The sequence below is a fragment of the Haliotis rubra genome, unplaced genomic scaffold (genome assembly GCF_003918875.1).
Source record: "Haliotis rubra isolate DU_JTF1 unplaced genomic scaffold, ASM391887v1 Scf789, whole genome shotgun sequence".
NCBI classification, from domain to species: Eukaryota; Metazoa; Mollusca; class Gastropoda; order Lepetellida; family Haliotidae; genus Haliotis; species Haliotis rubra.
This window is the reverse complement of record NW_025767511.1, coordinates 108,602-178,894: the sequence shown is the minus strand read 5'-3', so window position 1 is coordinate 178,894 and position 70,293 is coordinate 108,602. Positions and strand designations below refer to the sequence as shown.

The 70,293-nt window shown below is 42.0% G+C and overlaps 1 protein-coding gene and 1 long non-coding RNA gene across 2 annotated transcripts; both read right to left on the bottom strand.

The window, feature by feature from the left end:
- Nucleotides 1-31,659: 31,659 nt before the first annotated feature.
- On the bottom strand, nt 31,660-61,432 carry LOC124261094. The gene is made up of 6 exons (XM_046695415.1): nt 61,369-61,432; nt 50,817-50,907; nt 48,329-48,397; nt 47,702-47,889; nt 47,246-47,288; nt 31,660-31,868 (listed from the first exon to the last, which is right to left on the bottom strand). Exons 2-6 carry the CDS (start codon nt 50,899-50,901, stop codon nt 31,660-31,662), a joined length of 594 nt encoding a protein of 197 aa, XP_046551371.1. The 5' UTR covers nt 50,902-50,907; nt 61,369-61,432.
- Nucleotides 61,433-67,573: 6,141 nt separating this feature from the next.
- LOC124261102 lies at nt 67,574-68,567 on the bottom strand. Its single transcript, XR_006894257.1, has 2 exons — nt 68,522-68,567; nt 67,574-67,929 (listed from the first exon to the last, which is right to left on the bottom strand). It is a non-coding gene; the product is annotated as an uncharacterized LOC124261102 (long non-coding RNA).
- Nucleotides 68,568-70,293: the final 1,726 nt, after the last annotated feature.

The window sequence follows — 70,293 nt, the reverse complement described above, 5'->3', positions numbered from 1 at the left end:
GTGTCGTGTTTTTATGCATAGTCGTCAAAATAACGAGAAATTAAAATTTATCATCCCAAACTGTGTTCCACAGGGGATATTGCTTCCTATGTGAGATCATACGATGACAGTAGATTTTGTACAATGCCCTGGCAATGCTATGACGTCATGAACTTGATGCCGTCACACTGCTATGACATCGCTGCACTGCAAGTCTAATGGCTGTACCGTGTTCAGAGATGCACATTTTTCAATAATTGAAAACTAACGAAGAGTGATTTTTTTTGTGATAAATAGAATCTCACCCACGTCTCTACTGATATCAATTATATCAACACTCGTTGATAAAAGTAAAACTATCCTCGGCAAGCCTATTAAGTCTATCAACTCGTGGTGATATATTTGATATCGAAAGACGCTCGGGTGAGGTTCTCTATATTCATCATCACATCGCGGCCATTGTCATCATGAATTGAGCTGTCAGAGCAAATGATAATTCTAGTGGCCCGTTTTACCTTTAGCACGCATGGCAGAATATAACAAAAAAACGTACGGGCAACGATGAATTAGTACGTATGAAACGGAATTGTTGTAGGAAAGCATCGACGTTTATATGACACTTGCTTAACTAGATTCAGAGTGAGTGAGTGAATTTAGTTTTACGCTAGTTTAACAATATTCCAGCAATATCACAGCGAGGGGACTCCAGAAATGGACTTTGCATACTTTACTCATGTAGGGAATCGAAACTGAGTCTTCGGCGTGACGAGCAAATGCTTTAACCACTTGGCTACCCCAACGCCCCTAATAGATTCAGAGTTGTACAGTCTTCATCATCCTCGTCTTTATCATCATCATCATCATGATCATCATCAAACTTGTTTCTTGTGGACATTCTTTTTAATAAATAACAGATATCAACAAGCAATCAGAATGCCTGATATGTGTGGGCGTTCAGATCTCTACTTGTTACGTCCATATCATGACTGAGATGTTCCAGTAGTATTTGAGACTCATGAAGATCCAGGTTGGAATGAACCTTCAGTAACACCATATGCGACCAACTCGTGTTACTCCTGGACAAGCCGAACATCTCTTCTTGCAGGTTACGGAAGGGGTGAGTGGTGACAGCCCAATCACTGTTTACCGGGATATTTCAAACTATAAACTTATTCCTCTGCAAAAGAGCTGTATAATATACTATCATACTACCAAAATATAAGGGAACTGAGGGTGTGACGATTGTAAATGTACAATCTATTTGGGGCGTGCAGATCAAAACATCCACTGTCTCTACCATGTTACGCGACACATGAGAACCTTGGTCATATATGTACTGTTGATTAGTGAGGGGGTGAGTTTAGTTTTACGCCGCATTTAGCAATATTTTAGCAATACCACAGCGGGGAATACCAGAAATGGGCTTCACACATTGTACCTATTTGGGGAATCGAACACGGGTCTTCAGCATGACGAGCCAACGCTTTAACCATTACGCTACCCCATCGCAACCTCAACTAAACAGACTGGACTCCAATACATTTTACTGATTACTGTCAAAACTTTAGAGAGCCAAAGAGCAGAGTGGACAAAGATTCAGGACGGGATTAGTTAACTAGAGGAACCAATCTCCTTGTCCAACGGCATGTGCTGCAAGACGACATTCTGAATGTCCACGTGAGACCTTATGCCGATGCAGTCGGACCTGACTTCATTCTCAAGGACGTTTCACACGACCAAATTGTGCTATATAGAGTCGTTGGTGCCTCCTCCGAAGATCCGGGTTAGAATTGGTCTTCAGCAACCCATGCATGTCGTATAAGGGGCGATGAACGGGTTGGGGCTGGTCACGCTCGCTGACTTGGTTTATACATGTCATCGTATTCCATTTGCGTAAATCAATGCTTATGATGTTGATCACTTGATTCAATTACACATGTATTTACAGACCGCCGTCATTTAGCTGGAACACTGTAGAGTGTTGCGTTAAATAACAAACAAAACAAATTTTAGAGCAGGAGACCATAGGCGGATCCTGAAAGTTTATTAAATGACCATTGAAACTCGGGTGAAAATGAAGTGTGCACCCTCCCTTTTCTCAATAGTGTGCACCCCCCCTTTCTCAAAAAGCTGTATCCGCCCCTGGAGACCATTGTTCGCATGGTGTGACCAGACCGGAACCTGGCCTTACTGGGGAGATACTTCTTGGACAATCATTCAGACATTTATTGGGAGCATGAGACAATGGTGCCAAGCTGTGATCACAAGACGCGGATCACACTGCCTCAACAGAGAGATGACCTTTTTGTGACATGTTTTGACGTTTCAGTTGAACCCCATAGCGTTGTGTGATCTGAGTTATTATTGATTAAATGTTGTTTATTGTCACGTTGTGTACACAAGGCTTTCCCACTAAACATGCCTTCCACAAAACACGCATTATTGTCTTGGGCCATTTCAACAGATACACACACTGTGACGAATGATTTAAAATAGGTAACTCTCAGCAAACTTTGAGAAAGATTATAATATCAGTGTCGTGTCATTCAACCAACACTCAACTCAATACAAAGGAATGAATAGACTATAGATCCAGAGTTTGAATTAATTGGAGATTAAGAAACCGTTCATAATCCATGGCTGGGTGAGGTGATAATGATTTTAAGTGGGGGTCACCCATTTTGCTCTGGAGATGGGGGTGGTGTGTGCATCCGTTTTGTACACATATACTAGAGGGGGATTGAGGGGGGGGGGAGGATTATCAGCAGTATTATACATAAGAATATTAAATGCTTAAAATTATAGGAAGGTTGTGTTTGATTTTGTACGGAGCGATGGAGGTCACGTACCGGTACTCTGTACATACATTTCAGGGGTGGGGTGGGCGTGTCCTTCACATTGTACATGCTTCTCCGTAGATTCATCATCACCCCCTAGCCATATATTATGAACGGTCCCTAACAATAGGATGTGGATTCAGATAATACAGGTCAATGCAACCGGGGTCTTTTCCTCTTGTGGTGTATATATAACTATAACAGAATGGAGAGTAACACTAGGATTGGGATTCAGATAATACAGGTCAATGTAGCCGGGGTCATCTCCTCTTGTGGTGTATATATAACCATAACAGAATGGAGAGTAACACTAGGATGGGGATTCAGACAATACAGGTCAATGTAGCCGGGGTCATCTCCTCTTGTGTATATATAACCATAACAGAATGGAGAGTAACAATAGGATGGGGATTCAGACAATACAGGTTAGTGTAGCCGGGGTCATCTCCTCCTGTGGTGTATATATAACCATAACGGAATGGAGAGCAACACTAGGATGGGGATTCAGACAATGCAGATCAATGTAGCCAGGGGTAATTTCCTCTTGTGGTGTATATATAACCATAACAGAATGGATAGTAACACTAGGATGGGGATTCAGATAATACAGGTCAATGTATCCGGGGTCATCACCTCTTGTGGTGTATATATAACCATAACAGAATGGAGAGTAACAATAGGATTGGGATTCAAACAATACAGGTCAATGTAGCCGGGGTCATTTCCTCTTGTGGTGTATATATAGCCATAACAGAATTGAGAGTAACACTGGGATTAGGATTCAGACAATACAGGTCAAAGTAGCCGGGGTAATCTCCTCTTGTGGTGTATATATAACCATAACAGAATGGAGAGTAACACTAGGATGGGGATTAAGATATTACAGGTCAATGTAGCCGGGGTCATCTCCTCTTGTGGTGTATATATAACCATAACAGAATGGAGAGCAACACTAAGATGGGGATTCAGACAATACAGGTCAATGTAGCCGGGGTCATTTCCTCTTGTGGTGTATATATAACCATAAAAGAATGGAGAGTAACAATAGGATTGGGATTCAGACAATACAGGTCAATGTAGCCGGGATCATTTCCTCTTGTGGTGTATATATAACCATAACGGAATGGAGAGCAACTCTAGGATGGGGATTCAGACAATGCAGATCAATGTAGCCGGTGTCATCTCCTCTTGTGGTGTATATATAACCCTAACAGAATGGAGAGTAACACTAGGATGGGGATTCAGACAATGCAGATCAATGTAGCCAGGGTTAATTTCCTCTTGTGGTGTATATATAACCATAACAGAATGGAGAGCAACAATAGGATTGGGATTCAGACAATACAGGTTAATGTAGCCGGGGTCTTCTCCTCTTGTGGTGTGTATATAACCATAACAGAATCGAGAGCAAAAATAGAATGGGGATTCAGACAATACAGGTTAATGTAGCCGGGGTCATCTCTTGTGGTGTATATATAACCATAACAGAATGGAGAGTAACACTAGGATGGGGATTCAGACAATACAGGTCAATGTAGCCGGGGTCATCTCTTGTGGTGTATATATAACCATAACAGAATGGACAGCAACACTAGGATGGGGATTCAGATATTACAGGTCAATGAATCCGGGGTCATCTCCTCTTGTGGTGTATATATAACCATAACAGAATGGAGAGTAACACTAGGATGGGGATTCAGACAATACAGGTCAATGTAGCCAGGGGTCATTTCCTCTTGTGGTGTATATATAGCCATAACAGAATGGAGAGTAACAATAGGATTGGGATTCAGACAATACAGGTTAATGTAGCCGGTGTCATCTCCTCTTGTGGTGTATATATAACCATAACAGAATGGAGAGTAACAATAGGATGGGGGATTCAGATATTACAGGTCAATGTAGCCGGGGTCATCTCCTCTTGTGGTGTATATATAACCATAACAGAATGGAGAGCAAAAATAGGATGGGGATTCAGACAATACAGATTAATGTAGCCGGGGTCATTTCCTCTTGTGGTGTATATTTAACCATAACAGAATGGAGAGTAACACTAGGATGGGGATTCAAACAATGCAGGTCAATGCAGCCGGGGTCATCTCCTCTTGTGGTGTATATATAACCATAACAGAATAGTAACACTAGGATGGGGATTCAGATAATACAGGTCAATGTAGCTGGGGTCATCTCCTCTTGTGTATATATAACCATAACAGAATGGATAGTAACACTAGGATGGGGATTCAGATAATACAGGTCAATGTATCCGGGGTCATCACCTCTTGTGGTGTATATATAACCATAACAGAATGGAGAGTAACACTAGGATTGGGATTCAAACAATACAGGTCAATGTAGCCGGGGTCATTTCCTCTTGTGGTGTATATATAGCCATAACAGAATGGAGAGTAACACTGGGATTAGGATTCAGACAATACAGGTCAAAGTAGCCAGGGGTAATCTCCTCTTGTGGTGTATATATAACCATAACAGAATGGAGAGTAACACTAGGATGGGGATTCAGACAATACAGGTCAATGTAGCCGGGTCATTTCCTCTTGTGGTGTATATATAACCATAAAAGAATGGAGAGTAACAATAGGATTGGGATTCAGACAATACAGGTCAATGTAGCCGGGATCATTTCCTCTTGTGGTGTATATATAGCCATAACAGAATGGAGAGTAACAATAGGATAGGGATTCAGACAATACAGGTTAATGTAGCCAGTGTCATCTCCTCTTGTGGTGTATATATATAACCATAACGGAATGGAGAGCAACTCTAGGATGGGGATTCAGACAATGCAGATCAATGTAGCCAGGGGTAATTTCCTCTTGTGGTGTATATATAACCATAACAGAATGGATAGTAACACTAGGATGGGGATTCAAACAATACAGGTCAATGTAGCCGGTGTCATCTCCTCTTGTGGTGTATATATAACCCTAACAGAATGGAGAGTAACACTAGGATGGGGATTCAGACAATGCAGATCAATGTAGCCAGGGTTAATTTCCTCTTGTGGTGTATATATAACCATAACAGAATGGAGAGCAACAATAGGATTGGGATTCAGACAATACAGGTTAATGTAGCCAGGGGTCATCTCCTCTTGTGGTGTATATATAACCATAACAGAATGGAGAGCAAAAAATAGGATGGGGATTCAGACAATACAGGTTAATGTAGCCGGGGTCATTTCCTCTTGTGGTGTATATATAACCCTAACAGAATGGAGAGTAACACTAGGATGGGGATTCAGACAATGCAGATCAATGTAGCCAGGGTTAATTTCCTCTTGTGGTGTATATATAACCATAACAGAATGGAAGCAACAATAGGATTGGGATTCAGACAATACAGGTTAATGTAGCCGGGGTCTTCTCCTCTTGTGGTGTGTATATAACCATAACAGAATGGAGAGCAAAAATAGGATGGGGATTCAGACAATACAGGTTAATGTAGCCGGGGTCATCTCTTGTGGTGTATATATAACCATAACAGAATGGAGAGTAACACTAGGATGGGGATTCAGACAATACAGGTCAATGTAGCCGGGGTCATCTCTTGTGGTGTATATATAACCATAACAGAATGGACAGCAACACTAGGATGGGGATTCAGATATTACAGGTCAATGAATCCGGGGTCATCTCCTCTTGTGGTGTATATATAACCATAACAGAATGGAGAGTAACACTAGGATGGGGATTCAGACAATACAGGTCAATGTAGCCAGGGGTCATTTCCTCTTGTGGTGTATATATAGCCATAACAGAATGGAGAGTAACAATAGGATTGGGATTCAGACAATACAGGTCAATGTAGCCAGGGGTCATTTCCTCTTGTGGTGTATATATAACCATAACAGAATGGAGAGTAACAATAGGATGGGGGATTCAGATATTACAGGTCAATGTAGCCGGGGTCATCTCCTCTTGTGGTGTATATATAACCATAACAGAATGGAGAGCAAAAAAATAGGATGGGGATTCAGACAATACAGATTAATGTAGCCGGGGTCATTTCCTCTTGTGGTGTATATTTAACCATAACAGAATGGAGAGTAACACTAGGATGGGGATTCAAACAATGCAGGTCAATGCAGCCGGGGTCATCTCCTCTTGTGGTGTATATATAACCATAACAGAATAGTAACACTAGGATGGGGATTCAGACAATACAGGTCAATGTAGCTGGGGTCATCTCCTCCTGTGTGTATATATAACCATAACAGAATGGATAGTAACACTAGGATGGGGATTCAGATAATACAGGTCAATGTATCCGGGGTCATCACCTCTTGTGGTGTATATATAACCATAACAGAATGGAGAGTAACACTAGGATTGGGATTCAAACAATACAGGTCAATGTAGCCGGGGTCATTTCCTCTTGTGGTGTATATATAGCCATAACAGAATGGAGAGTAACACTGGGATTAGGATTCAGACAATACAGGTCAAAGTAGCCGGGGTAATCTCCTCTTGTGGTGTATATATAACCATAACAGAATGGAGAGTAACACTAGGATGGGGATTCAGACAATACAGGTCAATGTAGCCGGGGTCATTTCCTCTTGTGGTGTATATATAACCATAAAAGAATGGAGAGTAACAATAGGATTGGGATTCAGACAATACAGGTCAATGTAGCCGGGATCATTTCCTCTTGTGGTGTATATATAGCCATAACAGAATGGAGAGTAACAATAGGATAGGGATTCAGACAATACAGGTTAATGTAGCCAGTGTCATCTCCTCTTGTGGTGTATATAAACCATAACGGAATGGAGAGCAACAATAGGATGGGGATTCAGACAATGCAGATCAATGTAGCCAGGGGTAATTTCCTCTTGTGGTGTATATATAACCATAACAGAATGGATAGTAACACTAGGATGGGGATTCAAACAATACAGGTCAATGTAGCCGGGGTCATCTCCTCTTGTGGTGTATATATAACCCTAACAGAATGGAGAGTAACACTAGGATGGGGATTCAGACAATGCAGATCAATGTAGCCAGGGTTAATTTCCTCTTGTGGTGTATATATAACCATAACAGAATGGAGAGCAACAATAGGATTGGGATTCAGACAATACAGGTCAATGTAGCCAGGGTCATCTCCTCTTGTGGTGTATATATAACCATAACAGAATGGAGAGCAAAAATAGGATGGGGATTCAGACAATACAGGTTAATGTAGCCGGGGTCATTTCCTCTTGTGGTGTATATATAACCATAACAGAATGGAGAGTAACACTAGGATGGGGATTCAGACAATGCAGATCAATGTAGCCAGGGTTAATTTCCTCTTGTGGTGTATATATAACCATAACAGAATGGAGAGCAACAATAGGATGGGGGATTCAGACAATACAGGTCAATGTAGCCGGGGTCTTCTCCTCTTGTGGTGTATATAACCATAACAGAATGGAGAGCAAAAATAGGATGGGGATTCAGACAATACAGGTCAATGTAGCCGGGGTCATCTCTTCTGGTGTATATATAACCATAACAGAATGGAGAGTAACACTAGGATGGGGATTCAGACAATACAGGTCAATGTAGCCGGGGTCATCTCTTGTTGTGTGTATATATAACCATAACAGAATGGACAGCAACACTAGGATGGGGATTCAGATAATACAGGTCAATGTAATCAGGGTCATCTCCTCTTGTGGTGTATATATAACCATAACAGAATGGAGAGTAACACTAGGATGGGGATTCAGACAATACAGGTCAATGTAGCCGGGGTCATTTCCTCTTGTGGTGTATATATAGCCATAACAGAATGGAGAGTAACAATAGGATGGGGATTCAGACAATACAGGTCAATGTAGCCAGGGTCATTTCCTCTTGTGGTGTATATATAACCATAACAGAATGGAGAGTAACAATAGGATGGGGATTCAGATATTACAGGTCAATGTAGCCGGGGTCATCTCCTCTTGTGGTGTATATATAACCATAACAGAATGGAGAGCAAAAATAGGATGGGGATTCAGACAATACAGATTAATGTAGCCGGGGTCATTTCCTCTTGTGGTGTATATTTAACCATAACAGAATGGAGAGTAACACTAGGATGGGGATTCAAACAATGCAGGTCAATGCAGCCGGGGTCATCTCCTCTTGTGGTGTATATATAACCATAACAGAATAGTAACACTAGGATGGGGATTCAGACAATACAGGTCAATGTAGCTGGGGTCATCTCCTCTTGTGTATATATAACCATAACAGAATGGATAGTAACACTAGGATGGGGATTCAGATAATACAGGTCAATGTATCCGGGGTCATCACCTCTTGTGGTGTATATATAACCATAACAGAATGGAGAGTAACACTAGGATTGGGATTCAAACAATACAGGTCAATGTAGCCGGGGTCATTTCCTCTTGTGGTGTATATATAGCCATAACAGAATGGAGAGTAACACTGGGATTAGGATTCAGACAATACAGGTCAAAGTAGCCGGGGTAATCTCCTCTTGTGGTGTATATATAACCATAACAGAATGGAGAGTAACACTAGGATGGGGATTCAGACAATACAGGTCAATGTAGCCGGGGTCATTTCCTCTTGTGGTGTATATATAACCATAAAAGAATGGAGAGTAACAATAGGATTGGGATTCAGACAATACAGGTCAATGTAGCCGGGATCATTTCCTCTTGTGGTGTATATATAGCCATAACAGAATGGAGAGTAACAATAGGATAGGGATTCAGACAATACAGGTTAATGTAGCCAGTGTCATCTCCTCTTGTGGTGTATATATAACCATAACGGAATGGAGAGCAACTCTAGGATGGGGATTCAGACAATGCAGATCAATGTAGCCAGGGGTAATTTCCTCTTGTGGTGTATATATAACCATAACAGAATGGATAGTAACACTAGGATGGGGATTCAAACAATACAGGTCAATGTAGCCGGTGTCATCTCCTCTTGTGGTGTATATATAACCCTAACAGAATGGAGAGTAACACTAGGATGGGGATTCAGACAATGCAGATCAATGTAGCCAGGGTTAATTTCCTCTTGTGGTGTATATATAACCATAACAGAATGGAGAGCAACAATAGGATTGGGATTCAGACAATACAGGTTAATGTAGCCGGGGTCATCTCCTCTTGTGGTGTATATATAACCATAACAGAATGGAGAGCAAAAATAGGATGGGGATTCAGACAATACAGGTTAATGTAGCCGGGGTCATTTCCTCTTGTGGTGTATATATAACCCTAACAGAATGGAGAGTAACACTAGGATGGGGATTCAGACAATGCAGATCAATGTAGCCAGGGTTAATTTCCTCTTGTGGTGTATATATAACCATAACAGAATGGAGAGCAACAATAGGATTGGGATTCAGACAATACAGGTTAATGTAGCCGGGGTCTTCTCCTCTTGTGGTGTGTATATAACCATAACAGAATGGAGAGCAAAAATAGGATGGGGATTCAGACAATACAGGTTAATGTAGCCGGGGTCATCTCTTGTGGTGTATATATAACCATAACAGAATGGAGAGTAACACTAGGATGGGGATTCAGACAATACAGGTCAATGTAGCCGGGGTCATCTCTTGTGGTGTATATATAACCATAACAGAATGGACAGCAACACTAGGATGGGGATTCAGATATTACAGGTCAATGAATCCGGGTCATCTCCTCTTGTGGTGTATATATAACCATAACAGAATGGAGAGTAACACTAGGATGGGGATTCAGACAATACAGGTCAATGTAGCCGGGGTCATTTCCTCTTGTGGTGTATATATAACCATAACAGAATGGAGAGTAACAATAGGATTCGGATTCAGACAATACAGGTCACTGTAGCCGGGATCATTTCCTCTTGTGGTGTATATATAGCCATAACAGAATGGAGAGTAACAATAGGATTGGGATTCAGACAATACAGGTTAATGTAGCCAGTGTCATCTCCTCTTGTGGTGTATATATAACCATAACAGAATGGAGAGTAACAATAGGATGGGGATTCAGATATTACAGGTCAATGTAGCCAGGGTCATCTCCTCTTGTGGTGTATATATAACCATAACAGAATGGAGAGCAAAAATAGGATGGGGATTCAGACAATACAGATTAATGTAGCCGGGGTCATTTCCTCTTGTGGTGTATATATAACCATAACAGAATGGAGAGTAACACTAGGATGGGGATTCAAACAATGCAGGTCAATGCAGCCGGGGTCATCTCCTCTTGTGGTGTATATATAACCATAACAGAATAGTAACACTAGGATGGGGATTCAGACAATACAGGTCAATGTAGCTGGGGTCATCTCCTCTCCTCTTGTGTATATATAACCATAACAGAATGGATAGTAACACTAGGATGGGGATTCAGATAATACAGGTCAATGTATCCGGGGTCATCACCTCTTGTGGTGTATATATAACCATAACAGAATGGAGAGAGTAACAATAGGATTGGGATTCAAACAATACAGGTCAATGTAGCCAGGGTCATCTCCTCTTGTGGTGTATATATAGCCATAACAGAATTGAGAGTAACACTGGGATTAGGGATTCAGACAATACAGGTCAAAGTAGCCGGGGTCATCTCCTCTTGTGGTGTATATATAACCATAACAGAATGGAGAGCAACACTAGGATGGGGATTAAGATATTACAGGTCAATGTAGCCGGGTCATCTCCTCTTGTGGTGTATATATAACCATAACAGAATGGAGAGTAACACTAGGATGGGGATTCAGACAATACAGGTCAATGTAGCCGGGTCATTTCCTCTCGTGGTGTATATATAACCATAAAAGAATGGAGAGTAACAATAGGATTGGGATTCAGACAATACAGGTCAATGTAGCCGGGATCATTTCCTCTTGTGGTGTATATATAGCCATAACAGAATGGAGAGTAACAATAGGATAGGGATTCAGACAATACAGGTTAATGTAGCCAGTGTCATCTCCTCTTGTGGTGTATATATAACCATAACGGAGCGGGAGGGCAACTCTAGGATGGGGATTCAGACAATACAGATCAATGTAGCCAGGGGTAATTTCCTCTTGTGGTGTATATATAACCATAACAGAATGGATAGTAACACTAGGATGGGAATTCAAACAATACAGGTCAATGTAGCCGGTGTCATCTCCTCTTGTGGTGTATATATAACCCTAACAGAATGGAGAGTAACACTAGGATGGGGATTCAGACAATGCAGATCAGTGTAGCCAGGGTTAATTTCCTCTTGTGGTGTATATATAACCATAACAGAATGGAGAGCAACAATAGGATTGGGATTCAGACAATACAGGTTAATGTAGCCGGGGTCATCTCCTCTTGTGGTGTATATATAACCATAACAGAATGGAGAGCAAAAATAGGATGGGGATTCAGACAATACAGGTTAATGTAGCCGGGGTCATTTCCTCTTGTGGTGTATATATAACCCTAACAGAATGGAGAGTAACACTAGGATGGGGATTCAGACAATGCAGATCAATGTAGCCAGGGTTAATTTCCTCTTGTGGTGTATATATAACCATAACAGAATGGAGAGCAACATTAGGATTGGGATTCAGACAATACAGGTTAATGTAGCCGGGGTCTTCTCCTCTTGTGGTGTGTATATAACCATAACAGAATCGAGAGCAAAAATAGGATGGGGATTCAGACAATACAGGTTAATGTAGCCAGGGTCATCTCTTGTGGTGTATATATAACCATAACAGAATGGAGAGTAACACTAGGATAGGGATTCAGACAATACAGGTCAATGTAGCCGGGGTCATCTCTTGTGGTGTATATATAACCATAACAGAATGGACAGCAACACTAGGATGGGGATTCAGATATTACAGGTCAATGAATCCGGGGTCATCTCCTCTTGTGGTGTATATATAACCATAACAGAATGGAGAGTAACACTAGGATGGGGATTCAGACAATACAGGTCAATGTAGCCGGGGTCATCTCTTGTGGTGTATATATAACCATAACAGAATGGACAGCAACACTAGGATGGGGATTCAGATATTACAGGTCAATGAATCCGGGGTCATCTCCTCTTGTGGTGTATATATAACCATAACAGAATGGAGAGTAACACTAGGATGGGGATTCAGACAATACAGGTCAATGTAGCCGGGGTCATTTCCTCTTGTGGTGTATATATAACCATAACAGAATGGAGAGTAACAATAGGATTCGGATTCAGACAATACAGGTCACTGTAGCCGGGATCATTTCCTCTTGTGGTGTATATATAGCCATAACAGAATGGAGAGTAACAATAGGATTGGGATTCAGACAATACAGGTTAATGTAGCCGGTGTCATCTCCTCTTGTGGTGTATATATAACCATAACAGAATGGAGAGTAACAATAGGATGGGGGATTCAGATATTACAGGTCAATGTAGCCGGGGTCATCTCCTCTTGTGGTGTATATATAACCATAACAGAATGGAGAGCAAAAATAGGATGGGGATTCAGACAATACAGATTAATGTAGCCGGGGTCATTTCCTCTTGTGGTGTATATTTAACCATAACAGAATGGAGAGTAACACTAGGATGGGGATTCAAACAATGCAGGTCAATGCAGCCGGGGTCATCTCCTCTTGTGGTGTATATATAACCATAACAGAATAGTAACACTAGGATGGGGATTCAGACAATACAGGTCAATGTAGCTGGGGTCATCTCCTCTTGTGTATATATAACCATAACAGAATGGATAGTAACACTAGGATGGGGATTCAGATAATACAGGTCAATGTATCCGGGGTCATCACCTCTTGTGGTGTATATATAACCATAACAGAATGGAGAGTAACAATAGGATTGGGATTCAAACAATACAGGTCAATGTAGCCGGGGTCATCTCCTCTTGTGGTGTATATATAGCCATAACAGAATTGAGAGTAACACTGGGATTAGGATTCAGACAATACAGGTCAAAGTAGCCGGGGTCATCTCCTCTTGTGGTGTATATATAACCATAACAGAATGGAGAGCAACACTAGGATGGGGATTAAGATATTACAGGTCAATGTAGCCGGGGTCATCTCCTCTTGTGGTGTATATATAACCATAACAGAATGGAGAGTAACACTAGGATGGGGATTCAGACAATACAGGTCAATGTAGCCGGGGTCATTTCCTCTCGTGGTGTATATATAACCATAAAAGAATGGAGAGTAACAATAGGATTGGGATTCAGACAATACAGGTCAATGTAGCCGGGATCATTTCCTCTTGTGGTGTATATATAGCCATAACAGAATGGAGAGTAACAATAGGATAGGGATTCAGACAATACAGGTTAATGTAGCCAGTGTCATCTCCTCTTGTGGTGTATATATAACCATAACGGAACGGAGGGCAACTCTAGGATGGGGATTCAGACAATGCAGATCAATGTAGCCAGGGGTAATTTCCTCTTGTGGTGTATATATAACCATAACAGAATGGATAGTAACACTAGGATGGGAATTCAAACAATACAGGTCAATGTAGCCGGTGTCATCTCCTCTTGTGGTGTATATATAACCCTAACAGAATGGAGAGTAACACTAGGATGGGGATTCAGACAATGCAGATCAGTGTAGCCAGGGTTAATTTCCTCTTGTGGTGTATATATAACCATAACAGAATGGAGAGCAACAATAGGATTGGGATTCAGACAATACAGGTTAATGTAGCCGGGGTCATCTCCTCTTGTGGTGTATATATAACCATAACAGAATGGAGAGCAAAAATAGGATGGGGATTCAGACAATACAGGTTAATGTAGCCGGGGTCATTTCCTCTTGTGGTGTATATATAACCCTAACAGAATGGAGAGTAACACTAGGATGGGGATTCAGACAATGCAGATCAATGTAGCCAGGGTTAATTTCCTCTTGTGGTGTATATATAACCATAACAGAATGGAGAGCAACATTAGGATTGCGATTCAGACAATACAGGTTAATGTAGCCGGGGTCTTCTCCTCTTGTGGTGTGTATATAACCATAACAGAATCGAGAGCAAAAATAGGATGGGGATTCAGACAATACAGGTTAATGTAGCCGGGTCATCTCTTGTGGTGTATATATAACCATAACAGAATGGAGAGTAACACTAGGATAGGGATTCAGACAATACAGGTCAATGTAGCCGGGGTCATCTCTTGTGGTGTATATATAACCATAACAGAATGGACAGCAACACTAGGATGGGGATTCAGATATTACAGGTCAATGAATCCGGGGTCATCTCCTCTTGTGGTGTATATATAACCATAACAGAATGGAGAGTAACACTAGGATGGGGATTCAGACAATACAGGTCAATGTAGCCGGGGTCATTTCCTCTTGTGGTGTATATATAACCATAACAGAATGGAGAGTAACAATAGGATTCGGATTCAGACAATACAGGTCACTGTAGCCGGGATCATTTCCTCTTGTGGTGTATGTATAGCCATAACAGAATGGAGAGTAACAATAGGATTGGGATTCAGACAATACAGGTTAATGTAGCCGGTGTCATCTCCTCTTGTGGTGTATATATAACCATAACAGAATGGAGAGTAACAATAGGATGGGGGATTCAGATATTACAGGTCAATGTAGCCGGGGTCATCTCCTCTTGTGGTGTATATATAACCATAACAGAATGGAGAGCAAAAATAGGATGGGGATTCAGACAATACAGATTAATGTAGCCGGGGTCATTTCCTCTTGTGGTGTATATTTAACCATAACAGAATGGAGAGTAACACTAGGATGGGGATTCAAACAATGCAGGTCAATGCAGCCGGGGTCATCTCCTCTTGTGGTGTATATATAACCATAACAGAATAGTAACACTAGGATGGGGATTCAGACAATACAGGTCAATGTAGCTGGGGTCATCTCCTCTTGTGTATATATAGCCATAACAGAATGGATAGTAACACTAGGATGGGGATTCAGATAATACAGGTCAATGTAGCCGGGGTGATCACCTCTTGTGGTGTATATATAGCCATAACAGAATTGAGAGTAACACTGGGATTAGGATTCAGACAATACAGGTCAAAGTAGCCGGGGTCATCTCCTCTTGTGGTGTATATATAACCATAACAGAATGGAGAGCAACACTAGGATGGGGATTAAGATATTACAGGTCAATGTAGCCGGGGTCATCTCCTCTTGTGGTGTATATATAACCATAAAAGAATGGAGAGTAACACTAGGATGGGGATTCAGACAATACAGGTCAATGTAGCCGGGGTCATTTCCTCTTGTGGTGTATATATAACCATAAAAGAATGGAGAGTAACAATAGGATTGGGATTCAGACAATACAGGTCAATGTAGCCGGGATCATTTCCTCTTGTGGTGTATATATAGCCATAACAGAATGGAGAGTAACAATAGGATAGGGATTCAGACAATACAGGTTAATGTAACCGGTGTCATCGCCTCTTGTGGTGTATATATAACCATAACGGAATGGAGAGCAACTCTAGGATGGGGATTCAGACAATGCAGATCAATGTAGCCAGGGGTAATTTCCTCTTGTGGTGTATATATAACCATAACAGAATGGATAGTAACACTAGGATGGGGATTCAAACAATACAGGTCAATGTAGCCGGGGTCATCTCCTCTTGTGGTGTATATATAACCCTAACAGAATGGAGAGTAACACTAGGATGGGGATTCAGACAATGCAGATCAATGTAGCCAGGGTTAATTTCCTCTTGTGGTGTATATATAACCATAACAGAATGGAGAGCAACAATAGGATTGGGATTCAGACAATACAGGTTAATGTAGCCGGGGTCATCTCCTCTTGTGGTGTATATATAACCATAACAGAATGGAGAGCAAAAATAGGATGGGGATTCAGACAATACAGGTTAATGTAGCCGGGGTCATTTCCTCTTGTGGTGTATATATAACCATAACAGAATGGAGAGTAACACTAGGATGGGGATTCAGACAATACAGGTCAATGTACCCGGGGTCATCTCCTCTTGTGGTGTATATATAACCATAACAGAATGGAGAGCAACACTAAGATTGGGATTCAGACAATACAGGTCAATGTAGCCGGGATCATCTCCTCTTGTGGTGTATATATAACCATAACAGAATGGAGAGTAACAATAGGATGGGGATTCAGATATTACAGGTCAATGTAACCGGTGTCATCTCCTCTTGTGGTGTATATATAACCATAACGGAATGGAGAGCAACTCTAGGATGGGGATTCAGACAATGCAGATCAATGTAGCCAGGGGTAATTTCCTCTTGTGGTGTATATATAACCATAACAGAATGGATAGTAACACTAGGATGGGGATTCAAACAATACAGGTCAATGTAGCCGGGGTCATCTCCTCTTGTGGTGTATATATAACCCTAACAGAATGGAGAGTAACACTAGGATGGGGATTCAGACAATGCAGATCAATGTAGCCAGGGTTAATTTCCTCTTGTGGTGTATATATAACCATAACAGAATGGAGAGCAACAATAGGATTGGGATTCAGACAATACAGGTTAATGTAGCCGGGGTCATCTCCTCTTGTGGTGTATATATAACCATAACAGAATGGAGAGCAAAAATAGGATGGGGATTCAGACAATACAGGTTAATGTAGCCGGGGTCATTTCCTCTTGTGGTGTATATATAACCATAACAGAATGGAGAGTAACACTAGGATGGGGATTCAGACAATACAGGTCAATGTACCCGGGGTCATCTCCTCTTGTGGTGTATATATAACCATAACAGAATGGAGAGCAACACTAAGATTGGGATTCAGACAATACAGGTCAATGTAGCCGGGGTCATCTCCTCTTGTGGTGTATATATAACCATAACAGAATGGAGAGAAACACTAGGATGGGGATTCAGATATTACAGGTCAATGTACCCGGGGTCATCTCCTCTTGTGGTGTATATATAACCATAACAGAATGGAGAGTAACACTAGGATGGGGATTCAGACAATACAGGTCAATGTAGCCGGGGTCATCTCCTCTTGTGGTGTATATATAAACATAACAGAATGGATAGTAACACTAGGATGGGGATTCAGACAATACAGGTCAATGTAGCCGGGGTCATCTCCTCTTGTGGTGTATATATAACCATAACAGAATGGAGAGTAACACTAGGGTGGGGATTCAGATAATACAGGTCAATGTATCCGGGGTCATCTCCTCTTGTGGTGTATATAGAGCCATAACAGAATTGAGAGTAACAATAGCATTGGGATTCAGACAATACAGGTTAATGTAGCCGGGGTCATTTCCTCTTGTGGTGTATATATAAACATAACAGAATGGAGGGTAGCAATAGGATTGGGATTCAGACAATACAGGTCAATGTAGCCGGGGTCATCTCCTCTTGTGGTGTATATATAACCATAACAGAATGGATAGTAACACTAGGATGGGGATTCAGATAATACAGGTCAATGTAGCCGGGGTCATTTCCTCTTGTGGTGTATATATAACCATAACAGAATGGAGAGTAATACTTGGATGGGGATTCAGAAAAATACAGGTCAATGTAGCCGGGGTCATCTCCTCGTGTGGTGTATATATAACCCTAACAGAATGGAGAGTAACACTAGGATGGGGATTCAGACAATGCAGATCAATGTAGCCAGGGGTAACTTCCTCTTGTGGTGTATATATAACCATAACAGAATGGAGAGTAAAAATAGGATGGGGATTCAGACAATACAGTTCAATATAGCCGGGGTCTTCTCCTCTTGTGGTGTATATATAACCATAACAGAATCGAGAGCAAAAATAGGATGGGGATTCAGACAATACAGGTTAATGTAGCCGGGGTCATCTCTTGTGGTGTATATATAACCATAACAGAATGGAGAGTAACACTAGGATAGGGATTCAGACAATACAGGTCAATGTAGCCGGGGTCATCTCTTGTGGTGTATATATAACCATAACAGAATGGACAGCAACACTAGGATGGGGATTCAGATAATACAGGTCAATGTAGCCCGTGTCATCTCCTCTTGTGGTGTATATATAACCATAACAGAATGGAGAGCAAAAATAGGATGGGGATTCAGACAATACAGGTTAATGTAGCCGGGGTCATCTCTTGTGGTGTATATATAACCATAACAGAATGGAGAGTAACACTAGGATGGGGATTCAGACAATACAGGTCAATGTAGCCGGGGTCATCTCTTGTGGTGTATATATAACCATAACGGGGAGGTACCGCTAGGCTGACAATCGGGTTAATTTGGTCATTTTAGCCCCTTCTAGCAAGTCGGCCTGGCGCAACATTTCGCCCATGTCAGATGAATTTAAAAAGGATTAGCGAAGCAATGGAATTAGGGGATTAAATCTTGGGAACATGTCAAAAAATAGTCTGGGAAACGTTATTTACGCCTGGCAAGATGATTCGCTTATTTCCAGTCTATATTTTCATTACTTCACAACACAAACATTCCTTTTTGTAAGTTTATTCTCTCAATTATTCATACAATTTACCATTCACAAGCACTTTTCATACATTTCATAAACATTGTGGGCCATTTATATATATTAAACACATTTATTTAAGCACTTTTCATATAGGATCACAAGCACTTTTCATATATTTATTAAATACATTCAGACATTCCCCTTAATCCATCAGATGTCATACATCTATTTCATTCAAATGGACTGCCAGGAATGTCTTTTCTTATTGCTTGTGAACATAAATCCTTGATGAACTAATATTCTTCCTCCATGGTGGAACCGAATGAACTTCAGATGTACATGTACCTGTGTGTGAGCCATGATTGCGATTGGTTTGGTAAATATATCATTCCTTTATTTATACTCTCTGTGGAAAGTGTTCACAAATAACCAATCCTGTTGCAAAGTAAGTTCAGTGAGTTCAAATTTACAGTCACGGGCAATATTTCAGCCACATCGTGACTAAAACAAGTGTCAAATTGACCATAAATATATGTAAATTATAATAACCTGTCAACGAAGGACAGTAAAAACCAACCAGAATATCCCAGTATCAAGAATTAAAACTAGCATCTCTCTCTAAACTTGGATTTCAAATTAGGACAAGACAGCATAAAAATGGGCTATAGACCACCAACAACTGAAGGTAGATCACCGTACTAGGGACCATGGGGACTTACAGTACCTTTGTACCTGCATGGACCCTAGTTGGGCAAAGTATGTTCAGTAACTGGTGACCTCGTTAATTAAATCATGAGCTAGAACTCACTCTTGCAAAGTATATTCAGAAGTGGTGAACTCGTCATGAGCTGACATGAGCCACCCCCGTACTGCCAAAACAATGATAATTGGTGTTAATTACATCAAGGAACACCTGCAAGTCTCCCTGGCGCACCTATCTCCATGTCCATTTGGTTCAAATGTCGTCCTGGCGGGACGCACCCAACCATACCAGAATGGAGAGCAGCACTAGGATGGGGATTCACTGTAGCCGGTGTATGGTGTCCACTGACAGCTTTTGCTGTTTGGCATGTATCAGCCCTTGTGGCTCGATTTGGTACCCAGATTGAGGGGTCAGTTTCAGCCTGTTGTAAGTTTTGTTACCCAGACGGAGGGGTCAGTTCTATCAGTTTCAGCTTCTGTTGTGGGTATGGTACCCAGATTCAGGGTTTAGTACCATCATTTTCAGCCATTGTGGTTGGACTTAATACCCTGAATGAGAGGTCAGTGCTGCAGGGTTCAGCCCATGGTTCAGGGTATGGTACCCAAATTCAGCCCCTGTTGTCATGTATAGTGCCCAGATGGAAGGGGACAGTGCTACCACGTTCAATCCTTTTTGCTAGGTATGGTGCCCATATTCATGCAAAGTGCCAAGATGGAAGGAGTCAATGATAGCAAATTCAGCTCATGATGGGGGCACCTGTTACATGGCACTGAAGCACCATCATCAGTTTCATGAACTGAAACTATTACCCACCACCACCTGAGTACTGTACACCACAACATGGACTCCATCCAAGGAAGACAGACAGTGAGTGAGTATGGTCTTAAGCCGCTTTTTGCAATATTCCAGCAATATCATGGCGTAGGACACAAGAAATGGGATTCACACACAGCACCCATGTGGGGAATCAAACCCAGGTCTTCAGCGATTGGTATAACCACTAGGCTACCCCACCACCCCAGTAAAAGACAGATTTCAATGTAAAATATCAAAAAATATTTATTTTCGTAAAACAGAATGTACAAAATACTGACTTTTCAGTACACATATTTATATTTGGATATGTTATGAGGTTCAAGGAGGTCATGGGGGACAAAAGAGTTACCAAAGATGATAAATTAAAAAATTACATGTATACTACCCTTCAAACCTTTAGACTCACTAGCGTAAATGTAGCCACTTACTTCAGTCAAATGTTGTAAACTAGATTTTGCTAAATATTCCATACTGTTTACATTTGAACTGATGTATAATAAAACAAATTTATAACATTGAAAAGATTATTGTCATGAGTTCCATAAATTATGAAATTCAATTGGCGAATTCTTAACAAAACTTTACACCAAAACACAGCTTTTCACAAGCATGATATTTCCACATGCTTTTCAGAATTTTGATGCATGATCCACATGCAATTCATCTGCATAAGCTTTGCCTGCAGTTGGTTCCCCCAAGTTTGTGGAGAAATTCATCTTCGATGTAACCATATTATGTACATACATTACATATAGTGAGTGTTCTAAGTGAGACTAAACTTTTGATGGGTAGTATAAGTTGAAGTTTAACTTTAATTCCTCCAAGTACTGTGGATTTACATGCGATTTGCACATATGCTGTGATACTAAGGAGGGAGAATCATCATTCATTAATTGTAGGACTTTGTGTTAGGAGTAATGTGCAAGTTAAAATATACATGTCTCAAAAAAAGCACATCATATTTAACAATATCGTAAAATGTTACATCAAAACTCTTGTTCATGATATATACAATCTGCATAAAATTAAAAAGCAGAAACAAAACAATGTTCACAATAACGATTGTTGTAAGTAATGAGTGAGTAAGGTTTTATTCTGCTTTTAGCAATATTTCAGCAAACACATGGCAGGGAAGAGAAATGGCTGTACTTAACACTAAGTAATGATATTGCAGAAAAACATGAGACGTGTTGGGAACTCTCTTACTGCACGAGATCATTATGATACATGCAGAAATGGTTGATTAAAGGGTAAAAACACCATGTAATGGAATTTGATCAGCTGATCCATGTATGTGTTAAAGCTGCATCAACTTCTAAGCGTAGCACATTTTTATGGCACAAGTGTATAAATACTGATTTGACTCCGCAATATTCCAGCTATATGGCGCTGATCTGTAAATGTCGAATCTGGACCAGACAAACCAGTGATCAACAGCATGAGCAACTATCTACACAATTAGGATACCATGACGTGTCAACCAAGTCAGCAAGCCTGACCACCCGCTCCTGTTAGTCGCCTCTTACGACAAGTATGGGTTGCTGAAGACAAATTCTAACCCGGATTTTCAAGGGTTGTATAAATACAGAAACTGACATTGAATAGGATGTCATAACATCTTAATACACAGAGCTACAGATAACTTTTTGGGTCATTGAGTTATGTACCCGCTTGTCTTCATCTCAATTGGGTATCCTAATTTTCCTTTGAGTAACCAAACAAATTGTACTCACCTCACTCAAAATCAATTGGGAATTTTGCCTTTTTCCATTAAATGTTAAAATATAATAAAGTTTAAATGTTAATGTTTGTTATTTATATTTGATCTGTAATATGAGAAACGATATGAAAGACTGCTAGTTGAGTGTTCATGTGCCGAAATAGAACCTCTAAATATACCTCAGTTGCTTTATCTATCCACTGGTACGCAAGCTAAGATTTGACAGTTTTCTGTGTACGCATGTACAATCAAATTAATTGAGTATTTACAAAAATACAACCGTACTTGTACGCAACAGACGTAATAGGAATTGAGTTTTCACATAAATATTTGTGCGTAATTTACGCAGATACGCAGCTTATCTGTACCTCTGATACACAAACAATATCTTGCGATATGTTCCTGAGAAAAACCAAACATTTTTTATAAAAATGATAAATTCTCATAATTACCAAGTTTTGTTGCAAAATATTGAATGGTTTTTGACTTATGCTCCAGAAACAAATATGATGAGGCGTTGACTATATCCCCCTGCATTATATGCTGGGGGGATAACAAACAAGTGTTCGGGGTTATACTTTCCCAGTAAAGTACAAATTCGAGTATTTTGGGGGATGGAGTCCCTTTCATAAGTAGCATCTGAGACTGTGCGTTCAACTCCCACACAAAACTCAAGACCCCGCTGGAATTCAGCGCTATATATATAGATTAAAAATTAACAAGAAGACCAAAGTCATCAATATCACCCCGCAATGGAAAAATGCTCTTCATAAACATGTCTACGAGTTCTGATTATGTCAAATGTTTTGGTGTGTATATAGAAAAGTGTAAGGAGAGTATTGAAAGATTTAAAAGGTCTGCTCCGGAAAAGAGCACTACCACCAATTTCAGTCTAAGTCAAACTTGTTGCCATGGAAATGCCAAAAATATTTCATTCAGAAATCAAAAACTACCAAAGGCACCAGTACACCACCAGATGTATGTATGTGCCAAGTTTGGTGAAGAAATAGTGAACAGTTTTAGAGTTCTGCTATGGAAAAGAGCACAACCACCAATTTCAATCTAAGTCAAACTTGTTGCTATGGAAATGCCATTAATATTTAATTCAGAATACCAAAACTACCAAAAGGCACCAGTACACCACCAGATCTATCCATGTGCCAAGTTTGGTGAAGAAATACTGACGGTTTTAAAGTTCTGCTCCGGAAAAGACAAATATGCATGGATGGAGTCCATTTTAATACCACCCACAAAACGCGTCGCAGGGGATAATAATATGACACATTCTAGGCAACAAATACAATAACAAGTCAACAGCTGATATATTCCTCACAATATTCAGTGAAACAATAACCAAATAAATATTTTGACATGTTTTGACCATGTTGACTTAATGTATCACGACAAGGACCAGAGACCACATTACTGTACAATTAAATATTTAAGCAGGTTGACTATGTTCCAACCTGGCTTGGATATATTCCATTTTCCATATCTTGCTTTGATAAATAACACCAAAAATTAAAGAAAATATAATTAATATTTTAAAAAATCATGAATATGATAGTGATCTCAAATAACAAATTGAATTCATTATAAAATCATTCACTGACTACGTTAATGATAATGAGTTATCTATATATAGGGCCTGTAAGTCTCGTGAGGCGACACTTTCGGTACTAAGCTGGTTCTCGTCTCCCTTTCCACTCTGCAACTTGCGATACCAGATCTCCGGTGACAAGCATATATTCAAGAACCAGTTCTGGTTCCAAGTTGCACGACCGCCCAACATGACTTTACTAGACCGGACCAAGTGTGCAACCACGCTTGGCTGTCACAGGTGTTGACAGTCGAAATAGTTGGCTAATCTGAGGATTTGTTATTCCTGCAATCAGTTCGTTACTGTCAACTGACAACCCTGAGAGCATTTGAAAAATTATGAAACGTTGTTTGTCACCGGAAGTACTAAGGTCTGGCGAAGTGCCGTGACCTACTTACGGGCCTTATTCTGATATGTTTCAACAATGTACAAGTACAAAAATACAAAGATAACTTTTAAAAGATCAAGCCAACAGGATAAGCATGGGGGAAGTGACACAAATGCAAAGACGGTAGGGTTTCAGCTGGAAGGTTAACAAACTTGGGTAACAAAAAAACAAAGTCAATGGGGATACTGATGTCCATTGAGGTATATTATGTTCACTGTGTACACAGAAAACGAGAAGCGATCGTGACTTGGGATCAGCTGCACAGTGGGATCCATATAGCATCGGACACAAGGAAGTTCATTATCTCAGATGTTGTGCCGCTGATAACTGCTGAGCGGGGCGAATGGTCCCAAACTGATGAGGCCTTGAATATCCAGTCACCGACACATCTCTGAGGTAATGAGGCGAAAATACTGTGTCAGATCGCCAAAACAACCCTCCATTATGGCAGTTAGCGAGCAGTTGCTATGCAACACCATAGTAAAAGCCAATGCCCTGGTTTCATGAGGGTTGACTGCCGTGGGTGGTGGCAAACCGGCAAAAGTGTAGGCTCGTATTATTGTAGCTCGTAGCCTATGTAGAGAAGTGTTGTGCGAAGACTTCCGCCTTGGAAGCGAGTAGACAAAGGGTATAAACAGTCTCTTACGCGGAGCGGCTCTTCGCGATGCTTTAAAGTAGCGCTCACGAAGTGTAACGCCGGGGAATGACTCACTTTACTGGCGTAATAAATCCGTGGAGCAGAGGACGGTAAGTGAGGTGGCGACCACTCCAGCGTCTCAAAAGCGAGACCTGCAATGGTCAGTTGAACCCATTGACTTACTAAACACAAGTGCTCCGGGACCAGGATTCCCGAGCAATGTGGTTGTTCAGTCACTACCTTCATGAAAGTGAAAGGGCCTTGGCTTAGCGGTGTAAACGATCGCATTACCCACGATTTCCAAGGTCTGGCGACCAGTATCGGGCCAGCCCCTGCTTCGACACAACCCCCACAGACACCGTCCGTGGAAGTGAAAGAGGTAATTGAATCGGAAACTCACAAGTCCCAGAAGAATCGAAGACACAAATCAGAAACAAAATTCAGAATTTTATTCAGATTGTACACAAAGCAGAAAGCGATCGCAACTGGTGATCATCTAAGCTGAAGCTGATGGTTGTCCCAAGTGCGAACAGGCGATAATGAAACAATGCTGAATGCCAATTCGTTGTGATGAAGGGCCCTTTCTCCTGATGACCACTGCTAGGCCACTTGATGGAAAGTGGCGCCCCAGCTTGCAAGATGTGCCAGCGAATAGGTGTTGAGTGGGTATGAAGGGCACCTAGAGACTCCAACACAAACATTCCACTTGTTGAGCCACCAGCGAAAGACTGAATGTAGTTGTGAGGAAGGCGAATCAACTCCTGGGGTTGTGGGTCCCGATGTATGGGCACAGAACCATCTGAAGAGGGGCAAGCTGCAGCTGGCCCATGTCAGTCAGCACTTGTGCGGCGCCAACCACCCTAGTAACTTCTGCCACTGGCGAAAAGGGTGTGGGTTGGACCAACACTAGTGGTCGCGTTGCACTGAATCTTATCCCACCTCTCCTAGGGCACAAACATCATGACCTGGCGTGTTGAATATTGTCCCAATAAGAAGAAACAGCGGGTTGATTGTTACCCCCTGATTGCTCGAATTTAGCAGCCATCCTAATTGCGTGAGCAACTTGATGATGAACTGTCTGTGGAAAGGAAGGGCGACTGGATCCTGCTGGAAGCTTGAACACAGTGGTTCGATATTGTTTATCAATTGTCAGCCGACAATGCAGGTAGCTGGTTAACAGAATGGCTATCTGAGTAAAACCCACGGGGCTGCGCATATGCCCATACAGCAGGATCCTCCATTGGTATCAAGGGCCCATAAAAGTAAATCGAAGATACTTCCAATAGTCTGGATGTATCCGGATGTGAAGGTAAAGAAGTCTCACAGGTCGAGGACTGACTGACTGACTGAGTTTAGTTTTACACGCCTTTAGCAATAATCCAGCAAAATCCGCGGCGGGGGCACCAGAAATGGGCTGAACACATTGTGCCCATGTGGGGATCGAACCGGGGTCTTGGGCGTGGCGAGTCAGCGCTTTAACCACTAGAAGCTACCCACGGCCATCGCGGAGTCGAGGGAAATGAGAGGTCTAACCACTCTTGCCTCTGACAAAAGATATCTCCTGATATAAGAGCGTTCAATAGTCGAACAACTTTTACGTCAGTTCTGTGGGAGTGCTCAATGTAGTATGTTGGTAGCATGGAAGTTGTCAGTCAATCTACAGGAGCGTTCACATTATAAACAAATTAGCAGAAATTAAGTAGGATCGGTGACCTCAGGAGCGTTTCTTTTGGCGAACAAATAATTATGCGCCAGGTGGAGTGATATAGGTAGTAGATGCGGCTGCCTGGTGACAATCCTTGCATAATGCAGTGACCTCTGAACTTCGGTGCTTGACTAGGCAAACCGTTCACGGGTGTTTCTGTCCGTCACCCTCAATAAGCAGTCTCTCTGACTGGCTGTCAAAATCCCGACACAGTCACTCTTATACGGGAATAGCGGCGTTACGTTATTACTTGCATTTATAGGCGGACTTGGTATCGATTAAGTGGGACCAGAAGAATTCTGCAAAGGAGCACTTCATAGTCACTCAATCATCAAAATTCGGTAAACAAACAGTAGTCCGCCATTTGCAAGCGTTACACAGTGACAAAAATACGGACAACCTGGTCTTTGGTTAACCCGGGCGCATAACCATAAATTCGGGCTGAGCTATGCTGGCTATTTGACAAAACAGTGCGGTACCATGTAAGAACTTCATCCATTTGTTATCTGTCCAGAAACTTGCTTAACATAGTAAAACAAAGGGAGCTGAAGATGGCGAGGCCGTCTGCAACATTTTGCAAAGGGATACACAAACAAGCTGTTCACGGTAGTCTGTAGTAACAAGACTCATCGGGCGTCGTAGAGTATTCTGGCTGCATAGCGTATCTGGTTATGCCATATCGGTTGGTTTACGCAGAACTGATATCTACACCGAAGGGTAGAATCGTTAGACCGAATCATTCATCAAAAGTGAAGATCGGGATGGTAGATTAAATCTGGAATGAGATGAGCTCGGTCCGCGGAGGACTCTTTAAAGAACTGGGATATGCCAGGCGTCAAGTGCGGCGTGATATCTCTAGATGACTGCGCTACTAACAACACATGTAAAATCAAATGCGGCATGGTGAAGGACATAGCTACTACCTCTGTACATTTGATCAGCGAGCGGCCAGGTGAACTGGATTGAAGCGATAGGGAGCTTTCGACCTGGTGAAGCGATCTGAGCGGCTGGTAAATCAGTTCAGGGTGGTGAGCGGAAAGTTGGCGTGATCTGAATCAGTCGATGTGATCTGAATCGTGACTGATCTGGATGGGATTACGATAATCCGAACGGTTAAAATAATCTCAGCTGATGGAAGATCTAGACGCTCAGATGAACCAGTGAAATTGAAAAATTTCGGCGAAGGTGAATCGTTTCGTTGCTGTAGAATTGAATCGATGATGTGAACTGTTTGGCGATAAGAAACAGTCTTAATATTATAAACTGAGTCAATGTCAAGTATTCACATACAGCGTGGCGAAGCGGTTCGGTCTGGTGAATCCATTAGGTGTTATGGCGAACCGATTGATTATGGCGAATCGGTTGATCTAATGAATCCATTTGGTATGGCGAACCGATTGGCGTGAGTGAACGGTTTGGCAATTTGATGGTGCGGTCTGGTGAAACCGGTTATTCGGTATGGCGAAACCCGATTGGTGTAGAATCATTGGTATGGCGAACCGATTGTGTAATATGAATCCCGCCGGTATGGCCGAACGATTGGGTGTGGTGAATCCATTGGGTATGGCTAGCGGGTGAGGTCTGGTGAATCCATTAGGTATATGGCGATTTGGCAATGCGTCCGGATGTGTGAGTCAACTGGCAACACAGAAGCGTTTTGATGGCCCGGAACACGAGAAGACATCTAATGATCGCCCATAAAATTATCACCGTTCGACATGAGGAAACTGCGGACGGCGAGCGATCTAATACGGTCGTTAAAAGCGGGGGTTTGTCGGGTGATCAACTGTTGAAGTGTAGCGAGCTCTGTCTGCCAGCCGCCGGAGCAAATATGTCTACATGCTCCGAGCGTCCTTAATAAGGGAGCATATTCCGACAACGTTTGCTCCAGGAACATGTCGATTAAGGATCGAGGAAGTAAATATTATTTACAGTGTGCGCAAAATTACGGCTACTGAGTCTGGAGCTGAAAGGCAGGATATCTGATTCACACCTAAAGTAAGATAAGGGCGACTTGAGAATCACTCTGGCAAACACACTTCTGGCTAGGTGAACGGATCGAAATGGCCAACCACCTCGACCAGGCGAGACTGAGCGACTACGGGAATCAAAAGCGTGGTGTGTCGAACTGAAACCTATGTTGAGAGTGAACTGAGTCGAGAATGAACCCGTTGCGTCTGGTGAACCTTGATGCGTGAATCAGTTCGGTCAGGTGAACCCATTTGATTCGTGAATCAGATTCGGTCAGGTGAACCCGATTGAAGATGTATTGGTGAGAACGGCACCGGCCGTGTGAGCGGTTCGGCTGTGAATCAAAACGCTGTGGTGAGTCGAGCGGAAACACCTGTTGAGGTGAATTGAGTCGGGAATGTGGCGGTTCGTCCTGGTGAACCTATTTGATGCGTGAAACGAATGCGGTAGAGGAACCGATGCGACTTCGTGAATCAGTTCGATCAACTGAACTCGTTCGGGGATGTTCTGGTGAGCCGCCTCGAGCGTGTGAGCGGCTCGGCGATGTGGTCGGTTCGGCAGGGTGAGCGGTTCGGTAAGGTGAGCGGTTCGGCTATGTGAAATTCGGGTTTCGGCTGTGTGAGCGGCTTCGGAAAGTGAAGCGAGACCTAGAGCGACTCTTGCCAGCCGTGGAAGACGCGCATTGAACCAGCGCACAGATGGTGATTCAACTCGTGTGGGTGAATTGTTCGGTTAGATGAAACCGTGGAATTAGGAGAGCGGTGCGATCCAGCAGCGCCCGATCCCCGCTTTGACGATGAATGCTTAGAAGTTCTCCGAAGTCTGTGATCGTTCGAAGAAACAGACCTACTGAGATAATGTAGATCGCAGGTCTGGCGTGAAGAAATATCGCTCATTACCACCCTGATGCGGCTCCTGAGAGCGTAAACTGGGTGAAGAACCTCCCCTAAAAAGCCGTCTCTCGTTCTCAGATAAATAGGAATCTGTGACTGGCGTCCATAAAATCTTCGATCCAGAAGCGAGACGGCGATTGAGAGCGGTGAGCAGTGAGGGTGGGGCGATCTAAGCATTGTTTCTTAAGCGGGGAGATGGACCAGACCCGCGCAGAAATAGTCCTAGCCCTATCTGCCAAAGCGTCTGGCACAAACCGTTTGTAAAAGATTTAAGCGCCTCGATTAGACAGACCTGAACGCTTAGGACAAGCGTGTGTCCCAGTCACAAACACCCACACAATCAACACCTACGATGTGTGAGGGTCCCATGCTGAAAATACTTTATTACAGGGACGCCTTAAAACTTCCGTTTACTGGCCTTAACAGGCTTAACCATTTTGAGCAATTCTCAGGCGAAAATTTTTCCGTCCACTCAGTGGGGCGACAAGAGAAGAGAATGAGTATGTGAGGTGATCACGTGGGTGAGGACTGCGCATGCCTCGTGCTGTCATGGACTAGTGAGCACGACTGACAGAAGGCACGCACAGCACGGGAGAGGGGCAAGGTAGGCCTTGGAGCAAAGTTTTAATTCGTTTCCACTCATGGTCGAATGAAGAGAGAGAGGTGCAAGTCGTGAGATAGGATAAGTTTAAAAATTTAATATTTTAAAAAATCATGAATATGATAGTGATCTCAAATAACAAATTGAATTCATTATAAAATCATTCACTGACTACGTTAATGATAATGAGTTATCTATATATAGGGCCTGTAAGTCTCGTGAGGCGACACTTTCGGTACTAAGCTGGTTCTCGTCTCCCTTTCCATTCTGCAACTTGCGATACCAGATCTCCGGTGACAAGCATATATTCAAGAACCAGTTCTGGTTCTAAGTTGCATGACCACCCAATATGACTTTACTGGACTGGACCAAGTGTGCAACCATGCTTGACTGTCACAGGTGTTGACAGTCGTAATAGTTGGCTAATCTGGGGGTTTGTTATTCCTGCAATCAGTTCGTTACTGTCAACTGAACCCTGAGAGCATTTGAAAAGTTATGAAACGTTGTTTGTCACCGGAAGTACTAAGGCATCGCAAAGTGCCGTGACCTACTTACGGGACTTATTCTGATATGTTTCCACAATGTACAAGTACAAAAATACAAAGATAACTTTTAAAAGATCAAGCCAACAGGATAAGCATGGGGGAAGTGACACAAATGCAAAGACGGTAGGGTTTCAGCTGGAAGGTTAACAAACTTGGGTAACAAAAAAACAAAAAGTCAATGGGGATACTGATGTCCATTGAGGTATATTATGTTCACTGGAGATAATGATCAGTAAAAAAACAAGGAGTCAATGTTGGGAAGATAGATGCTTTGGTCTTTGTTGATGACTTGCTTGTTTCTTGGGATTATACAGTGGTAGCTCAGCGACATTATGTTGAGGATTGTTCTGAAGTTCAAATTGGAAGATTTCTTGTCTGGCAACAAAGGTCCTGTGTCTTATTATCCTGAAGTTTCTCCACTGTATTTGTCACCACAGTCCTGTGCCGTGACATTACACATATCCCCTGGGGTTTTGGTACTAGGTAAATTGTCCATTTCTGATTTTTGGTATTTTTGTCATAACGCTACTTTTGAGATTCACGTTGAAATGTGGCGTCAACAGTCCCTTATCACAGCTTGGTATCCTGAGCCTAACTCCCAGTACCATCATCATGACTCCCGCATCACAAGTCCTGAACCCTAACAACATCATGACCGCAGCATAACAGGCCAAAACCCCAGCACAATCATCATCAGTCATTGACCCCAGCATCACAAGGCCTGACCCCCCGTATCACAAGGCCTGACCCCTAACAACATCATGACCGCAGCATAACAGGCCAAAACCCCAGCACAATCATGACCCAAGCATCACAAGCCCCCACCCCAGCCTGACCCCCAGCATCACAAGCCCCACCCCAGCCTGACCCCCAGCATCACAAGCCCCCACCCCAGCCTGACCCCCAGCACTGTCAGCCTGTTTCCCAGCACCATCATCTTGACCTTCAGCACCATGTTCAGTTGCTTTGTTTGCATTCCGAGCAACGTCAGCTGGTCGCTGTTGTTCTGCAATCAATAATGCATAGTCTTTGTTGTACCAGAACATTTAACTAAGATAATAGGTTTTTAAACTAATTAAATGTAATTTTTTAAGTAACATTGATATTTTATACTTATCCTGACTCATGATATTTTGCTTATCTCCCTTTCCCTTTCGAATGGTAGTGGAACACTTTAATCCTTGAAGTTCCCAAAGCGGACGTATAAATACTCACCCACGAGTTACCTCCCTTGCCCTTTCACGCGCAAACGTACCATGTGATGTGCCCATACTTGTCACTCTCTCCTTATTTTCCGCCCATGCACATGGATCTGCTGTGAAATCACAAGTGTCTTCAACGGGGAGGTTGGGAGGGCTTGTTCGTCATGAGTCAGGATAAGTATAAAATTGAAAATTTTAACTATAAATTGTATATTTATATACTTATCCTATCTCACGACTTGCACCTCTCTCTCTTCAATCGACCATGAGTGGAAACGAATTAAAACTTTGCTCAAGACCTACCTTGCCCCTCTCCCCGTGCTGTGCATGCCTTCCTGTCTCAGTCGTGCTCACTAGTCCATGACAGCACGAGGCATGCGCAGTCCTCACCCACGTGATCACCTCACATACTCATTCTCGATCTTGGAGCCATAAAAGGACAAAACCGGAACGGTGGTAATCTATGTAGTGGGGAGGTAGGGAGGGACTTTATCGCGTGAGATAGGATAAGTATATAAATATACAATTTATAGTTAAAATTTTTCAAATTTTAAACTTATCCTATCTCACGACTTGCACTTATCCACGGTAGGAAGGTGGGTCATAGATTACCGAATTCAGCGATAACAGCTAGTGTTACGCCCAAACAACCGTGAAAGCAACTGCAAAGGTAGGGCAATAACTACCAAGTTACTACGTCGCGAGGGTTAGGTCGAACCCATTGACTTATTAAGCACAATTGCTCCCAGGGACCGGGTTTCCCGAGCAATGTGGTGTTCAGTCACTACCTTCACAAAGTGAAAGGGCGTAGCTTAACGAGTGTAATCAGTCGCATCGCCACGATTTCCAAGGTACCCCGTAATAAAAGTCAAAAGCGACTAGTATCGGGCCAGCCCCTGCTTGAAACAACCCCCACAGACACCGTCCGTCGAGGAGGGTGAAAGAGAAATTGAATCGGTAAAACTCACAATTTTTAGCGCGTTCAGTACCACAACATCATCTTATGACTTCCATTACTTACCACAATAAGATCACATAGATGTGTATAGGCACTTAGGAGCATGAGCGGCTCTGAAGTGTAACACTTCGGGAAGGACTCACTTCACTGACTTAATTACTCCGTGGAGCAGAGGACAGTAAGTGAGGTGGCGACTCTCTGTAGTCTCAAACAAATGAGAGAAGAAAATCTAAATCCCGGAAGAAATAAAGGCGTAAATCAGAAAAAGTTTTTCAGATTTATTCAGATTATACACAAGCAGAAACGATGGCGACTTGGGATCAACTGCACAGTGGGATCCATATAGCATCGGAGCACAAAAGTTCATTATCTGCGATGTTGTGCGCTGATAACTGCTGGGCAGGGCGAGTGGTCCAAACTGATGAAGGCCTTGAATATCCGTCACCGACACATCTCTGAGGTAATGAGGCGAAAATACCGTGTCAGATCGCCAAAACACCCCTCCATTATGGCAGTTAGCGAGCAGTTGCTATGCAGCGCCATAGTAGAAGCCAAAGCCCTGGTTTCATGAGGGTTGACTGCCGTAGGTGGTGGCAAACCGGCAAAAGTGTAGGCTCGTAGTATTGTAGCTCGTAGCCAATATGAGAGTGTTGTCGCGAGAGAAACTTCGCCTTGGAAGCCGTGAACAAGGGTATAAATAGCCTCTTCACGCAGAGGCGGTAGCTCTTGCGATGCTTTAAGGTAAATCGCGAAGTGCTCTGACTGGACAAAGAGACAGATCTTCAACATCTGCTGGACCCAATATGGTAGACAAAGCGCGGGATTGTAAAAGGCGATCAGGTTGACCCGGCAACTGGTTTTGCAATAAAATCCCAGCGCAATCCCAACAATACCTTGCCATGTCTACTCTGTTCAAAAGCGGACCACGGTTGATATCTAGAGCATGCAGTTCTGATATACGTGCGGCTGTGGCCAAGGCAATAAGAAAAAAGGTCTTGAATGAAACTTGTTCAAACTCCTTGTCCTGTAAGGGTTCATAATGCTCGGACACTAAGTGGTGCAGGACCACGGATAAGTCCCAAGCTGGTGGAGCCGAAATTTCCTGGATTGGTCGGCTAGCTTAAAAGAGCGAAGTAAGTACTGCAGTTCGGTACCGTCGAAACCTTCGTGCCAGAAGTCGTGGCTAGGACCCGAATTAAGAGCCGCCAAAGTAGGTGGCTAAAGTGGAACCCTTGAGTTTCCTTGTAGCCCGCAAATGTTGTAAATATTCCGCGCAACAACCTGGGGAAGCAGTAGTAGGGGCGATCCCTCTGACCCGACAATAACATTCAAATTTCTTCCACTTATCGTCATACAAAGAGCGGGAATGGACGTGCGATGAGCTGCAGTGATAGCTGAGGCCACTCTGTGAGAATAACCTTTGGCTATTAGTGATTTCTGCAAATGTGCCATCACGTGAAGATTGAGCGTCTGTGGTGACTCGTGATACAGCCCGAGTCGCGGATGAACTAGTAGGTCGTCCCTTGCGGGGAAGAGGAATGCTGCTTCGACTGACTAGACTTTTTAGGCCGGCGTGAACCAACTTCTAAGCTGGCCAAAATGGCTACCAAAAAGTAGTTGTACTTTGTTGGTTAACAGAATTGTCTGAATGACCTTGTGAAGTAGAGCGGAGGTGGAAGCATAAGCGTTGAGGCCTTCCCAAAGGAATGGCCAGGCGTCGTGATCCCAAGCTAGTGGATCTGGAATTGGAATCTGAATCTCCGACGGTTGGGAGTTGAACCGAGTGGCAAACAGATCGACACTCGGTCGAGTCGGGTAAATTATCGTCCGAAAAATCTTGGGCAGGAGTTGCCACTCTGTAGGCGTGACGAGGCGACTGGAGCGAGACAGGCGTGCGGCAATCCGCGTTCTTTGTTCGGGAATGTGCCTGGCTCTTGCGGCGATGTTGAGAGAATCTATCAGAAGATAGAAGCGAAAGCGTCCACTGTAGGAGTGCTGCTGAGCCCGTCGACCCTAGGTGATTGATGTACCACACTACCGTCGAGTTGTCAGGACTGTATCAGCAGGTGAGACATCTTGAGTAGAAACGCCCAGTACTGAATCGCCAGTAATACTGCCTTGAACTCCAGAATGTTTATGTGGGTGACTTGTCTTCGGGCGACCACTGCCCTGCCACTTGATGCTGAAGGAAGTGAAGCTGGCCTTCTAGAAGTCCACAAACAACTGATGGGTTGGACTGAATGGCACCAAAGAGAGCGGCGCATAAACATTCTGTCACGTTGAGCCACCAGCGTAGGAGTGGGCGTAGTTCCCTGGGTAACGAATCAACACCTGAGGGTTGTTGGTTTGAAGATGAGGCATAGAAATAACTGAAGTGGGGCCCGAAGCTGCAGTTGACCTCTGTAAGTCAGAGCCTGAGCTGGCGTTAAGGCGCCAGCAACTCCTGCCACTGGCGTAGAGTTCTGGGGTGATCAAGGCTAAGCGGAACCAGGCGGCTGAATTTTGGTCCACCTGTCCTGGGAACAAACAACGGCTTGTTCTGTGTCGAAGATTGCTCCTATGAACTGAAGTCTGCGAAGTCGGTGTTAACTCCGACTTCTGTGTGTAGTGAGGAGCCACCCTAACTGTTTGAGCAGCCTGATGGTGAACTCCCGATGGATTTGAAGAACGTTTGGATCCTGTTGTGCCTGAATACAATCGTCGATATAGCTTTTGAAAGTCACTCCCGAGAATGTAGGAAACTGCTGATGGGTTTGGTCACCCGAGTAAAAAGCCACGGGGCCGTAGAGATTCAAATGGAAGGGCGTTCCATTGGTAGTGATGGCCCCGAAGGTGAACCTGAGATATTTCCGATGATCTGGGTGAATCGGAATGTGCGAATTATCGTCTTGAAGATCTAGGGATATGAGGAAATCCCCTTTCTTCAGAATTGGCGGAGAAGACTGACCGATACCATGCGAAAATGAGGTGGTTGTTGCAGGAATCGGCGTTGAATGTCTTCATATTGAAGATGAGGCGCTAACTTGCTGGAGTTTTTCTTTGGCACCAGAAAAATCGGGGAGTAAAATCCTGGAGTTATGCACACCTGATCTAGGTGTTCTATTGCATGTTTCTCCAGTAGAGTTTGGATTGTAGTCGAAAGGACTGCCGCCCGATCCAGAGGATATATTTGCTGCAAGGGTTGAGTGGTGAGGGGTGGATCCCCGACCACAGGCAGTCGATAGCCGTGAATGAGAGTCATTGTGACAAAAGGATCTCCCAGAACCTCCCAGTTGGGAGCAAACAGACCTAACCTCCCTCCTACAGGGGAATCGAACACTGGAACCACCGGATCCGGCAGAACCAATCCGAGCTCTGACTTCCGTGAGTCACTGTTTGGACTGTCTATGTCCAGTTCCCGTGTCCGGTTCGATAGAGCGGCGTGATGCGGAACCGCGAAAATAGCCTCCTGCCTCTGCCCGCGTGCTTGAGAAGCCGTGCCTTTCATACAGTCGAGGAGGTCTGGGTTGGAAGGGGTAAATTATGCGGTTCGGCGATGCGAATAGAATCTTGGAGCTGAATTTTTGCAATTCCAAGAGATCAACAGATACTTGAAATTGGTTAAGGCAGTCCACCTTGGATCGCGATTCAGCAATAGCCCCACTGAACACCGTATCCCCGACCATGGTTGTGAAATAATTCAGCCTTGAATCTATCTTCCCATGAGGAGAAATTCAGCGGACCCGTCGCCGTATTGCAAGTAAATAGCCAAAAAATGAGACAATTGCTCGAAGACCACCTGGAATTGGTCTAAAATCAGAGTCATACTACCCTGATGTATGCGTCCTGGTCCGTATATGCATGGTTGACCGCCTCCATAGCAGCGTCAACAGCTGAAATAATGCAGCTAATGGCAGGGATAGCATGGCGAACCGTAGTATCTAAGTGAGCCAATTCCTGTCTTCCACCAAATCTGGGCCGAAATGGAGCAGCTTGCCACAGACCATGGAAATGTCATCATCGACTGAAGGTGCCGCTGACCAAAGTTTCACACCATGAGTATGTGCGTGGATGGTCTGAACCTTGGAGCAGACAAACCATCCTTCGTCCTTCTAAGCTTGTTGAAAGCAGCGTCAAGAGAAGAAGGCAATTGTTGAAGACATGAAGCAAAGGAAGTGTGATACTGGCAACATCTCTATTAGTCATGCCATAAGGCGTGGCCAAATCATCTGGAGATTTACTAAGAGGTAGCTGAAGTTTTCAACTATCCAGGCTAGCCGTGAGCGGTTCAACAACATCAAAACTGCCATCAGGAGTGGAGATGTCTGACTGCCAGGTGAAGGGAAAGTAGTCTGAGATCGAGTCGATCCCTCAAATCCCGAGCGATTATTAGGCGATTCTCACGCCAGGCGATTGTTGAACATGTGAGGGCGGTGACACTGATTCCAAGCAGGCGTAGCGACACGAAGCATGGTATCTAAATCCGGCTGGGCGGAATCAATAGCAGGATTCAAAGACTCAGCAATAATCTGTGACGGGGCAAAATAGAAGTGGAAAGGCGTGAAGGTGAGCAGCTGATCCACTGGGGCGTAACGCTGCCGAGCAGGTGAAACCACCATTACAGAGCGGCGTTGCTGATGTGTACTATCATGGGAAGGCACTGACCGTGGGCGTTACTAGCACAAGGCTGGCTAGAGGGATATTCTGATTCCCCTGAGGTGAATGAGACCGATTTCTATTATCCCTCTGGCGCCAAAGACACCAAGCGGTTAGGTGAACCCGGATGGAAATGGCGAACCACTTAGACTAGGTGAGACTGAGCGACTACGGGAATCAAAGCGCTGTGGTGAGTCGAGCGGAAACACCTGTTGAGGTGAATTAGTGAGAATGTGAAGCGGTTCGTCCTGGTGAACCTATTTGATGCATTGAAACGAATGCGGCCAGAGGAACACATTGGACTTCACGTGAATCAGTTCGATCAACTGAACTCATTCGAGGATGTTCTGGTGAGCGGTTCGGCCGTGTGAGCGGTTCGGCAGAATTGAGTCGGTTGACGCATGGTGAGCGGCTTTCGGCTGTATTGAAACCGGCTTCGGCGATGTAATTAAACTGACAGGAGTGAGCCCGGTTCGGTAAGGTGAGCGGTTCGGCTAAGTGAGTCGGCTTCGGCTGTGAGCCAGCTTCGGCGATGTGAGTCGGTTCGACAAGGTGAGCGGTTCGGTAAAGGTGAGCGGTTCGGCTATGTGAAATCGGCTCGAAAGTGAAGCGAGACCTAGAGCGACTCTTGCCAGCCGTGGAAGAACGCTTGAACCTTCGCACTCTTACAGATGGTGATTCAACTTCGTGTGGGTGAATTGTTCGGTTAGATGAAACCGTGGAATTAGGAGAGCGCAGTGCGTTCCAACCGCGCCGATCCCGCTTTGGCGATGAATGCTTAGAAGTTCACCGAAGTCTGTGATCGTTCGAAGAAACAGACCTACGAGATAATGTAGATCGCCAGGTCTGGCGTAGAAGAAATATCGGTCGTTACCACCCTGAATTACTGCAGCTCCTGAAGCGTAAACTGGGTGAGGGAACCTCCCTAAAAGCGATCTCCGTTCTCTCAGATAAATAGGAATCTGACCGAAGCGTCCATAAAATCTTCGTCAGAAGCGAGGCGGCCGATTGAGCGGTGAGCAGTGAGGGTGAAGGGCGATCTAAGCATTGTTTCTTAGCGGGAGATGGACCAGACCCGCAGAAATAGTCCTAGCCCTATCTGCCAAGCGTCTGGCACAAACGCGTTTGTAAGATTTAAGCGCCTCATTAGACAGACCTGAACACTTAGGACGGCGTGTGTCCCAGTCTAAAAGCACCCACAATCAACACCACGATGTGTGAGGGTCCCATGCTGAAAATACTTTATTACAACGGACGCCAAAACTTCCGTTTACTGGCCTTAACAGGCTTAACCATTTTGAGCAATTCTCTGACGAAAAATTTTCCACGTCCACTCAGTGGAGCGACAAGAAAGAGAATGAGTATGTGAGGTGATCACGTGGGTGAGGACTGCGCATGCCTCGTGCTGTCATGGACTAGTGAGCACGACTGAGACAGGAAGGCATGCACAGCACGGGGAGAGGGGCAAGGTAGGTCTTGAGCAAAGTTTTAATTCGTTTCCACTCATGGTCGATTGAAGAGAGAGAGGTGCAAGTCGTGAGATAGGATAAGTTTAAAAATTATCAATTTTACTGAAAAAATTACATATTTTTCCTTATCCTGACTCGTGATTTTTGCTTATAGAATCCGTCGGAATAGGTGGTGGGTCAAGCCACTGGATTCAACAACTGTCCTTAGATCGTCCTGTATCCCCAGGAACTCGAACAGCATTTCCTTGGTCTAATTTCTTCCAACTTCTGTGGCTAACGGGGACCACTCCTTGTCTTACTTCAATCTCAGACAGGATGAATCATGTTGATTCGTGTGGTTATAGATAAACTAGTATCTTCTCCTGTACTAGATATCTTATAACAACCCATGGATTATGATAAGGTCTTTATCATAAATGAGTTGCGATCCCTTTATGTGCAGGTAAGGTCGTTACCCGCAGAGGATCTTAATCACTCATGCTAGTCTGTCTTAGACTGCGCGCATGAACTTTCAAACTAATACTTCCTAGTAGAAGTCATCAACAAGTCAACGTGATAAGGGTGAGATTTTGGACTCAGTGCCTTTTAGGAACCATCAGTTGTTGTGCTACAACAAGAAGCCCAAATTGGTGAATGCCTGAGACATCTTCTGTGGTTATGTCTCTGAGGTAATGGTTGGCAAACACTGTCTCCGATCTCCAAAAGCAGCCCTACATCGAGCAGTTTCCATGTAGAGCCAATGTAGACGCCAATGCTCTGACTTCATGAGGATTTGAAGCTCTTGGAGGTTCTAGTCCTGCTGCTTTATAGGCTCTCATCCAAACGATATTGTTGTTCTCGAGACCTCTGTCATTGTCTCTGTAGATAATGGGATGAATAGGCGCTTTAACTTTTGTTTCCTTGTCTTAGTCCTTTGAAGATATATCTTCAGAGCTCTGACTGGACACAAGGATAAATTTTCTATATCCTCTGGGCCGAGGATTGTAGATAGCGCTGGTACATGGAACTGTCTATCTGGTTGACCAGGTAGTTGGTTCTTGGCGATGAAGTCCCATCTAAGTCCTAGATGTACTGCCTCATTTCGCCCTGCGTTGAATCTAGTTCGGCTAAAGTCCAGCGCATGTATCTCTGATATACTTGCTGCTATGGCTAACGCTAGCAGGAACAGAGTCTTTTGTGTCAGCAACTCGAAGGTTGTTTGATGTAAAGGTTCGTAGGCATCACTGGTAGGGCTGCGCAATATAACCAGTTTACCTGTCTATACCGGTTCAGACATGAAAATGATACGTATTGCGATACGTTGATCGAAAACAGATATTTTGACATGCATTCGGAAAACTTGGTAACACTCTAAAAATCTTCGGATATTTCCGTCTTTTACACCGGAAGCCATGCGTGTGTTGTAAAATGGTGACCCCAAACAACGAACAATTTATTGTGGTGCCAAATACTAGGGCGAAGGCATCGGTAAGGCAGCATTTTGGGTTGAAAAAGTTCACGGTAGATGGAACTATTGGTAAGAGTAACGCGGTATGTAAAATATGCAATGGTAAAGTAGCTTTTATTAAAGCTTAATCAGGCATAGCGATTTTGTTGTGTTTTGCTTTATAAATCAAGCATAAACGTCCTGCAATATATTGCAATACATATCGCAATACATGCTTTCGCATCACAATATATCGCAATATGAAAATTCTTTGCAATACCCACCCCTAATCACTGGTGAGATGAGGTAGAATGACGTTCAGGTCCCAGGCCGGAGCTCTAAACTTCCTCTGCTGGTCTTCCAGTTTAAAAGATCTCAGCAACTCTAGTAGCTCTGGAACTTTTGTCAGTTTGATGCCTGTTATCATGGTGATCACTGAACTGATGGCAGCGAGGTATGTAGATAATGTCGAACCTTTAAGGTGTCTCGTCTATCTCAGATGACACAGGTATTCCGTCACTTGAGGATGAGTCGCTTTTATCGCAGTGAAGTTCTTCCGCCTTGCATAAGGTTCAAACTTCAGCCACTTGTCGTCGTATAGACTGCGAGTTGATCTGCGTAGCACAAGCAATACTGCTTTGGCTGCTCTGGCAGAGTATCCTCTCTTCGTCAAGCATGCTTTGATACGGTCCATATGTGTAACTGGAACACTGCTGGGTTCCCGTGTGCTTGCTTGGTGTGCGGATGTACTAGGAGGTTCGGCCACTCTGGTAGTCCACCAGAGTAGATACCTCTTGAGGTTGTCTGGTAGCGAGATGGGATCGACGCTGTCTAGATGTTTTGTCAGGAATCGTTGCAACGGCCTCAGTTGTAATCTAAGTCTTGTGCTGAGGTTAGTAGACCCAGTAGAACTTGCCATGATCGTAGTGTAAACGGAGAGATGACTGCTTGTGGTATCATGGCTTGTATCTTAACCCAACGATCTTCTGGGATGACAATACGTTCTCTGTTGTGATGATTCCCAGCAATTGAAGATCTTGTTGATTCTAACTGCAACTTCATCAGGTTAATTAGCCATCCTAGTTGCGTGAGCAACTTAATTGTGAAGTTCAGCTGCTGTTAAAGTTGATTGGCACTTTGAAGAAAACTGCATGCCATCGTCCAGATACCCGACACTGCGTAGACCTCGATGTTATCGATCGGTGCCGATAGTCTTGATTATTTGTATGAATAATAATCATAAAGCCGACAATATTCCAAACGGTAGGATCTTCCATCGGAAGTGCTAACCTCTGATTGCAGTGATGATACATCATTCTTCCCCTATATCACGGGCGATCTGTGCTGATCAGCATACTGCGTTGTCTATTTATAGCACAGCTGGGTGCAGTGTAGCCTCACCGGGGACAGGCATTCACGCCGACTTTCCTCAGCAACAACTTCCAAAATAAATCTTGTTTATGCTGCTGTGAAGGGTAGACATCTATCAGATTCCCCAGATGATAACAGGCCGTAGTTGTATACTGTTTACATGGCTGTCGATGAAGTAATCCCCCGTACTGCGTCTTTATTTACAAGTCAGTAAACTTTCTGCTGCTTGCTCTGTCAGTGGGAGGCGTCATCTGATGTGGACCAATCAGCTTCCGAGCGTCCACGCCACCAGTCTTGGTTGAGTGAAGCGCCGCTGCATACCTCGCCTGGCTCATATACACCTCTTGAATATGGGTTGATCCAGGCGTAAAATCTTGTTCAGTGATATAAATCACCTCTTCCCACTGTAGATAAAATAAGCCAGCATGACGAAGTAGGCTGTCGAGACGTATATCTGCAAAACTTGATATATCAGCTTGATAGGTGATATCATCTTGAAGTCAAAGTCATCAGCATATATGCAGTACATCTGGGTTTGATGGGTTTGATTGAGTGAGTGAATGACAATTTCCGCAGGCCATCTGCTACCCGGTATATATCTCCGCATCCGTGTAGATGAAGGGATTCTTTCATCAAGTAGGTTGTCGTCCAAAACTGAACCTATATAGGTGTAAGGTTCATACCGGTTGTAGAGTTAAGCAGGCTGTAAACTGTAGAGATCGCACATGTTGTAGATCTTTATGTTGAGTTGACGTTAACATTCTGCCTGTTGACCTAAGGTTCTTAAAGGTCACATGCAACCAAAAAATCAAACATAATTAAAACACAATTATCACTTATTCATGACATATAATATACATTGCTGGTTATGAAAAAACATATAAACAAAATTATAAGCGTACAATCGCAAATCAAAAGTGCAATATTGTGTACTTGGGTTTACTTCCCAAGAAACGAAGCAGCCGGGATACCGAACCCAGTCAGAGCGGGTGGGTGTGCACTCAAGTGTAGCGGCTGGTTCATTTGCAGATGCCCCCCTCACGGCTCATTGTGTGTGTATATATAGAGATGTTGGGTTTTGTAAATACATGCTCATTTTTTGTGTATAACATTTTGCAATCAACAGACATCAAAACATGTCATGTGTTCAAGTATCACACCTGCCTGTCTGTGTAATTACATAATGTGACAGAGACCGAACTCGGGCCATAAATCAATGCGTTTTGTTTATGGTGTATAGCCTGATTGGTGTTAAGTTCAAATTGTATGTGGTCAGTGATCGCAGTTGTGTATTGAATATTGTCATTAGCAGACGGGCAGGCAGACACACAGGTGTCAATAAAACAAGACATTGAGTTTTGTCTGTGACAACGACATAACTATATCACAGTTAGAAATTCTGTCAACGCTAAATAATGACTTTGCTTTTAAGTATCGAACTGAGAAAGTGACTCGGTAAGAAGAACGTGTGGTGAAATAGACAAATGAAATAATATAAACAGTTTATTTACTGTCATAACATATAAAAAGCTTGCGCCTCTGTTAGATATCAACAAAACATTATGAAAATAGCTCACACCAAAGCCTTCACCAAGTTGTGATTTACGTTGCATGTGACCTTTAAACCTTGGATTCCCGAACCATGTAGATGTCTGTATTGTTGATATCTGCCCGTAGATCTGAGAGTTTGTGAACCTTGTAGATGTCTGCATTGCTGGTATCTGCCTGTAGAATCTGAGAGTTCGCGAACCTTGGAGATGTCTGCGTTACTGATATCTGCCGATAGATCTGAGAGTTCACAAACCCTGTAGATGTCTGCGTTACTGATATCTGCCTGTAGATCTGAGAGTTCACGAACCCTGTAGATGTCTGCGTTGCTGATATCTGCCTATAGATCTGAGAGTTCACGAACCCTGTAGATGTCTGCGTTGCTGATATCTGCTTGTAGATCTGAGAGTTCACGAACCCTGTAGATGTCTGCGTTGCTGATATCTGCCTGTAGATCTGAGAGTTCGCAAACCTAGGAGATGTCTGCATTGCTGATATCTGCCTGTAGATCTGAGAGTTCGCGAACCTTGTAGATGTCTGCGTTGCTGATATCTGCTCGTAGATCTGCGAGTTCGCACACCTTGGAGATGTCTGCTTGCTGATATCTGCCTGTGTGTACTGATATCGGCCTGTTGATCTATTCAGGTGCTTTCTCGAACGCTGTCTGGAGGTTGGCCGCAACTTTAGATATAGGCTCAATAGGCGGGATCGTGATGGAGTCAAAGTTGTCATCATGCATCTGATAGGAGAGGATGTCGTCTGTATCTTTAGATGGTGACTGCAGATTCAGGCCGTTAGCTATCCAGCTGTAATCTCTGGATCAGGAAACACAAGGTCTTCTTGTTGCTCCTGTAGTGGATGTTGAATAGAGCTGATACTGCGCTGTTCATCTGCCTGTGAATCTGCATCCCCTTGTGTGCTGTCCTCCTTTCGCGAACCCTTCTCAGATGATTCCCCTCTTTGCGAACCTTTATCTTGGGAAAGATGTGTTAGCGAACCTCTAGATGACTCATCATCCTTTCGCGAAAACCTTGTAATGAGAGCTGTGCCTTCGCGAACCCTTGTAAGGAGAGCTGTGCCTTCGCGAACCCTTGTAATGAGAGCTGTGCCTTCGCAAACCCTTGTAAGGAGAGCTGTGCCTTCGCGAACATTCTACCGCCATTTCATTACTTCGTGACTTCGAATGATGAGAGCTGTGCTTTCGCGAACGTCTGCTCTGCGGGCTGCCACTGTAGGATGATCTATGCTCATGCGATGATCTGTGGTGTGAGCTTCTTCCTCTTCGCAAACCTCTATGATTTGGTGAACAGCTTTACGAACTTCTGCGAGATCTAGATCTGGAACGACTTGAAGATGATGACGTCCAACTCGTTGTTCTGCTGCGTCTGGAGTCTGAAGATCTCTCTGCAGATGACTGAGGGTTCGCAGATGTAGATTGTTGAGTGGACGTTCGCAGAGGTGTACGTTCGCGAACGTTATCTCTCACTGCCGATGTCTGCGTAGAGGGTTGACTGAGGCCTGTAGCTTCACGCAGATCTGAGGGTTCGCGAACCCTTCCTGCAGCTGAGAGGCTTCGCCAAGCCTGTGCTTCTTCCGCGAACCTCCACTCCATCATGGACATCATCTGTTTGGTGAACTGCGTCATAAACTCGCCAGTCTCGAAGTTCTGCGTTGTCTGAAGATGCAGGGGTGTGGACGTAGCGTTCGCAAACGCTGAAGTGTTGAGTACCACTGGTTCACTGCGTTGAGATGCTGGAGGTAGATCATCAGATATCTGGCAAGTTATGATCGTTGCAGGTGAAGATCTGGTCGTAGATGTTGAAGAAGTCGTCACCCTCATCGGTACTTAAGGTAGAAGTATCGGCGGTTCATCGAAGACGTCTATGCTGAGACGACTTATTAGGACACACCAACTTCCCCGTAGCTGCAGCTGCCTTCATCTGCAACGTGGAGGATGACGTCTACTTCTTAAGAGACGACGTAGGCTGCGAGGTAGTCGTCTTCTTTTTAGCGCCCGTAATAGCTGACTGCCCCTGTAACAAACTCCAGTTATCACCAGAGTTATGCATCTCAACTGCACCAGACAACTCACGGTATACAGGCTCATCTCTGTTCTTATCCATCGTGACTGCCGATAACTTCCTCACCCTGTCCATGGCACGTCTGAATATATATGATAAATATTGGTTAAATTGTATTTGTGACAAATCAACACAATAATTACAACGTGAGTTGGAAGAACATGGTGTACTGCACGAAGGGCATAGGGGGTGAGGATCAGCACGAGACAACCTGTGCCTGCAAACAACACATGATTTCATGAATGTAAACACAATTACATAGCATGAAAATATGGCACAATTCAAAAAAAAAAACGTAAATAATTTACACATAATATATTATTATGATAGCCAAAACTATATATAGCGTAACTTTACAATAATAGGCCTAAATGGACAAGGATATATGCCGTATAGGGACTCCAAGTACTCGCCCAACCATTCGCTTGGGCGAAAAGGGAGAGAGTGACAAGTATGGGCACATCACATGGTACGTTTGTGCGGGAAAGGGCAAGGGAGGTAACTCGTGGGTGAGTATTTATACGTCCGCTTTGGGAACTTCAAGGGATTAAAGTGTTCCACTATTATTCGAAAGGGAAAGGGAGATAAGCAAAAGATCATGAGTTAGGATAAGGAAAACTAAGCTTTATAATGGAGTCAAAATTAGCATTTGGTCACATATTAACTTGATCAGTGAGCTTCACTTCATTCCTTCATGTATACATGGTATATGACACATCACTGGTAACTTATCTTCAATGGATTACACACATGATGCATCACCACTAACTTAAATTCAATGGAGTTAGCTCCAAATGCATCACTGTCCACTGACATTACATGGAGAATGCCCCGATGCATCACCGTCCACTGATCTTCAATGGATGAATCGCCACTAACTTACCTTAAATTGATTTCAATTCTAATGCATCACCGTCCACTGACCTTCAATGGATGCATCACCACTAACTTACCTTCAATGGAGTTAGGGGCGGTGGGGTAGCCTAGTGGTTAAAGCGTTGGCTCGTCATGCCGAAGACCTGGGTTCGAATCCCCACATGGGTACAATGTGTGAAGCCCATTTCTGGTGTCCCCCGCCGTGATGTTGCTGGAATATTGCTAAAAGCGGCGTAAAACCAAACTCAGTCAGTCAGTCAGTCAATGGAGTTAACTTCTAATGCATCACCGTCCACTGACATTCAATGGATGAATCGCCACTAACTTACCTTCAATGGAGATCACTTCTAATGCATCACCGTCCACTGACATTCAATGGATGAATCGCCACTAACTTACCTTCAATGGAGATCACTTCTAATGCATCACCGTCCACTGACATTCAATGGATGAATCGCCACTAACTTACCTTCAATGGAGATCACTTCTAATGCATCACCATCCACTGACATTCAATGGATGAATCGCCACTAACTTACCTTCAATGGAGATCACTCCTAATGCATCACCGTCCACTGACATCACATGGAGCATGTTCCTGATGCATCACCATCCACTGACATTCAATGGAATTCACTTCTAATGAACAGTGCTAAATGACCTTCAATGGAGTGCACTGTTAATGCATCGCTGTCAACTGGCCTTCAATTGAGTACAGACTTAAAGCATCATGCATCATCACTACTGCATCACCACTGACAACTGGCCTTCAATGAAGCATACTTCTATTGCATCCCCGCTAATCTATCCGACCTACCTGCCATCTGCCCAGGACTTCCATAGCCTGAGTCCTGCTGGCCCTACAACATGAAGACATTCACTTACAATCCACTCAAGGTTAGGGACATGAAAACATAATTTTCTAAGAAATTATAAAATAAAAAACAAATATATTTCAGATGCACCACTGCCAACTTGCTGGTACATTTCCATCAACAAGTTAATATGGCGTCACAACAACTTCTCATAAACAAAGATTAGCATCAATAACTTGACATCTTGTGTTTCTTGATTGAGTGAGTTTAGTTTTACGCTGCACACAGCAATATTCCAGCTACATGGTGGCGGTCTGTAAATAATTGAGTCAGACAATCAAGTGAACAGCATTGAACCGTTTTTTTCCCTGTAAAACATGCTCATTTCAGAGACTAGATGTAAGTCCAGTCATAGTGCAGGGATAGTTTTGCAGAACTAAACACTGCACAAAACATACCGCTGTGTGAGGGACAGGTACTTCTGGGTCCCCTGTGGTCGATGTTGCGGCCTGACCTACTACAGCTGCAGAACTGGGTTCAACTTCAGCTACAGTGCCGAGCTGTTCAGGGTCAGTTTGGACAGCGCTTTCCTGCGAAGCCATCAGTGGTCCACGTGGACGCTGCCGTCTCCTCCGAGGGCCTAGGCCTGAGGATGAAAGGATGACACTGTTAGAACAGCAGTCCAGTTCAGGAGCAACCCTTAAGGGTAATGTATGAAGCATGACATATTAGTTAGGAAAACAGAAGTATTAAATGGTCAAATCTGAACCACGCTGAGTAGTAACAAAATAAAACAAATGACATCATGGCTCATTGACAAGGGTGCAGAGACATGCCACCAGGATTCGGTGTGATGCCACCAGAGATCAGAATTCGGTGACATGCCGACAGACATCAGGATTCGGTGACATGCCACCAGACATCAGGGTTCGGTGACATGCCACCAGGATTAAGTGAGAAGCCACCAGGATTCAGTGACATAGTGACATGCCACCAGGATTCAGTGACATGTCACCATGATGCAGAGACATTCAGGGAAGTATGCTCCCAATACATCACCACTAACTGGGCAAAGTGAGACTCACCTTGATCTTGTTGATACAGATGGTGCTGGGATTCATACTCCGTTACCAGGACACGTATGTACAGGTTAACTGCAACAAGAACTTGTGCCATACAACATTCATAAGCAGAATCTACCAAGCTGGCAATATGTGTTATAATAATCTTTACATCAAAAAGGTATATCTTATCTGGGATATTACTCTAAAGACTGAAGTAAGTTTGTTTTGCTATATTGACAAACTTTATGGATACCAACTTCTTTATTTGTAAGTGCAATGTTTATTTCACATTATTCTACTGTTGTTAAGCAGGAATGTACCATGCAGCCAGTGGAATGAAATATCCTTGCTCTCAGTTGATGGTTGGCGTGTTATGTGAATAGTTTTGATGAGTTTGTGTTTGGTTAAGTCTGTTTGACTGTTGGCAAGAATGATGTGGGACAAGTTTATCTGGTGATTGGGGTTAGATTGGATGTGATCTGAGATGGCTGATTGCTGTCAGAATTGGTGACGGCAGACTGGTTTTCTTTCACTCAGATGTTGACGGGTTGGGGTGCTTTGCCAATGTAGATATGTCCACAATCACAGTTTATTTTATACATGACACATTTCTGGCTGTTGTTGACGGGTAGTGATTTTCTTCCATCAGCATGAAAAAAGGTTGTTGAGAATCGAGGATGAGGAGAAGGTAGTGTCTATGCATGCTTGCTGTCTGCTGATTCAATGTGATGGTTTATCAATCTAGGGTTCAGTCTAAGTAAACTTAGACTCAGTATTATTCGTTACACTGCTATACTGAGTCTAACAAAACCTTGTGGAAGGTCGCGTGAGGTAACATTTGAGCAACCTATGACCGTCCAATCAAAGGTGAGACTGACGAACGGATTTAACCAATCAGACAACGGCTACTATTTAGGATTCGGGGGACTTACAAAATGGATTTTCTCGTCCCCGGTTGCCAACACTGATCTCCCAACAAATGAAAATCCACATAAAACACAGATATTTGACCTGCAGTATATACACTTTATGGTTCCTGTTGACATGGTTATCATGAGGTAATATTTCCGCAAGTTGACATGCTGGAATACTGACAAAACGCTATTTTTAGCGAATGTTTACTCACTGCAGTGGCGTGCATCACTAGGAACCGATTGTACGGAAAATAGCATTCAAAATCGTTCGGGGACAAACTTTTTTCGAGGTAAAAGTTCAAAAGGTCTGTGCGAATGTCTACTTTCGCGATTTGGTAAGCTGTGTTCTGATTGGTCAATTGGAAAGGTTAGCTGACGCGATCTTCTACTAGATTTTGTTAGACTCAGTATAGCAGTGTAACGAATAATACTGAGTCTAAGTTTACTTAGACTGATGTAGGGTTTGGATATCTTCAAGGGGACTGAAGCTGGTTTGGGTCTATTGGAGGGAGGTGGCAGTGTTGCAGCAATGGTTCTAGTGACTGTTTGGGATGGATAGTGGTTTAGTATTACAAAGACTCTCTTCAGGTGTTTAGCTAGTTGTTTAGCTAGTTAAGGTGATAATAGATTTTAGAGATGAAAATGGTCTGTGTATACTAAAGTGTTCAATGGCCGACCAAAGTATATATTGGTCATTAGTGGTAAATTCACAATATCAAGTGAAATTCAGTAAATCATGAATTACCATCACTGCTGTTGTAGCAGTACATAGAAATATTTTTCATTCTGTTACTCAGTGACTATTACTGGTACCTAAAGAGATTGTGATATTTGTATTGTGTATGTTTTTCCCTTTTCTGTGTTGTCTCCAGTTGAGAAGAATTAAAGATGAACTGACCTTACTCAACTTTTTTGTCACTTTTCCACCCCACATTACGTTCAGATATGTTTTACCATTATATTTCCAGATTGTATTCAAAACTATTTCATTTTCATTTTGCAATAATATTTTCAAAACAAGAGTCATTCAAAGCAATAATATTTTCAAAACAAGAGTCATCAGAAACTGACAAATCCCACTGGCCCCTACAAATTTGAAAGAACAAATCATCTGACAGCTACTTAAAGTCCAACTTGACTTTTTGGACTAAGTCCTACACGTTTCCATGGAAACCAAGAAAAATGAAAATGACAGAAATCTGCAAATAGCAAAAGACACCACTTTGGGGTCTGCCTCATGTATTTGCCAAGTTTTGCAGAAAGATATTGAAAGGTTTTTGAGTTGTGCTCCGGAAAAGAAGCCCACCCCTCCCTTTTGATACAAGTCCAAAACGTTTCCATCCAAACCGAAAGTGTAAATATGACAAAAATCTGTAAATAGCAAAAGGCACCACTTTAGGTTCTGTTTGATATATATATATCAATTATTTTTGTTGAGAAATATTGAACAGTTTTTTAGTTATGCACCGGAAACAAAATGATTACGGATGGAAAGATGGATGGACGGACGGACTAGGCATCGACTATATCCCCCGGCATAAAAACATTAACAATTAAACATGTAATAAAAACATTAGATCTTAAAAAGGTCTTACCAGAGTACACCTGTTCAGTGTGTCTCCACAGTTCCTGAGAAAGTATGATTAGAATGCAAATTGCTGAGTCAAAAGGCACAGGCATGGTTAACTGAAAAATATAAGACAATAGATATTAAAAATGTTTGTAAATCTCAGTGGTGACCAAACTGCGAAAAGGATTCAAACCTCTTTAAAGCCTTACCAATCGATTCTGGAAGGATGAAATTCTTAGAATGATGCTGATATCCGTCAGAATAGTCAGCTATGTTAAAAACCCTTACCAAACTTTCAGCTCCAGCGACCTTGAGATGTTGTATAAGGTCAAAGTGACAGAACCAGACAGAGGAACGACAATGTACTGGAGGGTAATCTGACTTTCAGTCAGGTGAGCTAAAAAAAACTTTAAAGCCAGGCACTCCAGTGGTTGACAATATGAACACACAAGACATTTCACACATGTTTACAGTTCTAAACTCTAATGTACAACTGAAGTTTCTTCACAAGGGGAGCAATTATCAATATAAGTAGGGAATGTAACAGGTACGCAAGACAGTCCCCTGTTACTATTACAAGTGCCTACCTGACAGGTAGGAAAATTTATTTGGATGACTGCCTGACCATGGACAGGGGATTCTGCATGTCACAGGAAAACGGGTCTAAAAGGGAAAATAATCAAGGAGGGGTGGGTGAGTGACTTAAACCCATACAGGAATTGAACCTACACTTTCAGAATAAGGCACCTTGAATATACAATAGTTTTATGATTATCATTTGCAATGTCATATATAGCTGCTTTATGAATATACCCATTTTCAAATGGAGAACTGTACATGATGCAATCCATATTTCCTTGGGATAATAAAGATATTAACTTTTATTATATTCTTAAGGGTGAAATACTGTGAATATTGGTGAAAATAAAAATGATATTTCCACTGAGTAGAAAAACATGTTATTTCACTGAGAAGAAGATGTTATTTCACTGAGTAGAATATCACTTTTGCCTGGTCGCGATCATATTTAGACAATGATCAAAAAAGAATAAATAGAATATTTTGTTAATGTTGTCAAATAACATGTATATTTCAACTCAAGGCCTGACAAAGTTGATATGTTCAAGAGTTCACGAGATGAAATATACATGTTATATCCTCTATTTATTACCTACGAGAGCGAACATGTCGGGGTTCATACGATCACTTAATCATGGTGACGTGACGTCTTGAACAATGCTATGTGACAATGCTTCTGTGACGTTGGGTTCTACATACATATGTACGGTAACAGCGGATGCCCAGCCTATGTTTGCAAGTAGATTTGAGTTTATGTGTGGCAGTCACATATATTTGTGTTACTGTCAAATAAACCATACACTGTACACCACTGTAATTAGTATTAGTATTAATAGTGACATTAGTATTTACGTTAGTATTTGTACTAGTTATTGGTATATAGTGAATATAGTATTAGTATTAGTATTAGCATTAGTATTAGTTGTCTGTCCAGTGACCATGGCATGATAGGGTGTTGTGCGAGACTTCTGTATGTTGGTCAACCTGCACAGTTCTTTCATAAGAGCTCCTTCAAAGTTGGCACCTTGATCCGAATGAATACGCACAGGTAACCCATAATGTACCACAAAGTTGTTAAAGAAAACATCAGCGGTGGTCTTAGCAGTCATATTTAGGGTTGGATACGCCTGTGCATATCTGGTGAAATGATCGGTCACTACAAGAATATGTTGTTGTCCGCCCTTGGATGGTTCCAGCAGAGACCATATAATAGAGGGACGGCCCTCTAGCCAGTGCGCAAAACCATCAGCGCTACGGCTTGTACTGCGCACCCTATCCTGGCTGGCAAAAACGTGTGTTGACTTCAGTCATCGATTTCGCGTATTTTCATTGCAAAGGTAAGATTTGATTTTTTTCATGTATTCTTATGCATATACTTACATTTGCAACAGTGCATTAGAGGTGTATTAGGGGTGCTAAAGCATATATTTGTCTTTGTGTTTGATGAATACTGTCATGTGTGCTCGTCGTTCTGTGAGAACAATGGCGGAGGTGTAAAATCGGCAAAAGTCCCGATTTTGATTTTCAATAACGGATACTAATTCTCAATGCAAATCCTTAGTTACCGGGGTGTAATGAAAGAAAATAAGATAAAGATTTGTATAGGGGCATTTTTAAGTCTGTGGCGTTCGCGTCATTCCTTATTTTGGCTCGTGCATGCGATGAAATATGATGTTTTCCGAAAATTTTACTCCACAACACTTGATTTTCGCACGCTTTCACAAGAACAGCTTATTACTAGCATATTTAAAATAAACATGTGAACATTCACGGCGATTTCCTCTTTTGCGTGGTACACTTTTTATATGGCTACGATCGGTATTTTATTTTTTATGATTTTTGGCGTAAACCCATATTTGCGTCGTATACTGAACATTTCAATTATCATGTAGCAGACGACATAACATTCATTTTGTTCATTAATATAACGTGAATATGTATTTAAATCATTCTACAAAAGTCTCATTCACCTCATCGTTTGAAAAAAGTACATATTTCCATTATTGTTCATTTTGATGATTATATTTGTGGAAAAGGTCCTTATTTATCATGTAACAATTCATATATTTTTCTGTTATCATTATTCTTCCTACTGAAGTTAGAGTTATATTGCTATATATTATTATATTATTATACAGTACCATCAGCCTGACTTTATGCAACAATGAATCAACATTTTATTTATATCATTACACGATTTATATAATAAATTATCATTTGTTTGGTAGATGCCCAGGAAAAAGTGGGGTCCGAGACAACAAGGTGTCAGTTCTTCCTCTCTCTCTCTGACATTCTTATTCATCAGTTCAATCTACTGTTCTCGACGATTGCAGGTAAGTAATAATGGAAGTAAGAAATTCACAAATGATGTCTTTGAAAACAAATGAGTAATTTTGTGTTGATATTTTGTAGTTATTGGTACTTGTATATCTGGTACCTGCAGAAATAAGTTTAAAATATCAAAGCAATTGTATAATCAAATATTAATATTGTTTCTTTTCTTATGTAAAAACAACGGTATAGTGTAAATTTTTAAATACAATATTCCCATCTTGAGTAAGTAACTAGACCTTGTTTGAAAGAGCATTGGCAACCAACTATTGCATAATTTTAACAACTATTTAGAACACTTCAAATTTATTTTTTTAATATTAATATTGTGTAACTCCATTTTCAGTTCAAGAGATGCACTGTGGGACAAAGCATGGAAGTCATTCTTCATTGACCTCACCGATGAACCCACAGATACCCCATGCCTGGAAGAAGCGACAGATTCTGATGGTTGTTCGGCTGATGAATTCTTTGGGTTTATTTGACACAATTCACCAGTATCATCCGGACAACAATGTAGATGAATTTGTTGATGGCATCCTGCGATACCAGCAATATTTAACATTAAAAAAGGAGCTGTTTCAGCATGTAGATGAGCTAGGCAATTTTACAATTGCAAGAAACAAGCGTGAAAACATTACTATTGTGCAGTTTTATGACTGACGTAGGCTCAGTCCAGCTTCCAGTAGTCATCAAGCCACCCTTTACATCAGCAATATATGCACATCGACGTGACTTTGACCCAAATCATGAATTCTGGATTGGTTTACCTGCATTTTTCTCCACCCTAAGAGATATGAAGAAACTTTTATCAAAACTGTCTACATACCATGTTTGCGTTGGCAATTATGAAGGCAGATTTGCAGACTTGATTCCAGTTGGTGCAGGCATAAGTGAAGGAGCTATTTCAACAATATCTGCCTAATAATTTAACATGTAATAAAGTACATGAGTAGAAATTATGGAAATTAACATCCAATGTACAGTTCACTTCATGGATATCTAAAATATCTGTTAATGAAGTTATATTAAGATTGTGTTCAGATTTGTATGATTTTATGTTTTACATTCACAATCAGTCCTAAATGGACAACATAACTATGCAGGTTGTGTTGCAAGAAGTTTATAAGTTATCATCTTCCCTTATTTTATCATGACTACAATTAATATATTTTTCTGTTATCAATGTTCTTCCTAATGAAGTTTGATTATGAGTTTACCTGGGCTTAGACAGTACCTACAGCCTGTCTTATGCAACAACAAAAATGAAAAATGAACTCATTATTCAACATTATATTTATATCATAAAATTATCATTTGTTTTGTAGATGCCCAGGAAAAAGAAAGTTTTCATCGGAAGGGCTACTCAAAGAGCCTACTATTAAGTACAATATTCCCATCTTGATTAAGTAGATATACCTTGTTTGAAAGAGCATTGGCAACCAACTATTGCATAATTTTAATTTCAAATTCAGTTTAGAGTTTATTTGCAACAGTTGAAATTCACATTTACTGTGTTTTTAATGAAAGAATATCTAAATGGTTGAATTTAGTAATACATGATTGTACATATAGATCTATGGTCCTATTCTACAATAAATACATTGTACATATAAGAACGTGTGATGTTGTGTTTTAATGTTATTGGTTGCATTTTCCAGTCAAGTTAAAGTTGACACTTTGCTGAATTTTTTTAATTGATAGGGTAATGTAGTACAGCCCATTTAACACATATATTTCATGGGCTCGGAGGCAAGTGACTTTAGTATTTAGTGGCTTCCCTTTGAAAAAACAACAACAAGCGTCTCCATACAGCCCAAAGCATAATCACTGCTAGCTCCAAACTGGCATTATAAAAACATTAACGCTCTTGGAAAATGTGAAATCGTGTTTCGTTGGGACTATAAACTTTATATTAAACACCAGTCAGTCACAGGCCCTCGTGGTTCTTTCGAGGGGATTCATGATTTTAATAATATTGTTTTTGAGATGACACCCGACTCGAAATGCTTCACAGTACAATACATAATGACAAGGCGGACACTTCTAGGGTGCACCCTACCGACTGCGTTGCCGATCGCTACGCTACCATCGCGATGCAATCGATTAAAACTTTATGTAAACATAATCATGGATGATTGGCCTATCGAGCAACACTCATGACACCTACCAATTCTTTATTGTTATTTCTGCAAGCCGATTGAAAACCAATTTTGACTCTCAACTAAACGATCTTGACAAATGGATGACGATATGTCCGCACACAAAAGGGGTGTGGTCGAAGCAAGTCCTCTGATTGGCTAACGCTTGCAAATGTGCACATTCTTTATAAATTCGCGGGAATTTTTACTTTTATCGACTGCTTGACCACACCCTCGTTTTGTGCCAACGAATACTTGCAAGTAAATCTTGAGATTAGCCATGTGATGATACGTTTAGCGAGCATCGGGGAAATTGGCAACTTTAATGTTAAAACTGCCTTTACCTGACTGGGTTAGTTTGATTTTTGTATTTTTGGCTTATATTCTTTGTCCTGTCGTAGTCTGTGAATTCTCCAAGTAAGTATCGAGGTCCAAGTCGGAATCATCCCAGTGAATGAATTAAGTCGCCCATGGCCATGCCGAATGTTGAAACAAATATTCCAGGCTTATGACGACACGCATTTCGCGAATGATACATGTTCTGCGATGTTGTCAGTTGACATGTGCAAATGAGAGATAAGATAAAAATTAAGATTATTGTAATCGGTTTAATGGAGCTGTCCATGTAATGCTTAACTGTCAAACGCAGCCGGTGAAATCCCGCTAAGGGAATTAACTCTCGGCCCGGATATTACGCAATATTGTTTACGTGGTTACCAGAGTGCTCATTTGCGAATGTCTGCGCATTTGTTACGCATGTGTATCGGTAGAGGGAAGTTAGCAGCAGAGTGTCGATGTGTATCAGTTACATGCCAGGCCGTAGCGCTGATGGTTAGTGATAAACTGTTGGGGAGGGCCGTCCCTCTATTATAGGGTCTCTGGTTCCAGTGTTAAAAAGTCCATACAAACTAGTTCCAGAGGATGTGATGTTTGTATGTTCACTAATGGGGCTCTTCCTGGGATAGTCTTGCGCCTAGTGCATCGTTCACAATTCTGTACATGCATCTCTATATCCTTTGTCATCCCTGGCCAGTAGAATCTTGCTTTCACCAGTGACGATGTCCTATCTCGGCCAGGATGACCAACGTTGTCATGGAGACAATGCAGCACTCCTCTATGGCATCTTGTTGGTAGCACTAGCTGTTCTTGTACCTCACCGTTGTATTGGGTTACTCGATAGAGCACACCTCTCTTCAGTTTGAAGTAGTCCAAGCTCTTCAGCAGAGTAATCATCTCTTTGTTTCCAGTGTAGTCTGTGTAACATGGTCTTGTCCGATTCCTAAGATGTAGCATAATGATATCCAGAGATGGATCTCTTGCCTGAGCTCTCCGCCAGTCTGTAGCATTGATGGAACAGGTTTCATCAGTGATGTTTAGTTCTTCATCAGGCAAAACGTCCGCTGATAAACAAACACTTTCCAAAAGGTTGGTTGGTAAAACTTTGCCACAAACAGCCTGTACAGAGTCTTCAGAGATTAATTCCATGTGTTCTTTTGTTTCATTGAACTCCGGAAGCCTAGACAGTACATCAGCATCCATATTGGCTTTCCCTGCTCTGTACTTGATGTCGGTTGTATGATGCAAGGGCAGCTAGCCATCTATGTCCTGTGGCGTCGAGTTTGGCGCTTGTAAGGATGTAAGTGAGCGGATTGTTATCTGTCAGTACAGTGAATGTTTGTCCATAAAGGTAGTCATGGAATTTCTCACAAATGGCCCATTTCAAGCAAAGAAACTCAAGTTTATGAGCAGAATAGTGGCGCTCCGACTTGGTAAGTGTCCTGCTAGCATATGCAATTACTCGTGGGTGCCCATCCTGTTGCTGATATAAAACTGCTCCAAGACCATGGCAACTGGCATCTGTGTGTAGCTCAAAGGGGAGAGAATAATCCACATAACCAAGAACTGGAGGTGTTGATAGACATTTCTTGAGCTCCTGGAAAGCACTCTCTTGAGCTTGTCCCCACTGCCACTGAACTTGCTCTCTCTTAGGAAGGTGTGATTTCTTTCCAGGAATCCTAGGCATCAGTTCTGATAGAGGTCTGGCTATTTTAGAAAAATTCTTTACAAACTTTCTATAGTAGCCAGCGAATCCAAGGAATTTTCTGACATCCTCTGGTGTGCAAGGTTTAGGCCAATCCTAAATCTTATTGATCTTCTCTGGATCTGCCTCAACTCCATCTTCAGAAACTATATAGCCCACATATTTCACACGTCTCTTGAAGAATTGGCATTTCTTCGGGGCTAGCTTCAAACCACATTCCCTCAGTCTCTGTAGGAGACGTTCCAATCTCTCTAGATGTTCCTCAAATGTTCTTGAAAAGATAATCAAATCATCAAGATAGATTAGACATATATCCAGATGTAGTCCAACGAGGCACTGTTCCATTAGGCGTTGGTAAGTTGCCGGTGCATTGCACAAACCAAATGGCATCCGAGTATATTCAAAGAACCCAAGAGGACCAACTGTAAATGCTGTACGCTGCTTATGATCTTCTTCCAACTCAACCTGGTGATAACCACTTTTCATGTCCAGGACACTGAAATATTTCATCCCTCTGAGACAATCCAAGAGTTCTTCAATCCGGGGAAGAGCGTAGGAGTCCTTGATGGTCTTACGATTCAGCTGTCTGAAGTCGACACTCATCCTCAGCTGGCCTGATTTCTTCCTTGCCAATACGACGTTAGATGCCCATGGACTATGAGAATGTTGTATCACTCCAGCAGATAAGAGTTGTTGAAGGTGTGTCCTGACTTCATCATACATAGCAGGTGGAATACGTCTGTGTCGCTGTTTGAATGGGACATCGTCGACCAGATCTATCCGATGTTTGACTGCATCCGAATGGCCTATGTCGTCTTCACCCTTTGAAAATATGTCATGAAACTTCATGATGACTGATATCCCTCTCTCAAACTCTTCTGTTGTTAGGGTACTCCATTCAATCTCCACCTGGTCTGTCAATGCAGCTTCTTCAAATGTTCTGCTGGTGGGTGGATGTTGTAAGGTGACTGGCTGAAGTTCACAAAGAATTGCTTTGGGTTGTATGACAACAGTACGTGTAGTAACATTAGCAATATGCACGTCTATGAATCCAGGATGACTTTTGTCATAATCAATTACTGTAGGAGCTATGTCCAAATCGGTAGGAATTGATGAACTGTTTGTTGGCTGTAAAAGGGCACAAACTCGTGGACAGCTAACTCCTTTGGTAACCTGGCCTCTAAGTACTGTATGACTGTTAGCTGGTATGGTAACTCTGGAACCTTCCGCGTTGTATACAAGTCCAAGTCTCCAGTCATTCTTCTCCAAGTTCTTCTCACATAAGGCAATGGTCCTAAAGGCAAGATACCAAGGCGTTGTTAAGGTAGCATGCTGTAAGTATCTGGCACCATGTCTTTCCTTGCAATCCTTCAAGAAGTGGGTAAGTACATTGGTTCCTAATAGTACAGGCACATTCCTATTGTACAGTGTATATCGGCACCACCAGTAATAAACAAGGAACTGACTCGCTAGTACCTGAACCAGTGGCACTGATCTCGACTTCAACAAAACCATCATAAGGTAATGCTTCACCATCCGCGCATTCTATGTCCAATAAGTCTCCTAAGGGCTCAATAGGAATATCTGAGAGGTGAGATTTGTCAAAAGACCTTGATAGCAAAGATACTGATGCTCCTGTATCCACTAATGATCTGACCGGTATATCTCCCACGTATATGTCAACCTCATTTGTATTCCCAACTAATCCCTCAGGAACTCTATTCCTGGGCTGTCTTGAAGGACCTATGGCTTGCCCCTGCCCATAGGCCTGCATGAGTTTAAAGTCCTCCCGCTGCGACTGTGTTCGAGTCTCACTCGGCATCCATACTGGTAATGGCCTCTCTGTCCACATCGCCAACACTCTGGATCAGTTGCTTCTCTTCGAGGGTGATGTGATGAATAAGGGGAATCTTCAGTTCAGTTTTCCAGTCTGGAATTAGTATAGTTGGGGGTCTGTGGCTGTTGATTCCTCCATTGGTTATCTCCCCTTGGTCCTTGTCTGTGCTCCTGCGAGGTCCTCCTCCAACTCTGTCCTCTTTGGCTTTTCATTTCGGTCATATCCGTGGTAAGTTGTTGTAGGATAGTTTTTACCTCTGACATTTCCTTCTTCCATTCAGGTTCGGATTCCGATGAATACATAAACATATATGAGTTTATCTTTTCATAAATAAGGTTATATAAACATTATGTTACGTATGCTAAATAAGGTAATTTGTACATTTGTGAGAGGTTTAGTAAATGGCAAAATCTCCTGGATAGGCAGGTATTTGAATGAGTATTTTGATTTATAAGTTTATGAAGCTTTTATCATGTATGTGTTGTGTATGTATGTGTATATATAATAGTATTAGGATGTTTGGTATTTTACTGTGTACTATGCCAGATCTGTAAATATGGGCTTACAGTAATTCTGATTTGATGATTATATTTACGTGTGTAAGGATGTTGTGTAGGGAAGTTAGTTTTGAATTATTTCCACATTTGTAGGTATTTTCGGTGCCACTGTAGCCGTGACCATGTAGTTGTGGAAAACTGTAGTGTGACCTACACCTAGAGGCCATACTTCTGGTATGTTTGTATATTTTATAGAATATATGAAATATATGTGTGTATATTTCATATATTCTATATTTACTACTACCGGTACACATCTGGACATCTGTAATTCAGGTTGTTGTATCTTACTTGTCAGCATTGTGTAGTCAGATGCTTGAATGTGTTGCAAGGCCACTAATATAACACAATGCAGTAATTCTATATTTACCGTCTTTATTAATGATGCATATGATGTACGTATTACGGTGTTGTCCATACTTTTGTTTGCAAGCCAAATGAATTATGCTCGGATAATGTTTATTATCCTCATCATTGTTATTGTGTATTTCAGGGTGTAAAAACAATGAACTAAACCCAGTCATCGAATAAATCGAATCACACCCGTAGCCGTGTTGTCACCTTTATCAAGATGCACACTTAAAGCTGCTACATATCTTCCTCAATTTGACGACTTCGCAGTTCATTAATAAACAGACTATTATATTCGTGCCCATATCATACTATGTTTACGACACTCGTGTTTAAATATCGGTATATCCCTCGCTCTCGCTCGGGAAATACTAGCCGAGAGCCGCGATGCGGTTCTATACAGTCATTTCTGTAAAAGACCCATCGCAGCTCTCGGCTACAGCTAGTTCAGCTGGAGCTGATCAAGTGAATACTAATACATTGCATGACTGTGTCACAACTGGATGGATGTATTATTTTGAAGGTGTGCATTGATTGTCAACGTGTCCGAACAGTCGAGAAATCTTGACTGGAATGACTTCCTAGCTCGTGATCGCGCGAACAACAAGTTGTTGTATATGTAACCAATATACTAGCTGCTTCGTGTTTGCAACGATTTCCCATCGCAAACTCCTTGTCACAAGGAACGGGAGAATCCCTGAAACTCAAAGAATGTCGATTCTCTATTTGTCATGACTTACCGTTATTAATTTTACCGGCAACGGGACACGGTATTATCACAGGCACTTCGTCATTGGCTTGTCACGAATGTTTGTACTACTTTCCATACGACAGCTTTCAAACCTGTCAAAATGAACAGGACACAATGAATTCGTTTTCGAAACACAAAATTCACGCCGTAAAGACGTCTTAAATCTTGTCGACATAACAGAAATAACTCTACAAGAGAGATTTTGTTTGATGTCTGATGGGTAGCACATACCTCAGCGATATTCCATCTCTATACTCTAGCTATATCGTGGAAGCGATTTGTAAAATATTCGAGTCTGGACCAGACGATGATTGACACCACGAGCATCGATCTACGCTATTGGGATAAGATGACATGTGTCAACAAAGTCTGCGAGCCTGACCTCCTGATCCCGTTAGGTCGCCTGTTACGACAAGCATGGGTTGCTGCACAGGGGCGTGTCACGCTTAGAAACAGCGTTAGAAAGACCTATAGGTATATAGACCTATATATGTCTTTCTAACGCTGTTTCTAAGCGTGACACGCCCCTGTGGGTTGCTGAAGACCGATTCTAACTCTCATACAGACTCTCAAGCAAATATATCCAAGAATTCCCACGCAAACCTACAAAAGTGTGGCAAGTCTAGATTTCCAATGAGGAAAGTCTCGAGGCTCTTTTTCATTACATTACTTTTTCTACTACGATTTTTTTCTGTAAATTTCTGAGACTAGTTGTTAGTCTAAACTCGGATCTTCAAGGGTGGATATCAAGAAATCCTCGCGGGTGGAGAAATCCACCAAATAATGCCACAACACGAATTTCTGTCCAGCGTGTTTATCTTCAGGGAGGATCAATTTTTAAGTTGAAACGCGTAGGAGGGAAATTCGATCGTGTTGTGTCAAATATTTGGGGGATGTAGGAGATAAACATACTGTGTTGGAAAATCAGAGCTTAATATCGAAATTAAATTTGATTGATTTGATTGCTCTAAATTTGATTTAAAACCGAACTCGTAGCGCGAGGCTTTGATTAAAAGAATTTAGAGCCATTATAATTTCGTTACATGCCTCTGCTTTTCCAACACAGTATGTTTATCTCCATTCTACCATAACCGCATTATTAAGATTTTAAATAATACGTACATAATGTTTTGGAACCAATCACAATCCAGTATTTGCTGAAGTCACGGCCGGTAGAATTCTTTATAAATGTACTGCGTTTCACGGCTGAACTTAACAACTATATTTATACACATACGTTACGAACGCTTTGTGGGTCAGGGCCCACAAACAAGTTGCATCAGTTTAAACGATCACATCTACCCTGAAGTTGTGTCAATATTTATTCATAATAATAACCCACCAAATATTGCCACAACTTCAGGGAAGATTTCAGCGCGTAAAGTGATGCAACTTGTTAGTGGGCCCTGGGTCCCGATTGATGGTAGATTTACAAAAAGCTTTAGACCGCTACTTTTTCGATTTATTAAACGATAAATCCGGATACAATACTTTAATCTGTCACTGAGACAACGAATGAATTTGCGAATCCACACAAGTATCTCAATACGTGTAGCTAGTGGTCACTTTAGTAGCATCTTAGTGACGCAATGTTCCCATTCGTGACCAACTCGTGTTATTCCGGGACAAGCCGAATAGCGGTTACGGAAAGGGGCGAGTGGTGACGTTTGGCAATGTTCTAACACGTGGTTTGCCCAGATCAAACATGTTATGATACTAAATATAGAACTCGAGCACTCTGAGGCGGTCTTTACATGATGACGCCTATGCTTGGCCCCGCCCCTGGAAGAATTGATAGCGTCCATTTGGCTCAAAAGCAGCTAGGGCAATACTCAATGAAATGCTGATCATAATCAATACATCAGACCAACTCTGTGAGTCTTTTGCAGAATTATGTCCTAGAGATACGCAGACGAGTTCACAGTTACGAGGGTGCAAAGAGAGGATATAATTTGTGCAGGTTATAGCAGAGACCATATATAATAGATTATTGTCTCTGGTTATAACACGGGAAAAGCCACATTTAAGAAATATAGAGTTGAAAATGGCGTCAATGGGCATGGTTGAGTGATCATGTGAATGTGGCTCTCCCGGCAATGCGCTATTAGCTAATTTATGTTACCGTAAATAATGTGAAATATTCATCATGTAAAATCTAGAAATCCAGTTGAATTGTTCGAGGAGAAAAGTCCAGATCACGCAAACTGTCTGCCTCACGTAGGTACTCAAACACCTTTTACCAATTATTTATATGGAACCAATGATCTCTGTGAAGCATCTTAACTTATGGGAGGGTCAATTCAACGTTTTTATCCTTGTCTGATATGTCTCAGTTATTATGTTTACATTCATGCTAAAAAAAAGGGTTGAAACGTCAAAATAAATTTGATAGAATATTCTTGTCCAAACCTCTCTGTTGATGCGATACAGTCAGACCTCGTTAATATGAACACTTTGGTTTTTAAAAAAAACCGTTCGGATAGTGAAACGTTCGTACTGCTGAAACCACAGTATATGCACCGAGTTACTTCCCCTTGATATCTTTCCTTACTATCGATACGTGAAGAAATCAAAACAAAACATCAAAGACAATCACTGGATTTATTACACATTGTTTCACTCACACATTTCTCTTACAAAAGTAGTCTTTAATGGTGGGCTGCTGCAAAGGTTGTTTTTTTCACCAATCTGGGATTCTTGACTTGGCAGAATTTCGACATGCTTGAAACAGTTCTTGATTGTCTGACAGGAAACATCTGCCCATGCAGATTTCACGAATCGCAAGGCTTCTCTTAAGTTTATACACTGGGGTTTGTCGTCTTCAGCACATGCGATGAAATGTCTCACTCATTGTCTCATGTAATAAGCTTTGACTGTCCGAATCATAGTGGATCCAGGGTGGTGGGGTGGTGGTGTGTGGGTGTGTGTGTCATTGGCTTGAGTTGTTATATGATCGCCACCTTTCAGTGTTATTTATATTTGTAGTTATGGCCATTAAAAGTTGTGACCCTTAACTTGTTTTGAGTAGTATCTTACTTTCATCAGTTATGACTCATATCATCGGATCGAGAGGGGGGTGCATGGATGCGCACCCCCCCTTTTGTGCTGAAAGTTTGTTAAATGACAATTGAAACTCGGGTGAAAATGAAGTGTGCGCCCCTCCTTTTCTCAATAGTGTGCAACCCCCCTTTCTAAAAAAGCTGTATCCGCCCCTGAATATTATATAGAGAATCTCACCCAAGTGTCTACTGATATCAAATATATCAACACCAGTTGATAAAGTTACAAATATCCGAGGCTTGAGATTCTATTTATCATCAAAAGTCACTCTTCATTAGTTTTCAATAAAAATGTACACCTCTAAACACTGTACTACCATTAGACTTACAGTGCAGCGATGCCATAGCATTGTGACATCATCGTGTTCATGACGTCATAGCATTGTCAGGGCATTGTACAAAATCTACTGTCAAAATGATATCTCCTAAGAAATATCGTATGATCTCACACAAGCAATATCTCCAGTGGAACCAAGTTTTGGATTTGGAGATAAACGCGATCGGCTTCAAATGAAATTTAGGGACTATCAATTCGGTCTAACATTCATCTAATTTCCAAACCCAGTATGTTTATCTCCATTCTACCATAGACGATTTAAAATCGAACTTCTTCGTTCCGCGGAAGACACTGCATAATTCGGCATGGAACCAGAGGCAAATTGAACTCGTCTGTTAAGGGAGTTGTAGGTGCGGTCATATTGTTTTAAACATAGCATAATGTTTAATGAATGATAAACATAAGATGTACTCAAATAGCAGATGAGACACGGTAATAGGGCAAAAGGGACCATTCATACTTTATTGTACGGGGGGATGGGGGTGTGGGTGATGATGGTTTTAATGGAGAAGCATGTACAATGTGAATGTCCCCACCCACCACCCACACACCATCATCACCAACCCCCCCCAAAAGATGTGTACAAAGTGACCCCCCACATTCAATGACAACCCCACCCCACCCCCACCAAAGCAATAAATTAGGAACATGTGACAAAAAAAATTGTAAAGAAAATGTGATTGAAGTTACTTAAGTTTTCATTTTTTCAAATTTATATACTGGAGGCCACATGAATAGCTTGACACTGGGAATGCCAGACAGTATACTTCTCTCATTATCAAGTGAGCATGGTCTATTGTTTTGGGTTTATGGAAACGTTAACGCAAAAGAATTGCTTTATTAGGCAGTCAAATGCAACGTAGTAGTGTAAAATGCATTTATTATGTGTTCGCTGTAAAAAACTGTTTAGGACTGCAGGTTCAATTGGGTTGGGTTGTCGATAGTGGTTGGATAACATGGTACACCAGTGAGTGAAAGAGAACGCCGCTTCGAACAGTACACTGACAAAGTTGCCATCCATGGTCCCCTACTATATGCCCCCTTCATGCAAATCACTGATTACAGCAGTTATTCCGAGCTTACACATATAATACCATTTAACCTTAGCTAAAAGGAGTGAGTTGTTTTAAGCCACTCTTAACACTAATCTAGCAATATCACAGCATGTGAACCAGAAAATTGCATCACACATTATATCCATGTGGTGAACTGAACCCGGCATGACGAGCAAACGTTTTAACCACTAAAAAAATAGGCTTCCCCACCGCCTCCTATCGCAGCAGAGGACACTAGAAATAGGCTTCACACATTGTACCTATGTGGGAATGGAAGCAGGGGAATGGACAAGCAGATGCTTTAACCAGTAGGCTACCCCATCCACCCCAATATGTGGTATGAGGGGACAGCCTTAGGAGAGTGATGGTGTAACAACTCCCTCAACAACATCAGTAGCAGGTGTGACTATCATTTGCGTTGATAATGTCGGAAAAGCAATTTTACAGTGAGACATGTTGCTTGAAAACATCCTGTGGTTAGCATTACCGGTGGGTTCTGGTCCTGCCATAGTCATCCGTCCATCTAATCCCGTGTTCTATAGGGAAAGATCTGGAGGAACGCCTTATCCTACCCTCAGCCGCCCAAACTAAATTTCATTCTGGGGTGATTCTGTCCATGGATTTCACACCTTGTAGGTGGGGAATCGAACCCGGGTCTTTAGGGTGACAAGGAAATGCCGCTTTTAGCAATATTCCAGCAACTGACATCACTGTTTGAGGGACACTCAACAGAAATGGACTGACTGACACATTGTACCCATGTGCAATATTCCAGCAACATCACGGCTGGGGACACCAGAAATGGGCTTCACACATTGTACCCATGTGGGGATTCGAACCCGGGTCTTCGGTGACCAACGCTTTAACCACAAGGCTACCCCACCGCCCCACACTACCAAAGAAGATAAAGGAGCAAACAAACCAAGTACCATGTTTGATCTCAGTGAGTAGTGGCACCCATACCACTGGACCACCCTGACCCTTCAGGGCAAGAAACAGGATGATCCCAAATCAATGAATAACACATTTAATTTATGTCCAATTTTATTTCCAGTTACAGAAAATGAGAAACAAATTATCTAAAAATTTACAAATAACATGACAATAACAATCAGTTTGTTCGAAAAAAAACGTAAATAGCTGGTGGATAGCAGCACCTGAGAAATGGACGTATTTTAGAATTCCTGCAGTGTGTGCTGGGTGTTTTCTAACAGAGTGGACGCTGCTTCAAGTCACAATTCTAATTTTCTGTCTCAGGAATCTAACAATTCCAGTTTTTGTCCCTACAGACTTTTCTCCAGTCATGATACAAAATACACGAAAAAAGAATATTAACATTCTTTACCATCTCCCAACCCCACAGAATATCAAGTGAATTATAAAAATATGAAAATATTCTGCCTTGTTAATACAAATCAAATATATACAAATATTCTCAGAGACAGAATATATACTCATAGAAACAATAAGGGAACACTTGAAATCACAAGTGTTCCTCTATTTATTCCCAGAATTTCACCCACAGTGCAATACATACCTTGTGAAGAAACCTGGAAAAGAATTTAAGGAACACTGTTACTTTCATGTGTTCCCTTATTTGTTTCCATGAGTATATGTGAAAAGTTTTTTAAAGACCATGACCTAAAAATAACTGGTCCCCCCTGAGAAGTGTTGTTGACAAGAATCCTTATGAATATATAATACAAAATCTATTTATAAAAAAATATTTACTCCTTTTTTTTCAATTATGTCGTCTTCTTTAAGAAAATACATGCATCACAAGTCAAGTGGAATGAACCTGGTCTTAACAGAAACATAAATCATTTAGTCAATGTAACAAGACATCCATGGATGTATGACAATTGCACTATCACTTAAAAAGGTGTAATAACTAGTAATACCAATAATTAAAAAACAACATGAGTAAAAGTATATAACTGTTTTAAACAGTGGTTTATTTAACTCAAACAGGAGTTAACGACTTACGATGTCATGACTTGCTCAATAGAAAATACTGACTTGAATATTATGCATAGGCCTGTTTGGTTTTGAGTTCTAGGCACCCCAAATCTGCATCCAGAAGGTTGAAATAAGAAGAACTGATTCAGATCATGAATCAATATCATTTACAAGTTTGCTTTCAAGTTTAAGAACATTGAAATTAAAAATGATTAAAAAACATAAAATACTGTCAAAAATATACAACCTGTTTTTTACATACTACACAAATTCTAACAGGAATATTATTACACTTTCACAGGACTAACATTATATAATTTTATATTGTACTCATTTTTTACAGGTACGTTATCAAATACCAGGCCAGAATTTGTTGTCACATGAATAGTATCTGACACTGCTATGGAGCAAACACATGATAGAAATAAGTCCATAATACATCCATAAGTAGTTGTCCTTCAAGTATCATACCAGTATATAATAGCTCAGTATTTCTGTCAGTGGTACTTACTGGGGCTACTACGATTCACTCATGTATTTGGTGAATCGAACCATATCCCTTCAGGAATTTAATGAATTTTTCGCCTTCACAAGAATCGAAATATTCATGAATATATTTAAAGGAGTGTTTTTACTTGAATTTTGGTCTAATTTTTCAAAACGAGATATGCAAAATGGAATATACCAAAACAAGAAAGGATAATTGTCAACCCTATCTTTAATTTGACTGACTGACTGACTGAGTTTGGTTTTACACCGCTTTTAGCAATATTCCAGCAACATCACGCCGGGGGACACCAGAAATGGGCTTCACACATTGTACCCATGTGGGGAATCGAACCCGGGTCTTCGGTGTGACGAGCCAACGCTTTAACCACTAGGCTACCCCACCACCCCTTTTTATGTGACAGCAATATCATCACTGGCTATTGTCATAATCGATTACTACTATCCACAAAGTGAAAACATGTCAAAGATTTTACTTTGCTGTTGTTTTACTGAATATATTGAAACATACATCAATCGTTGACTTGTTATTGCATTCGCTATTGCATTTGTTGCATTTGTTACTGGGGATGGGCGATAATACCAGTTAACCGGTATATTACAATTCGAACTTCACAATACCATATATTGCGGTACACTTTTCACAAACTAGGTCACCGATATGATCAGTAATTTTCATGATGTAGTCAAAACTACTAAGGATACTTGTATTTCCTTTGTATTATTATACATCAATAGTTTTGAGAATGTTTATTTGTCATATAATTGCATTTACGTGACTTTTAAACCATATAATTTAATAGATTGGTACCAGCACTCGTAAGGATAAACAAACCAAAATAGCGAACACAAAATAGTTCCAAACTTTAGAGCGAAGTCTTCAATTTGGAAACATTTTCACTTAATCTCTTGTACAATTACATCTGAGTCATGACAGAGGCCAGTGGCATTGTTTCAAAAGAAAGGAAACCGTAATTTATTACCTTAACCCATGTGTTACACTTTCACAATATATTGCAATACATATTGCAATACACTAACACATCACAATATATCGCAATACGAAAATTTTGGCAATACCCAACCCTATTTGTCACCAAATATTCTTGCCTCAAAATAGTTATGCATACAGAAAAACAAATACCATAAGAAACAACATCAACATCAACAACAACAACAACAACAATAACCTTGAGGATGTTTATCATGTGTATGATTCCTGACTTAAGTGTAGGCTCAAGGCACAACACCATCAATTACCTGGTCATTTGAGCTGAGTGACCCGGAGATTCAATCTCAACTCCCTGGGGAGAACAACACAGGCTGCCTAGGTTACACATCTACATAAAACTACATAACAGATCTGATGTTGTTGATAAAAGTTCTCATGATGGATTGTGTTTTATGGAATGTCCAACGAACAAGTAACAAAGTTCTTAAGAATACACTATTCCCATGCCAATAACCCGTGAAGATCCGGGTTAGAATTGATCTTCAGTAACCCATGCTTGTCGTAAGAGGCGACTAACGGTATCGGGTGGTCAGGCTCGCTGACTTGGTTGACACATGTCATCGTATCCCAATTGCGTAGGTTGATGCTCATGATGTTGATCACTGGATTGTATGGTCTAGATTTGATTATTTACAGACCGCCGCCATTGCTGACTATTGCTGAGTGCAGGGTCAAACAACAAACAAACAAACAAATCCTATGGGTGAGTGAGTGAGTTTAGTTTTACGCCGCTTTTAGCAATATTCCAGCAATATCACTGCGGGGGACACCAGGAATGGGCTTAACACATTGCACCCATGTGGGGAATCGAACGTGACGAGCCAACGCTTTAACCACTAGGCTACCCCACCGCCCCAAATCCTATGGAAATAAATATGGGAAGACAATGAGTCCAAATGAAACTTTCTCACTATCAATGTATGTAAGCTCCATTTTGGAAAATATATATACTTGCATGACGTCAACATATCACTGTTTAAATTTA

Excerpts from the sequence above, each read along its gene's own strand:
- LOC124261094 (XM_046695415.1), bottom strand. The coding sequence starts at position 50,901 with ATGCCTGTGCCTTTTGACTCAGCAATTTGCATTCTAATCATACTTTCT. Across the intron at positions 47,890-48,328 it reads TCTGTATCAACAAGATCAAG|GCCTAGGCCCTCGGAGGAGA; the intron begins GTGAGTCTCACT and ends TTTCATCCTCAG. Across the intron at positions 31,869-47,245 it reads AAGTCCTGGGCAGATGGCAG|AACAACAGCGACCAGCTGAC; the intron begins GTAGGTCGGATA and ends TATTGATTGCAG.